Source organism: Pinus tabuliformis, chromosome 2_1 (assembly GCF_031772625.1).
Source record: "Pinus tabuliformis cultivar Carrire ecotype Pingquan chromosome 2_1, CPIR1, whole genome shotgun sequence".
Classification (NCBI taxonomy): Eukaryota; Viridiplantae; Streptophyta; class Pinopsida; order Pinales; family Pinaceae; genus Pinus; species Pinus tabuliformis.
The window spans coordinates 617,910,627-617,982,715 of record NC_142299.1 but is presented as its reverse complement, the minus strand read 5'-3'; positions in this window follow the sequence as shown (position 1 = coordinate 617,982,715).

The following is a 72,089-nucleotide window of genomic DNA, read 5'->3' as shown; positions in this document are numbered from 1 at the left end:
CACTAATTATAAAACACAAATTACGTAAAACACAACTCTCTTAAATAATATAAATTAAAATATCAAACGTATTCTCCTTTTATAATGGCATATTCTTTCACCTCAAAAACAATTCAGTATGTAGATATTAATCGTATTATTATAATAGACTGTGGGTGGCAAGCGTGGGTCTACTCTTATATTATTATATTTTAGAGGGCAGTCTTCGTATTTGACATTTTTTTTAATGAAGTTAATTGAAATTGTAATTTTGAACTTTATAAGGTGTAAAATTTAAGTGGTTCTTTTTTAAAATATATCTATATATATAAAATAATAAAAAATATAAATTTTTTTATAATTACATTAATATATTAAAAAAAAATAAAAATAAAAAAAATTCATTTTTTTTTTTAATTATTAAGTTGGTAGGGTTACTATTTTGGTACTCTGGTGGTGTTTGTCCAATAGTTAAGTATAAAAAATTGGTCTCCAAAAGTTTCATGTCTAATCTCAGAATAAACTGTTTACTATATTATGAATTTATCTACTAAATTATTTTATTTTTAAGATAAAAATAAATAGATTTTTATTATTCTCCAGGCAAATTTGAAACCTCCTTAAAATAAGCGGAAAACACACCATGTTTATTGCTGAAGATATTAAATTTCCTTTTATGAAGTTTTAAAAACCGTCGAAGCGTTCAATTCTCAGGACGGGAGTCTATGCTCTTTCACAATTTATAAGAATCTCCACAAATGAGATCTCAAAGTTGAAACTAGTGGTGCATTTAAAAATAATAAAAAAAAAACACATTGACCTTCTAAACTTTTTAACATAAGTGTAAGAGGAAATTTATTGGCATCGAATAAATATAAAGACTTAGTGCTTTACAACGCTTAATTTTCACAAACTTCACTATTTGTAATCATGGTCTTAATGTTTAATCACAGGTTGTGTGATGGTTTTGTGTGTAATGTTGGGTGTGATGGATCAATCAACACTTCTGTGATGGTTTGTGTGTAACGGTCGGTGCCCTGCTACCTGCCCATGGTGTTTGTCATGGATCAATCAAATCTTTTGTAATGTGTGTGTAATTGCATTTATAATATGGCATGTAATATTTTGATGTTGGTTCTCTTTCCTGTAATGTCTAATATTTGTATGTGTGTTTTTCATCCATATCATTGTACATTTAATATGAATGAAGTTAGGAGAAATTCAAGTTAATGTAATCCTAGGTCTAATATTTTGTGTGTGTGTGTGAAATTAACGTTAATGTATTTAAATAATTTGAAATTTTGTTGGTTTGTTTGATCCAATTAAATTATGGTTTAAATTTGGTTTGATCTATAGTTATTATTAAATTATCAATGCTAATTTGATTGGATTCATAAATTATGATTTAATTTTTATTTAATCATATCTAATGATTAATGTCATGTCATCAATTTAAATTGTCAAGAGAAGGGAAAGGTCATACATTTACTTATGATTTGAACTTTCAAAGTCAATCTATTCCATATTGATTAAATTTACAGAGTGAATCTATTTTATATTGATTACCCGTTGATTATGATGTGGGATAGTAATTTACCCCCAATAATTTTGTATACGCATTATAGGCTGATTACATAATGAAATAGCATTTTAGTTAAATAGTGTAGTATTCATATAAATTTGTATAATAATTAATTTCAATAATTTTATTGTGATTACATAATGAAATAGAAATTTAGTTAAACAATGTAATATTGGTATAAATTTGTAAATATGAATGGTAAAAATTAATATTTATTTTAAAAATAAATTAATTTATAATTATTAATAATTTTAAATTTTAAATTAGTTAAATATTAACTTTTAATTTATAATATAACAAATTTTTTTATTTAAAATTTAATATTGTGTTTATATATATATATATTTGGTAGGTAAACACCCAAGAGGGATTTGAACCAATGACCTATGAACCAGTGACCTATCCCAAGGAGTACCTTAACAGTACACCCATTCACCATCAATCCAAAACCCCTTGGGCAATTATATATATATATATTGGGTGGAGAGGCTAATTTTACAACTCATTATGAGAGGATGTGTAAGTCTTGTCCATCAAATTGACATGTGTCTTTTAAAATAAAAATAAATTATGCTCTGAACAAAAAATTAATATTGGCTATAATAAAAAAGAAGTTGACATGTGCCCCTTTAAAATAGAAATAAATTATGATCTAAATAGAAAAGTAATGTTGGCTATAGTAAAAAAAAAAAATATGCTCTAAAGTAAAAAAAATGTGTGAATAAGATGTTTAAACCTTCAGACCTGGTTTCTGTGGGCAGGTTGAGGTCATCAAAAATATTTTGATAGGCATATTTTACTCCCTGTTTATGGAAAATTAATAGAAAAATGAAGTACCACCAGGTTTACACAAAAAAAAATAAAAAAATGTTTAAATCTTATACTTTTCAAAAATATTTTAACAAGAAATTTAAATAAAGTATTTGAAGATCTATGTTAACTAATTTATGTAGATATCAACTTTATATATAAAAAAAAATGGTTAAAATAAAATATTTTAATGTTTTATAAAAAAAGTTATTTAATGTAAGTTAACAATAAAATATTTTAATAAAAATTAATATTGACATATACTTAAAAATATATAATAATAAAGAAAATTATTTTAATTGAAACTTATAAAATGTCATGATGTACATGTCATGTAAAATATTTTTATGGAAATTATATTTATATATATATATATATAGATATATAATTTTAAGAAAAAATTTATATATCATGAAAAAAAATTATTGTTAAATTTTTTTTTGGTCTTATACATACTATATAGCATTTAAAAATACAATTTAAATAATAAAAAATTACACAATATATTTTATACTTTAAATGTGAAAAGATTTGATCTTTCTCCACTCATATTAATTCTATATGTAAAAAAATTCTATACTAATTAGTATATTTGAATAAGTAATTAAAAAAAAAACAACTTCAATATTTTATAATCGTCTTCTACTACCATCATGCGTTTCAAATCATTTTGATATATTATCAACACCCGTGGTCTTACTAGGAAAGTGGGGATGCAGGGTATTTCCTTTATTTAGGGTCGCTTATACTGATCAACAAAGATTGGATTCACCAATTTTTTTGCCATGTTATAGAAAGCACAACCCTTGTTTTATATTTACTTTTGTTATTATGATGCTAGATATTTAACTTTTAAATATGGTAAATATTTTTTTTTAATAATGTTATTGAATTTTAGAAATTTTATAATGTATAAAGTGTTTTTGTTATTTTTTTAATTATTACGAAAATTTATTCAAGTATTAGGTTTATGTAATGTTTAGACGTATATTAGTTTATAGATTTTGGATTGATGTTTTATTAAAGTATTTTATAGGAAAAAGTTATTAGTTCATTTTTTTTGTGGATGTTTATTAACCAAAAAAATAAAAATAAAAAATAATGTATATACAGACTAATGTAATTTTGATTATTAAGTAGTATATATTTATTTTAATGAGGGATTTAATAAGTATGGACAAAGAACAAAATTTTTGAGGTGCAAACTTCTTTTAGAGTGCAAAATTTGAAAAATTACAACAACACACACTTGAAAAATGACCAAAATGCAAAATAGTAAGACTAATTGAAATGTTTTAATTAGAGGATTTTTTTTTTTTGTCAATTTCTATAATATCAATTGCTCTCTCTTTCTATCTCTACATAGTTGAAATTAATATTTTATTTATGAAACACATTGTTCACTTTAAAATGTATTTTTATGATTAATATATTTTTAAATATAGATCAATACTAGTTAAGTAAGCATATTGAAATATTTTATTTATCTCCCACATTGAACTTTTTAATTTTTTAATTTTTATTGAAATTTTTTTAAATGCTATATGTTAATTATATATTAAGAATTAAATTAATGGTATATAAGTAATTGAATTTTAATAACTTCTTATTGGAATATTTGTCAACATTTTCTTTTTTATGTCTCTGTATCCAAAATTGGTATTGAAATAAATTAATTCACATGGATATTCAAATAATTTATTCAATTAAGATGGATATACAAATAATTTATTTAATTTCTGTATTGAAATATTTTTAAAAAGTATAAGAATTATAAATCTTCCTCACACTCAAAAGTGAAAATATAAGATTTCCATTATATTTAATTAAATTTCTTTTTCATTTAGTTACTTTATCTTTTTTTAGAGTTGATATATGACTCATAGTGAGAGTGAAGTATTTTTACCACATCTCCTTCAAAGTGGGTTGTAAAGTGAGATTATTGATGGTTTATAGTAAAATATACATTTATTTTTATTTTTTTATTATAATCTAAATTGCTTTTTATTTAAAGAATATTTATTTTTATTTTAAAGGGACACTTGTCAACTGTGGTTTGAGCACATAATAATTGATATTTTATAATACTTTTAATTGAAATTGACCAAATATATATCATTTTTTATTATATCCGACATTGTTTTTTATATAGACAATAATTTATTTTTATTTTAAAAGGGACACATGTCAACTCAAGCTTGAGCATTGAAGAAATTACACATCTCATATTGGGATATAGAATGTGCCTCTCTACACAATAACATATATTGTTTTCATTAACATAATATTTAATATAAATAAATATAATTTGTAAATTAACATTTATCTGGGTGGATATTGGTGGCTACCCACCTATTCTGGGTGGACCCCACCATTTTTTCTTTTAGTTTCATTAATTATATAACAATTTACTATTTTATGTAGTTTTTCATATCTTGAACTTCCGAAGCTATTTTGAGGCCCTAAACAATGTTTTTGGAAAACGAGCAAACATGTTGCCTACAATGAGAGTTTGCAATTGAAAGTTGTAGTCCTTAGGTAGATTTTTATAAGGAGGTAATGCTTCAAACAAATATCATATGCCAAAGTTACAATCCCGAAAAGTTTATGTACCAAATTACCCCAACCAGACCTATAAACGTTTGGCGCTTTATCTCCTAGGGTTAGATTTTTGGATGTTTAGGGTCTTCCATTGTTTCTCAATAATAAATAGGAATTCAAGTCTCATTGTAACACATATCAGAAGGCATGTAGATGCCACATCTCTTCTCAGAGATAACATACCATCACCTGAGCCAGATTATTTCCATTATGGATGTAAACATATTTCAATACTTTGTTATTAAATAAATTGAAGCTATGTTTTCGCTCTATCTCTGTGTTTCTATTTATATCTATATTTCATTTCGTTCCTTCATAAATTTGGATCAAATATAATATTTAATATTAATAAAATGTTTGTATTAACATTTTTTTATCAAAGAAGTTCTATTAATTCACGAAAATTGTACAGAAGATATATATATGGTAGCCCTTGCTCTCCCCGCCTCATTCTGACTAGATTTGTTGGCTGGGAGAGCATAACAAAACTAGAGTACAACCTACCAAACTTTACAAAATATCAAAAAGTGGAAAAACCACAGGACCTACAAACTAGAGAGAATTAAAAGACAACTAGTAACCATCAAGGGACATGAGGTATATCAAAAGCATGACATGCACCATGCACATTCAAAGAGCGAGGAGCCCCATGAGCATCAAGCTCCATATGAGCTAAATGTCCCTCTATTTGATCCAATTAATTATTGGTGCAACATTGACTCCTTCTCATGGAGCCCAAATAGTCTAATATCTCCCACTGATTTTGTTGCAGATCATTCAGGAAGGCAATGAATTAATTCAGTCATCATGCCTTGTAGTCTCAATTCTTCTAACATTTCCATAATCCGCTACAACTGAGAGTCCAAGTGTTCTAAAGTAGCAGAGTGGTGCACAAATCCCAGTGAATGGGCTTGATCTATAGCCATCTCTCGGTTCAACTCAACACTTCCATCCACGTCTTCAATCATCGCTCTTTCGCACCCTATTGGAGGGCCTCACTGCCCAATCCCTCTCCAGGCCCGATCCCATTACTTGATCATTTCTCCAGGCACCCCATACAACCATGAGACGCCCCCTCCTACAACACAAGCACAGTCCTCATGCCCTCTAGCCCTTACAACAAATGTAAAAATATTGCTTCCCACTGACACATGCGTCACCAGAATTGAGCTCCAACTCCACCACCACCTACCACATGTTGTGGTATCCTAAACTCCGTAAAGCAAGCATTCCACACCTCTGAGAACCCTAACCAACACTGGAAAACCAATATTTTCCACATAATTATTAGACCCTACAAAATATTGATGCTTTGGCCTAGAAATGCCCAATCCAACATACACCACCAGTAAACAACAAAAGTCCCACTCCAATGGGCCACTATGGGAACTAGAACAATAACAGAGCACAAAGAGGAATGAAACCATGAAACATAACTTACCCATAGAAACCTACATATGTGAGAATTCACCCACCAGATGCACCACTGTGTGACCCAGAGATGTCGCACACTCCAATAAACGCCAACCCCAGGATCCCAGATTATGCGCCTAAGATTTCTCCCTAATCCACCTTGAGCATCTTGCCTCTTCCCTACAAATGTAACTTGCAAAATTATCAAAGAGATGAGCTTGCACAAGTTGGAGACCTATGCATACTCAAGCTCAAGTCCACAAAATTTCCAATCTCCCATAACATGACACCACCAAACAAGAAACCAAATCATCGTCTAGGGATTAAATGCTTTAGGTCATTTTTCGAAGCTTCCATCTCTCACTCGCTAGGTGACTCGATATACCTCCACCGTTTTTCCTCTTGTCATGAGCAATTCTCCCTACCATGTCGGTGAGCACCGGTGATTCCTTGGACTGACACCCCCATCGAGGTCAATGATTGCATTAACATAACAATTCAATATATATCTAATGTATATATTTTCTAATTATTTAAATTAATTTACAATAAACTTTATTAAACAGGTATAAATTCATTTTAATATGTAAATATCTTTAAGTACAAAACATGAAAATATGTTTGTATTTAGAGAGATATGATCTTTAGTAGATCCATGATATATATATATAATATTTTTACCACATCTCCTTCATACTTAGTTATAATAATTTTAATTAAAACTATCTAAATATGTATATTCATTTTTTATTTTTTATAATAGTGGACATTTCTTTTTTATTTAGAAAATATTTTTTTTTTTGTTTTAAAAGTGAAACATGTCAACTAGAGGTTCAACAAGGAAGGAATTACACATCTCTCTCACACTGGTTGTCCAATAATGAACGGAGAGTAGAATATTTTTCACATCTTTTTCATATTAAGTTATAATAATTTTAATTAAAAATATGTAAACATGTACATTATTTTATTTTATTTTTGTTTATTATAGTTTAATTTTATTTATTTATTTATTTAGAAAATAGTTTATTTTTAATTTAAAAACGATACATAAGCACAAAAGGAATTACACATCTTCATAAAGTAATTGAATTTTTTTACTTTCAATTACTTATGTTTAACATTTTTTTTGAATTATTCCATAAAAAAATATTTTTAAACTACATTATATATACATATATACATATTTGACATTGAAAATTTTCACTTAATATGAGCATTGAAATATAATTTTTATTTATGTACCACATTGTCCATATTAAAATGTTCTTATCTTATTAATATATTTTTAAATACACCTAGATAACAAAGTTACCAACTTATCGAGAAGTGTAACCTCAAAATGAGAACTCTAGCCCAAAATACCCTTATTTTTGTGCAAAAAAAACATGAAAAACACATTGAAAATGAAAAGTGTTCATGCTGCATCAACATTTTTTTATTTAAATTCTATGTTTTTTAGCTAATGGCATTTAAAACCCCTTTTTTTTTGCAACAAACATGTGGGTTGGCAACCTATGAGCATGATGACTTTAAACAAGTCGAAATGGCTCTGGGATAAAACAAGTGGTAGGACCTAGTGTTGACCAATGTCAAGTGAACCTTGGGGTGTGTACAACTAAGTTGAAGGCATATGTCACAACAATGGGGACATATGATGCAATCATTGGAATGGGCTGGCTAGAAGCTCATCAAGCTCTGGTAGACTGTTTCAAAAAGAAGGTGATTTGTTTAGATGATGAAAGTAAGTCAATTGAGATTTGTGGAATCAAGAGAGCAGTGCCCCTACGATTCATCTCCATGATGAAGGTAAAATGTTGTCTCCGGAAAGGTTGTAAATTATATGTGGTCAAGGTTGTGAGTGACAAAAATGGACCCTCCCTGGATCAACACCTTTTTTTGTTAGAATTCGAGGATGTTTTCCCCAAGGAATTATCTGGATTACCACCTATGAGGGAGATTGATTTCACAATAGACCTAAAACTTGGTGCAGAACCAACATCTAAGACATCCTACAGGATGGCAACTCCAAAACTTTGTAAGTTGCAAACATAGTTAAAAAATATATTAGAGTTGTGATTCATTAGACCTAGTATTTCACCTTGGGGTGCACCCATGATTTTCATCAAGAAGAAGGATGGTTCCTTAAGGTTATGCATAGATTTTAGGGACTTGAATCAAGCCACAATAAATAATAGGTACCCGATACCTAGAATAGATGACCTATTTGATCAAATGAAGGGAACGACGGTTTTCTCAAAGATAGATCTGCGATTTGGATACCACCAATTGAGGATTAAGGAAGGTGGCATCTCAAAAAATGAATTTTAGACTCGATTTGGGCACTACAAGTTCGTAGTTGTACCATTTGGTTTGACCAATGCAATAGTAGTATTCATGAGTCTCATGAATGGTGTGTTCAGGAAGTATTTGGACCAATTTGTGGAAATATTTCTGCATTAGATTCTTGTGTATTCCAAGAATGAAAAGGAGCATGAAGAGCACATAAGGGTTGTATTAACATGCTTAATGGAAAATTAGTTATATGGATAATTATCAAAATGCTCCTTCTTTTAGAATAAAAATCATTATCTTGGGCACATCATTTTAGGAGAAGGGATTTCAATTGAACCAAAAAAGGTAAAGACCATAATGGATTGGCCATTACTGTAAAATTCTCATGAGGTGTGTAGCTTCACAGGGCAAGTATCTTATTATCACAGATTTGTGGAAGGGTTTTTAAAGATTACAAAACTCATCACCTCATTACAGTGAAAAGGGGTTATGTATGAATGGACATATGAATGTGACATTACATTCATTGAAGTAAAGAGGCTACTAACTAGTGCACAAATCCTTCGAGTGCCTGACATGCAAAAGGACTTCATTATTTGCACAGCTACTTCAAACCAAGGATTGGGAGCAGTATTGATGCAAGAAGACGAAGTAGTAGCTTACGTATCCAGAAAGTTGAAGAAACAAGAGTTTTATGCTACCCATGACTTAGAGTTAGCAGCAATGATGCTAGCTTTGAAACTGTGGAGACACTACCTCATTGAGAGAATCTTTGAGTTAAGAACCGATCATCAAAGCCTAAAGCACCTCCTCACTCAAAGGGATTTGAATGCTAGATAGAGGCGGTGGTGAAATTTCATGAGTGAGTATGATTTTGGGATCTCATACATTAAGGGAAAGGAGAATGTGGTAGTTGATGCACTAAGTAGGAGGCCACAGACCTTCTCCCTAGTACCCTTGAGCATCAATTTGAGGGAACTTGTGTTAGAGAAACTTTTTGAAGATATTTGGTATCTAAAGGTTATATCAGCATTCCAAAGTGGGAAGCAGATAGAACCAAAGTTTAAGGGATATGTCCTTGAACTTGATGGACTATTGATATTTCAAGGGAGAATGTACATCCCTAAGGAAGGGGGTATAAGAAGGACCATCCTCGATGAGTCGCATAGAGCACTCTATTTTGCACATCGTGGAGTGAAGAAGATGTATGCATACATGAAGAAACTCTTCTTTTGGGCAGGCATGAAACATGACATTGTCCAATTTGTCGTCAGATGTCTTGAATGTCAACAAGTGAAGGTTAATCATCGCCATCCAGCAAGACTCCTACATCCGCATGAAATTCCTATGTCTAAATGGGAGGTAATTTATATGGATTTTGTTGTGGGTTTTCCACTCACTTCACAGAGGAACAATGCTATATTGGTTGTAGTTGATATATTGACCAAAAGTGCCCATTTCATCCCAGTAAGAGACACCTGCGATGTTATGGATGTAGCACGAGTTTTTATAAGAAAATTTATTTAGCTACATGGTTTGCCCACAAAGATGATTTCTGATAGAGACTCTTGCTTTACATCTAAATTTTGGACAAGTTTGCAATCATCGTTGGGGAATCAGTTGAACCTTATCACTACATATCATCCAGAAAAATACGGGAAGACTGAAAGAGTAAATCAGGTTATGGAAGACATACTTATAATGTATGTCATGGATAATCAGACTCAGTGTGCAAGACACTTACCATTAGTAGAGTTTTCCTATAATAATAGTTACCACAGTTCAATCGGGATGCCTTCTTATCAAGCTCTATATAGGAGGCCATGTAGGATGCCATTGAGTTGGGAAAAAATGGAGGAGCAAGTAATAGTTGGGCTGGAATTGGTTCAAGAAATGGAAGAACATATAAGGGGGATTCGACAAAGGTTAAAGGAAGCACAAGATAGACAAAAGAGTTATGTTGATGCACATAGGTCTGATCGAAGTTATGGAGTAGGAGACAGATTTTTTATTCATATCTGATCCAAAAAAATCCCATTCAATTTGGGAAAGGGACGAATTTGTCACCGAAGTTTATGGGACCTTTTAGAATCAAGGAGAAGATTGGACTAGTTGCCTATCATCTTGTACTGCATGTTGGGTGTGTGTTATATTATTTCCATGAATAACCCCATGCAGGAAGCGAGGTTAGAGGGAGGGTGGAATCCCCCCCTTCATTGCGGCGGGCACAGCAGGGGGGGCATGGGGGGGCGGAAGTCCCTTCAGTCGGGGGATTTGTAGGGGGACAGTAGCCCCCCTACATGGGGTCTAGGGAAGCACCCCAAATTTTTTTTTTGGACCCTATATTAGGTGGGTGGACCTACCTATGGTTTTGTGCATGGATTTTGCACATGGTTTTGGGCATGATTGTTTTCTTCCCATGGTATCTTATAGATCCAGTCAAGGGAACTACGGTTATGTTCTAATCCAAGATTAATAGATTTGGGTTTATGCATGCCTCAGCATGTGTATATATGTATTGTAACATTGAAAGGAACATAATGAAAACTCAATCTAGTAGTCCCGATTTTGGGACCCAGGGGAAACATCTGTGTATTTGTTTCATGTTTCTCACCATTGTACATTTTTTGTATTTTAACAATTCATTTGCAGGTAATTTATGTACAGGGCTAAAACCTAGATTTGTTATTGTTAGAGTCGGCATTTGCATACTGCCATCAGTGATCAAAATTCCTCTTTTATATCATATTAGTGTCCCATGTTGAAATTTTTATCATTCCACCCCGGTCATCATGTAAACATTTACTCGTTGATGGTAGCCCAAGTCAAAACCCTATCCCCTCTCAAAAATCAAAATTTCCTGGCCCACCTTCACGTGTCTTGTTGAGCATACATTGACGATAAAAGCTCATTTCCTCATGTTTTGTGCCAGTGAAGTCCACCTGAAGTCTAGTCATTCAAGGTCCCATTAGATCACTAGGTTTTATTTTCCAAGGTCCAATAAAACACCATTTCACTGCATAAGGCTAGAAAAGTATGAAAGTGAAGAAAATAATATCCCTCTTTCAATTCAATAAGGGTTTATAAGCATGTAACCATGGTTGCTAAAGTTCCAAATTTGATTTTAAGTAAGAAATTCATTCCAGTTTGTAATTTTATTTCAAAAAGAGAGTTGTAATCATTTTTATTTATTTATGTAATTTTATGTTTATCATATGTAATAAGTCAATATTATTAGCTATTTACTCAAAATCCATCGCCAATATCATCCAAACAAAAGTCTAAACTGAAGATTTCTAAAGCTTCAGCATCATCCACCAGCAAAGAAAAAGTCAGAAAGCAAATTAGCAAAGAGGTGAAAAAGGGGTCAAATGAAACGTTAGAAAGTGAGTTTGAAAAGCAAATGATCAAACTCACTCACCTATAAAGGAATTCTTGGCTTCAAACTCACCTTCATTTGCCTCCACACTCATTGAGAAAACCCCAAGAGATCCTTTTCACAGTTCTGGGTGAAATCAGCAGAAACAAGGCAGGCGTTGCGCGTTTCCTTCTGGCGTTGTGCATTCTCTCCTGGTGCTGCACGTTTCCTAGCACTGTGCATTTCCTTAACGCATTGTGCATTCCCTTAAGGTGCTGTATGTTTTCCTGAGGCACTGCACACTCTGCATTGACCTTGCGCGTTTGTCCAGCAACACTCCAGTCACCTCCTCAACTCCTCCAAAACGATTTCAACCTCAATGCAAGTAAGTAGCAGCTAAGGGATGGATATTTCCCCCTCCTCAAGTCAATTCCTAAGTTTCTGAAAGGTTTTATTGAAGATTTAGCTTAATTGTTACATCTAAACCCTATATTTCCCCCAAAAACTACCTTCCACTCTCATTCCCTTTTGCACACTTCCCTCCACCCTCCTTCCCTTTCCCTAAATCTTTATATCCCATATACCCTCTAACCCTTTGTCCCAAAACCCTAAGTCCTAGGTGATACAACACTACCTAGGCTCCCAAACCCCCATATTGCAAACAAATTTCCCCATCCCTAAACTATCATACTACTACCCTATACCACTCTAAAATACACATATCCCTTCACCCATCATCTTCATATTTACCCTTCCCCATTTACTATTCCCTAAAAAAACTACATTTCCTCTACCTTACACCACCCTAGGGTTAGATATTAAACACCATGGCAAAGGAGGAATACAGACCACATAGTGAGGAAGAGGAAACAGATAGAGAAGAAGACAGGGAACAGAGGAGGCCACACAAAGGAGGCCAGATACATAGGTTTGAGCCCACAGATCTCAGGGAACTCTTAGCATCCCCTATGACTGTGACATCCTTCAAATGGCTAGGTTGTTATGATTTCTATGAGCAAGTGTAGGCAGTCCAACATCATCTTGAGTCGACTAGGCTCTTCATTTCTAAACTCCAAGACAACCAGGTCACTCTAGTAGGTATAAATTTCACTTTGTCTACTGCCAATATATCAGCTGCCACCAGAATTCCAGATGTTGGAGAAAAATGGTTTAAACAAGGTGATTTGGAGAGGCATTATTATGAGCCTTACATGAAACCAAGGTATAGAAATGAAAGAAGGGGTTATTTTCCTTTTTCACACCTCCTTGACAGATATGCCCCAATGATGAAGATTATTATGAAATATTTTTCATGTGAAGGTAGATTCTCCAGGGTCTATTCTTATCATATTCGGCTTTTAATGCATTTCACTAGGGTAAAAATGCTCAATATACCCTACTATATTTTTCGGAGTGTTGAGAAGATGGCCTACATTTCCCAAAAGAGGGATTACAAAGATCAAATGAAGAGCCTATTTCATCATTCCCTCATTAAGATCATAGTACTTTACCATCTCAAGGAACTCAACATTTCATGGAGTACCTTCACAGCCAATCCCATATTCGCTCATGCATCTACTCAAATATTCAAAGCATCCCTTCATCATATCATCCATCCACCTCCATTCCTTCATCTCAGCCCATACATCATTCATCCTCATCTAATGAGTCAGCCACACGATCACCTCCATCATCACCATTTCATGAGCCTATTTTGTCACCTAGCAGAGATGAGGGCAGAGAGCAAGACCACATTGAACATGGTGAGATCAACAAGCCTAAAAGGGATGGTTTGGGTACCTTGGCACATACCTATCAGAGAGGGCATAGGCAAGTGTTTTCCCCACAGATTGTGGGAGGGGCATTTCCTTCTTCATCAGCAAAGTAGGTACAGAAGGGCAAGGAAAAGGTGATAGAGGAAGAGATCCAGCAGCAAGAGGAGGACCTCCATGAGACAGAGCAAGATTTTCACTTAGTTGACCTAAGTGAAAATGATGACAGTGAAAGCACAACCATTGTCATCAAAGAGAAGGAAGCACTCATAGGGGAACTCCAGGTCAATTTGCAAAGGGAAAAATATATCATCACATACTATGAGCAGGAAAACAAGCAGTTAGAGACCAAACATGAGCTCATGGAGATTCAGCTCATCAAGGAAAAGAGGGAGGCTGAAAAAGTTAAGGCCTCACTTGATGAAGCATATGGAGAATACAGTGACCTGTTAGAGGAACAAGTGCCAAGAAAAAGGCCAAGGACTAGAGGCCTAAAGAGAGCTTTGGAGCTAGAAAAACAAAAGGAGGCTGAACTAGCTAATGAGCTCACCCTAAATGAGCAATTTGCCAAAATGGTAAATGAGAACCGGGAGCATTGGCTTGAGAGGGTGAACACCCATCTTGAAAGCCTCTTAGACAAGGCCAAAAGAGACACTGACATTTAGAGAAAGATGGCAAAGTATTATTGCCGAAGACACCAAATAGCAAGGGAAAATCTCAAAGATGCTAGGGCAAGAATTGAAGCCCTAACTCACCATGAGGAGAAGACGAAGCTTGATGTACTTGCAGAGGGTTCTCTCCATGCCTAGCCACCTCATACATCAGCTTCTTGAACAATTTTGAAGAACCTTGACTCAATTTTTGTCATCTTGCTTTTCCTGTCATTTTAAGGCAATTTTTATATCAACGGTTTGGTCAAATGCGCAGTGCGTGTAGGAACTTTTTGGACGAATGGCCACCAACATTAAATTCAGAAGGACCAAGACATCCAGGAAAACCATGTTTCCAACCCTGGAAAGCAAAATTGGTGGGTGAAAAAGGCAAAAAACCACCTAAAAATCTTGTTCTTGCCTCATTTCTAGACCAGGTGCTATGCGTTTGAGTAGTCTTGGGAGAAAGGAACTTTGGAGGGGAAAATCAAGCCCATTCTAAAAACCAAGGGCATTTTTGGAAACTAGACAGGATAAGCTTTCCAATGAACTATCCTGGGCTAGATTTTGAAATCAGGAAGGTAGTTAAAATTTAGCTTGAAGATGGTGTTACGCGTTTGACACTGGCGCTGCATGTTTGACACTAGCACTACGCGTTTGACATTCAGCCCAGATTTTTACTGTTTCTCTCCAATTTGATTTTTATTTATGGTAAATTGGTGTTTCACATATGTAATTGATAAGGATGATGTAATTATTATGTTTTTACTAACCTAGGGTAAATACATTAGGTAAATGGCCTCTATGACTTGTAATGAATTAGTTTTCTTGAGTTAGGGATGAGTCACCTTAAGCACCCTACACTCTAGCTATTAGTTCAGTCTTTGTTGCAACTGCTCCTCCTCTCATGGCTTCGACCCCTAAGGCTAGGATGAGTTGGTTTGAGGCCTATATTATGTAATTTATGAGTCATTCTATAGGTTTGACTCCATTGGATATTGTATTAGTGTTTCAGAATTTGGCATGGAATATATTGGATGAGTTGCAACTATTTTGGTGGGATTCCTATGGCATGGTATTTTGACATTGTTTCTTCTATAGTTACGTATGTATGAATGTTTTGTACCTTTCATGATTCATTTCGCTATAAATATGTTTGATTTTCAAGGTGTGATAAGAAGAATTCATCTTGTATGCTCTGTTTTTGGAAATCATCATAGATTGTTCCATTTCTTCAGTTTAGAAAGAATTCATGATCTCATGCTCTTTTTAGCACCTCACTAGTCTAAATCATCTCATCAGTATACTACAAAGTGTTAAAGTAACTTTCCTACCTTGCCCCATCAAATGTTTGCAATTCAGACTCTCTTTTGCCCTGACCTAGTTCACTCTCTGACTTAATTTACTCATCCAGTGACTACCCCAATCAAATAAAATCAAACAAAACATGAGCTACTATATCTAACCTAAGACCCTAATCCATCAAGCCCACTTGGTTGTGATCCTTTGGAGAGAGCCCTCTCCAGCTTGGTAGGGCTAGCTACCAAGTCAAAAGGTTGGTTTGTGGTTACCTCAGCTGGACTCTTCCTCATCCTTGGAGATCCGGAGGAGTGATAACATACTGGCATCATTGTCGGGGAGTGAAAGCTCTATCTTCCTCGAGAAATAATGACAATGATTTAGATCTAATTGTTGATGGTGAACAGCAGTTGGACACATAGGAAGGTTGTACCATTCACCTGACGACTCCATTGACTAAAAGATCCAGAAAATCAACACTTCATGGCGACTCCACTACATTAATATCAGTAGTTTGAAGAACTTTCAATATGGGATCTGTTGCAAGAAGGTATGCTCCATTGAAAAGAGATCACATTCTAGGTTTCCCAAATAAAATTCCTAAGGTAAATTGGCAAAGCAATTTTCCTATATTCAAAGATGTGAAAGGTTATGATGCTACTCTTCATCTGGTGAGATTTCACATGCATGTGCGTAGATTAAAGATTGATTTTTCTGAACACTGCTTGATGAAGATATTCATGGCCACTCTAGAAGGTGAAGCCCAATCTTGGTATGAAAGTTTGTTGCCTTCTTGTATTTATTGTTTAAAGGATTTTCACACCATGTTCTTTGAAAGGTATAGAGAATCTTGTCCATCCTTAATATTAGTTCAGAACTACTGTAAACATGTTGACAGTTTTATTGAAAATCTTGAGAATGTTTATGGAGATGATGAATTCATGGATGATGAGATCATCGAAGCCCTGTATGAAAGTCCATTTTAGCAGCATAAAGAAAGCTTAGAGGATACTTGTCAAGATGCTCAGGAAAGTTCGCAACAAGCTGAAAATCTTTCTACAGTTGAAAATGATGGAAGAAAAGGTCTTATTTTAGATCTGCTTGCAGCAGAAGATGGTATGAAGGAAAATCAAGTTCCAATTTTAGATTGTGATAAGGTCAAGCTGGCTATTCCAGATCTAGATTCAGATTGTGATGATGAAGAGTATGTTGTTCTGGATCCCATGAAGGAGAGCTCTATTGTTGAGATCACCTTGAATGAAGAAAACAAAGTTATCGACCCAAGTGTTCTCACCCCATCATAACAAAGTCTTCAGAAGGAGGTAATCCAGTCCCTTTATGAAAAGCAAGACGAGATCTTTGTTCAAGTAAGTGAAAAATATTCTTTGGATGACTCTGTGATAAATGACAGAAATTTAGTTTTGAGTTTCAAGAATAAATTGAAGAATCTAGTCACTTTTATACACAAGACCATATTCAACATCCTTGTGAATCTTTAGGAGGGAAAGAAGAAAATTACTATCTTAGCAAAAAAAAAAAAAGTACCTTCTCCTCTGTCTGAAGATCATGAGATAGATCATCTCCTGAAAAGTCATGTTACAACCCAAGCTAATGCAGATGATAGGGCTATCATATTTGATAATCTTGAAGAATGTTTTATGTTTAAGAATGACTTAGACTATGAATTTGAGGAGTATGAGCCTGAGAGAGACAATATGCCAGAAATCGAGTCAGAATTTATCATGCTCGAGGAATTTACAGCGAACACTCAGATAACAAAAGGTTATACTTCCCTATGCCTTCCTATCAATCAACAACCAACTATTTGTTCATATCAGAATTGTATTTTTGTTGTTGGATCTTACGACAAGGTAATGCTTCAGGATTTTCAAGATCCCTTCGACAGTCTTTTGCAAGCATTGGAGAAGATGAATGTTGTCTGGTTTGTTAGCATAAGCCTTGGTTTTAGTTGTTATTGTGAGTTGCCTACATGTACATCATTCTGCCTGCTCGAGGAAAGTGAGAGAAAAATTTCAGTAAGTAGCCATCTGCTGGATTGGTTACACTGGAAGGATCACTTCACATGATTGTACATATTTCTTTAGTAGGCGGGTGGTTTTCATCGGGATTTGAAGCCTTCAAATCTCGATGGTCTGCTGCCATTAATAAGTTTTGTAAGTACTTGTGTCAGTTAAGTAAGTCAGTATTGAGTCATTTTTCAATTAGTTTTCAATTCGTCACAAGTCAATTTGTGTTATTTGAGTTGTCAACGTTTAGTCATGCATTTCAGTTTAAGTTTTTTATCGTATTGGCCCACATGGTTAGGCAGTTGGTCTACGATGTTCTTGAAACCTCCAAGGAGCTACCATCCCCAAATAAGGCCGATGTTAGATTCAGTATTTGCATACTGCCATCAGTGATCAAAATTCCTCTTTTATATCATATTAGTGTCCCATGTTGAAATTTTTACCATTCCACCTAGGTCATCATGTAAAAATTTACTTGTTGATGGTAGCCCAAGTTAAAACGCTATCCCCTCTCAAAAATCAAAATTTGCTGGCCCACCTTCATGTGTCTTGTTGAGCATACATTAACTATAAAATCTCATTTCATCATGTTTTGTGTCAATCAAGTCCACCTGAAGTCTAGTCATTCAAGGTCCCATTAGGTCACTAGGTTTTATTTTCCAAGGTCCAATAAAACACCATTTCACTGCATAAGGCCAACAAAGTATGAGAGTGAAGAAAATAATATCCCCTTTTCAGTTAAATAAGGGTTTATAAGCATGTAACCATGGTTGCTAAAGTTCCAAATTTGATTTTAAGCAAGAAATTCATTCTAGTTTGTAATTTTATTTCAAAAAGAGAGTTGTAATAATTTTTATTTATTTATGTAATTTTATGTTTATCATATGTAATAAGTCACTATTCTTAGTTGTTTACTCAAACTCCATTGCCAATATCATCCAAACAAAAGTCAAAAGTGAAGATTTCCAAAGCTTCAGCATCGTCCACCTACAAAGAAAAAGTCAAAAATAAAATTAGCAAAGAGGTCAAAAAGGGGTCAAATGAAACATTAGAAAGTGGGTTTGAAAAGAAAAAGATAAAACTCACTCACCTATAAAGGAATTCTTGGCTTCAAACTCACCTTCATTTGCCTCCTAGCACTCATTGAGCAAACCTCAAGAGAGCCTTTTCACAGTTCAGGCGAAATCAACAGAAACATGGCAGGCACTGTGCATTTCCTTACGGCACTGCACGTTCTCTTCTGGTGCTATGGGTTTACCTGGTGCTACGCGTTTACCTAATGCTGCGCGTTTCCTTAAGGTGTTGCGCGTTCCCTTAAGGCATTGTGCATTTTCTTGAGGCACTGCGCACTCTGCATTAACACTGCGCATTTGTCTAGAAACACTCTAATCACCTCCTCTACTCCTCCAAAATTCTTTCAACCTCAATGCAAGTAAGTAGCAGCTAAGGGATGTGCTTTTCCTCCTCCTCAGGTCAATTCCTAAGTGTTTTAAAGGTTTTATTGAACATTTAGCTTCATTGTTACATCTCAACCCTAGATTTCCCCAAAAAACTACCTTCCACTCTCATTCCCTTTTGCACACTTCCCTCCACCCTCCTTCCCTTTCCCTAAATCTTTATATCCAAGATACCCTCTAACCCTTTGTCCCAAAACCCTAAGTCCTATGTGATACAACACTACCTAGGCTCCCAAAACCCTATATTGCAAACAAATTTCCCCATCCCCAAACTATCATACCACTACCCTGTACCCCTCTCCAATACACATATCCCTTCACCCATCTTCTTCATATTTACCCTTCCCCATTTACTATTCCCTAAAAAAACTACATTCCCCCTACCTTACACCTCCCTAGGGTTTGATGCTAAACACTGTGGAAGAGGAGGAATATAGACCACGTACTGAGGAGGAGGAAACAGATAGAGAAGAAGACAGGGAATAGAGGAGGCCACACAAATGAGGCCAGATACACAAGTTTGAGCCCACAGATTTCAGGGAACACTTAGCATCCCCTATGACTGTGACATCCTTTAAATGGCTAGGTTGTTATGATTTCTGTGAGTAAGTGCACGCAATCCAACATCATCTTGAGTTGACTAGGCTCTTCATTTCTAAACTCCAAGAAAACCAGGTCACTCTAGCAGGTATAACTTTCACTTTGTCTACTGCCAATGTATCAGCTACCACCATAATTCCATATGTTGGGGAAAATGGTTTAAACAAGGTGATTTGGAGAGGCATTATTATGAGCGTTACATGAAACCAAGGTATAGAAACGAAAGAAGGGGCTATTTTCCTTTTTCACACCTCCTTGACAGATATGCCCTAATGATGAAGATTATTATGAAATATTTTTCATGTGAAGGTAGATTCTCCAAGGTCTATTCTTATTATATCTAGCTCTTAATGCATTTCACTAGGGTGAAAATGCTCAATATACCCTACTATATTTTCCGAATTGTTGAGAAGATGGCCTACATTGCCCAAAAGAGGGAGTACAAAGATCAAATGAAGAGCCTATTTCCACATTCCCTCATTAAGATCATAGTCCTTTACCATCTCAAGGAACTCAACATTGCATGGAGTACCTTCAGAGCTAATCCCATATTCAATCATGCATCTACTCAAATATTCAAAGCATCCCTTCATCATCTCATCCATCCACCTCCATTCCTCCATCTCAACCCATAGATCATTCATCCTCATCTGATGATTTAGCCACACCATCACCTCCACGATCACCATTTCATGAGCCTATTCATTCACCTAACAGAGATGAAGCCAGAGAGAAAGAGCACATTGAAGATGGTTAGATTAGCAAACCTAAAAGGGTTGGTTTGGGTACCTTGGCACATACCTATCAGAGAGGGCATAGGCAAGTGTTTTCCCCACAGATTATGGGAAGGACCTTTCCTTCTTCATCAGCAAAGTAGGTACAAAAGGGCAAGGAAAAGGTGACAGAGAGAGAGATCCAACAGCAGGAAGAGGACCTCCATGAGACAGAGCAAGATTTTCACTTAGTTGGCGTAAGTGAAAATGATGACAGTGAAAGTACAGCCATTGTCATCAAAGAGGAGGAACTCATAGGGGAACTCTAGGTCAATTTGCACAGGGTAAAATATATCATCACATACTATGAGCAGGAAAACAAGTAGTTAGAGACCAAACATGAACTCATGGAGATTCATCTCATCAAGGCAAAGAGGGAGGCCAAAAAGGCTAAGGCCTCACTTGATGAAGCATATGGAGAATACAGTGACCAACTAGAGGAACATGTGCCAAGAAAAAGGCCAAGGAATAGAGGCCTAAAGAGAGATTTGGAGCTAGAAAAACAAAAGGAGGTTGAATTAGCTAATGAGCTCACCCTAAATGAGCAATTTGCCAAAATAGTAAATGAGAACAGGGAGAATTGGCTTTAGAGCGTGAACACCCATCCTTAAATCCTCTTATACAAGGCCAAAAGAGACACTAACATTCAGAGAAAGATGGCAAAGTATTATTGTCGAAGACACCAAATAGCAAAGGGCAAAGCTCAAAGCTGCTAAGGCAAGAATTGAAGCCGTAACTCACCATGAGGAGAAGAAGAAGCTTGATATACTTGTAGAGGATTCACTACATGCCTAGCCACCTTAGGCATTAGCTTCTTGAACAATTTTGAAGACCCTTGACTCAAGTTTTGTCATCTTTCTTTTCCTGTCTTTCTAAGGAAATTTTTATATCAACAGTTTGGTTAAACGTGCATCGCCTTAAGGGTTGTGCACTTTTTGGAGGAATTCCACCACCATTGGATTCATAAGGACCAAGACATCCAGGAAAACCATGTTTCCAGCACTAGAAAGAAAAATTGGTGGGTGAAAAAGGCAAAAAAACCACTTGAAAATCATGTTTCTGCCTCATTTCTGGACCAGGCGTTGTGCGTTTGAGTAGTCTTGGGAGAAAGGAATTTTGGAGGGGAAAATCAATCCCATTTTGAAAACCAAGGGCAGTTTTGGAAACTAGACAAGATAATCTTTCCAATGAGCTATCCTGGGCTATATTTGGACATCAAGAAGGTAGGTAAAAGTCAACTTGAAGATGGTGTTACGTGTTTGACACTGGTGCTGCGCGTTTGACACTGGCACTGTGTGTTTGACAGTCAGCCCATATTTTTACTGTTTCTCTCCAATTTGATTTTTACCTATGGGAAATTAGTGTTTCACTGATGTAATTAATAAGGATGATGTAATTATTATGTTTTTACTATTACCTAGGGTAAATACATTAGGTAAATGACCTCTATGACTTGTAATGAATCAGTTTGCTTAAGTTAGGAATGAGTCATTTTGACCACCCTGCACTCTAGCTATCAGTTCAGTCTTTGTTGCAACTGCTCCTCCTCTCATGGATTCGACCCCTGAGGTTAGGATGAGTTGGTTGGAAGCCTATATTATGTAATTTCTCAGTGATTCTACAGGTTGGAATCCATTAGATATTGTATTAGTGTTTCAGACTTTGGCATGGAATATGTAGGATGAGTTGCAACTATTTTGGTGGGATTCCTGTGACATGGTATTTTGACATTGTTTCTTCTTCAGTTACATATGTATGAACGTTTTGTACCTTTCATGAATCATTTCACTCTAAATATGTTTGATTTTCAAGGTGTGATAAACATAATTCATCTTGTATGCTATGTTTTCGGAAAATCGTCATAGATTATTTCATTTCTTCAGTTTAAAAAGAATTCATGATCTCATGCTCTTTTTAGCACCTCACTAGTCTAAACAATCTAATCACTATACTAAAAAGTGTTAAAGTAACTTGCCTACCTTGCCCCATCAGATGTATGCAATTCTGACTCTCTTTTTCCTTGACCTAGTTCACTGTCTGACCTAATTCACTCATCTAGTGACTACCCCTATCAAATCAAATCAAACAAACCCTAAGCTACTATATCTAGCCTAAAAATCTAATCCATCGAGCCCACTTGGTTGTAATCCTTTGGAGAGAGCCCTCCCTAGCTTGGTAGGGCTAGCTAACAAGTCAAAAGGTTGGTTTGTGGTTACCTCAACTAGACTCTTCCTCATTCTTGGAGATCTGGAGGAGTGATAACAAGTATCAGAGTTTTTTCAGCTTCAAGGGAACACCTTTGTTGCTAAGGGGTTTTGCTCAGGCTTGTGGTATACCTTGTTCAATAGGAGATCTATGGGGTCAATTCTTGTGGTGAAAGAAGATAGCGAGCAGTGGAAATATATAGATCGAGAAATTTAATGGTAAGAGTTTTGGGTTATGGAAACTCAAGATGGAGGATTTGCTGGTGGATAAAGATTAGTGGATCGTGGTAAATGTGAGTATTAAACCAACAACAATGTCAGATGAAGATTGGGGAATGTTGGATTGGAAAGCAAAGAGCACAATACAGTTGTGTATCTCACATTCAGTATTATTGAATGTATTAGGGGAAGCTATGGTGAAGGTTTTGTGGGACAAGTTAGGGAATTTTTATCAATCTAAGTCTTTGGTGAACAAACATTTCCTATGGAAAAGGTTGTATAACCTAAAGATGAAGGATGGAGACATAGCATCTGAACGCCTTTAATAATGTGGTAAGTTAGTTTTTATCTTTTGATATTAAAATTTCAGATGAAGATAAGCGGATCAGTTTGTTGTGTTCTCTACCAGATTCGTGGGATAGTCTGGTTGTTGCATTAGGTAGACATACAACTACCTTGAAGTTTGATGAAATAGTCTCATCCTTGCTGTTAGAGGAGATGAGATAGAAAAATATGGAGGGCCAAAATGGAGATCCATTTTCTGTATGAGGACGGTCCAAGAACAAAAACAAAAATAAGTCCTCGAGTGGGAGATCTAAATCTCCAGGGAAACATGTAAATGTGTGTTGGAAATGTGGAAATGAAGGGCACTTCAAAAAGGATTGTAGATCTAAATCTCCCAAGAAAGGAAAAGGATATGATGATGATCCTTTTGCAAAGGTGAAAGCCACCTCAAGGCATGGATGTGTACTTGGATTCTTCTTCAAGTACACATGTAGATCATGAGGCATGGTTAATCGACTCAGGTGCATCCTTTCACTTCACTCATCATAGGGAGTGGTTCTGTGAATATGAGAAATATGATGGTGGTGATGTCTTCTTAGGGGATGACAAGAAGGCTAGAATCATCAGAATTAGAAAAGTCAAGTTGAATTTACAAGGTGGAAGGATGAGAACAGTTTTGAGTGTGCTACATATTCCTGCATTGGCCAAAAATCTAATTTTTGTAAGCAAGATGGATGATGCTGGTGTAAAAACAGTGTTCGAGAAATATTCCTGCAAGATGGTTCCATTAGGGGATTTTTTAGGTCTAAAATGGGTCTCCTAAGAAAAATCTACAACCAAAATAAACTTTATAAGAACCAATTGCATTCAAGATGATGATGTCAACCATGGGGGATGATTCACCATTTTTGGAGTAGAAAAGTACAAAGATTAAAAAATAAAAAAATAATAAAGCTTCTTTTTCAACTCGTATTTTCAACTTATCTCCCTAAATTTTTACTCAAATTTCAAGCGGGAGTACTTGTTGGATGCAAAATTTAATTCCTCATCCAAGGAGTACCCATGTTACATACTTTCGATGGACCCTACTACACGAAAAATGAGAAATACATGAAAAACATGATTGCAATCACGTTTTTCATGTATTTCTCATTTTTCATGTAGCAGGGTCCATCGAAAGTATGAAACATGGGTACTCCTTGGATGAGGAACCAAATTCTGCATCCAACGAGTGTTTCCACTCGAAATTTGAATAAAATATTACGAAGATAAGTTGAAAATACGAGTTGAAAAAACAGTTTTGTCTTTTTTCCCTCTAAAATTTGATGATGTAATCTAATCTTATTTTATTTTTTCCACCATTATTTTATAATTTCCTTAGGAGGCCCATTTTAGACCTTACGAATCCCCTAATGGGGGAGCACTAGTATATACGCGAGGAGTTCAGACTGTAACTCTGTACAAGATTCTAGATAACACTTTTATTCATGGGTGCAACAGTTCTATGGTTCCTGAAAATAGAGTAGAAAACCTTATGGTCTCTGCAGAAAAGACCATGCTATGGCATCAAAGGCTTGGAAATATTGGAGAGAAGGGCCTTTGAATACTTCATAGTAATGACATATGGTATAAGGTATGTCTAATTTCTCTCTAAATTTTGATTTTTGTGAACATTGTGTATATGGGAAGCAGAATCATGTGAGTTTCCCCTCTGGTGCTAAGAAGGCGAAATGGATATTAGAGCTTATGCACAATGATGTGTTTGGACCTGTGTCAATTCCATCACTGGGTAAGTCTGTGTGGTATATATCATTTATAGATGACTTCTCAAGGAATACATGGATATATATTCTGAGGAAGAAATCTAAAGCCTTTGACAGGTTTAAATAATTTAAGGCTCTGGTGGAAAACTAGATAGAGAAGAAGATAAAGGTGTTGAGGATAGATAATGGTCGAGAGTTCTGCAAGAAGGAATTTGAAGAGTTTTGTAAGAAGTGTGGTATAGCACGACAGAAGACTAATCCATACACACCTCAACAAAACAGAGTTTCAAAAAGAATGAACATGACGTTGATGGGAAAGGAAAGAAGTATGCTCAATGGTGTCGGGTTAGGAAAACATTTCTAGGTATACATGGTGGAGATTGCATATTACTTGGTTAAAAGATCACCTTCATAACCATTCTAGGATAAGTCGCCACATGAGGTATGGACTGGTAAGAAACCCTCTCTTTCACATTTGAGGGCATTTGGCTGTGATGCATATGTAAATTTTCTAAAGGAGAAAAGAACCAATTTAGATAGTAAATCTGAAAGGTGAATCTTTATTGGGTATAAGGATGGTTTAAAAGTGTAGGTTTTAACCCCATACAGAAATTACTTGCATAAGAATTCTAAAACACAGAAAATAAACAATGCGAGAGCATAACACGTAAAACACATATACACAAAGATTTTCCCCTGGATCCCAAAAATGAGACTACCAGCTTGATTTTTCATTATGTTCCTTTCAATCTTACAATACATATTTATACATGATGAAGCATTCAATACCATGGACCGAAAACCATCACATCCAAAACCATGGACTGAAAACCATCTCGTCCAAAACCATGTGTGAAAATCATGCACAAAACCATAGGTAGTTCCGCCCAACCTAATATAGGGTCCAAAAACAAAATTTTCTGGGGCGCTGCCCCAGAATCCATAGAGTGGGGTTACCTGAACCCCTCAAACCCCCTGTGACCCCCTGCTACGTAGTCGGTGCAACAAAGGGGGGGCTCTGCCCCCCTTCTAACCCCCCGTTAACTACGTGGGCTAGTCGTCAAAAGAATATAACACAACCCAACATTCTCCCACTTGTTGTTTTCTTTCCACAGGGGGTCACAAGAGAGCTTAGTCATTTATCCAACCCTGCAATGCCCATTGTTTCTCTACACCAAGAGAACTTTCTCAGAGCTCACTGATTTTGTCAATGCATTTGCAATATTCTTCAAAGTGTCCACCTTTACCAGCAACACCTTTTTGTCTTCTATCATATCCCTCACAAAGTGATACTCAACATCAATGTGCTTTGTATTTGAATGATATGTAGGGTTCTTTGCCAAGAAAATTGCACTTTGGCTGTCATAGTCTATCCTTATACCTCCCTGTACTAACCCCATACTTGAACACAATCTTTGCAACCAAACTGCTTCCTTGCTTGCATGAGTGGATGCCATATATTATGCCTCTATAGTTGATAGTGCCACTACAGGTTGTTTCTTACTCATCCAATTGACTGCACCTCCAAATAGGTTAAACACATACCCACTTGTAGATCTTCTTTGATCTAGATCTCCAGCCCAGTCTGCATCAACAAAGCCACGAATATCTAACACTCTATCCAATCCTGGTATTCCTTGATAGCACAAACCATAATGACTAGTGCCACGCAAATACCTGAAAACCTACTTCATTGCTATTCAGTGCTCCTTCCCTGTTTTTGACATAAACCTGCTCAATACTCCCATTGCATGTGTAATGCTTGGTCTAGTATAGACCATCGCATACATCAAGCTACCGACTGCACTTGTATATGGAACACGAGACATGTATTCTTCCTCTTGTTGTGTCTTGGGACACTGTTCAATAGATTACTTTACACCTACAGGAATAGGAACCTTCATTGGTTTACTATCCTGCATATTAAACCTCTGCAATATTGTCTCGACATACTTCCTCTAGTTTAACCAGAGCTTCCTCTTTGTCCGATCTCTTTTAATTTCCATGCCCAAAATATATTTTGCAACACCAAGATCATTCATGTCAAATTTGGAGGATAAATGGGTCTTCAAATCCTGGATAATTTCTTTGTCATTTTCAACCAACAACATATCATCCACATACAAGATCAGATAAATAACACGGTCACCAATTAATTTAAAATACACACAGAGATCTACTTTGCTTCTGGTGAAGCAAAGTCCCTGTATAAATGTATCAAATTTCTGATACCACATCCTTGGTGACTGTTTTAACTCATATAGAGACTTCTTAACTTGCATACCAGTTCTTTCTTACCCTTCACCACGAAACCTTCATGTTTCTTCATGTAAATCTCCTCTTCCAGATCCCCGTGGAGAAATGTTGTCTTCACATCCATCTATTCTACCTCAAAATCAAAAGCAACAACAACATATAAAAGTAATCTAATAGAAGTTACCTTGGCAACAGGAGAAAAAATATCACCAAAATCAATTTCCGGTACCTAGGAATAACCTTTTGCTACCAACCGAACTTTGTAATTCTCCACCTTTCCTTCTGAATTTGTCTTTTTCTTGAACAACCATTTGCTACTAATGGATTTCCTTCTAGCCAGTAACTCCACCCGATCCCAAGCCTCATTTTTGTGCAAAGATGCCATTTCATCAACCATGGCCTCTTTCCGGAGTTTTCCATCCTCTGAATCTATTGCTTCCTTCACAGTTCTGGAATCATCATCAGTAATAGATAAACCAAAATTTGAATAGAAAGCAGATGGACTATACCTTTTTGGCTGCCTTCTTTCTCGAACTGATCTTCTCACACCCGAAGTTTGTGGCTCTTCATCTTCTGATTCCTCCTCTGCTGTAGAGTCTGATTCTTCCTCCTTTAGCTCAAACTCTATCTTCTCAAGTTCTTTTGGTTGGACTTCATGTTTAATAACATATTTCACCTCTCTAAACACTACATCTCAGCTGTACACAACTTTCTTTGTTACTAGGTTCCAAAGCTTATAACCCTTTAAACCATCCCTATACCCAATAAAGATGCACTTTTTAGATTTAGTATCCAACTTAGTTCTTTTCTCCTTTGAAACATGTACATGTATCACATCCAAATACCCTCAAATGTAAAAGAGAAGGTTTCTTACCAGTCCATACCTCTTGTGGAGTCTTATCTTCCAATGCTGATGAAGGTGATTTGTTGACCAGGTAACATGCAGTCTCCACCACCTCTGCCCAGAACTCTTGTCCTAACCCGCCACCACTGAGCATGCTTCTTGCCCTTTCCATCAACATCTTATTCATTCTTTCTGCAACTCCATTTTTCTTAGGTGTATTTGGAGTAGTCTTTTGTCGTGCTATACCACACTTCTTATAGAATTCTTCAAATTCCTCAGTTCAAAACTCTCCACCGTTATCTGTCCTCAGCACCTTTATCTTTTTCTCTGTCTAGTTTTCCACCAGAGCCTTAAATTCTTTAAACCTGTCAAAGACTTCAGATTTCTTCTTAAGGAAATATATCCATGTATTCCTTGAGAAGTCATCTATAAATGATACATAGTACATAGACTTACCCAATGTTAGGGTCCCACCCTAACCCCCTTATTTATGTAATGGGATCACGTCATAGTCAAGAGTCAATAAAGCCCATATTAATAATTTTAAGTGGTTAACCCGCAATTATTGACGGAACCACAGTTAGTTGCAAATGGGCCGTAGTATTAGATAGATGGTATTAATAAAACCCACGGTATTGGCCCGTGGTATTGCATGTATGAGTCATATATAAAGGATGGAGACTCCCTGCGAGGAGCATCGTGTCTTATTTTGTAGTCGAGCTCTGCTCTATTGGAGGTTGCCCCCTCGAAGAGGCAAGTGAACATTACTCTTTGAATAATAAAATCATTTCTATTCTGTGTTCTAGGTATCTTTTCTTCGCATATTCAGTATTTGGGTATCATTTTGCAGGTTAAGAGCATAACAAGTGGTATCAGAGCACTTTCCAGGGCCGGTGGGATCTCCAATTCTTAGCAAAAAAAAAATTTGGCTAGAGATGTGTTCCGGCGTCTTTAAACCACGGGATCTGTCGTTGAGCGCATAAACCTGCGGATTTGGGGAGGCATGCACGCAGGAAATACAAGAGGTGGTCACGTCTGTTGGACTCCCTTGTAACCCCTGTGGGTACCCCTTCGAGTAGTAGCGCATTAGACAGAACCGCGCATGGACTGTCTTCCACGTACCCTCTGGGTATATCAAAAGCCCCCTAGGCTCCCTTGAAACCTCGCCATAGATAAACCGTCGGTCGTCTTGTGGCTACAGTACACCGAGAACAGCACTCGTAGAGATTACTCGCCCGTACAATAGGGTAGTCGGATTGTACGGCTAAGGGTACGGTCGATCCTCCTTAGTTAGAGCCCTGAAACATTGGGCCGAGTACTACTACCAGACCCTTATGTATATTGCGATCTGTAGCACCTGACACTCCTCAAGACCATAGTTCCCTTTCTATCAGGGGATCACACATCCTCTATTCCAGATCAGCTTGTGCAAAGGGGTGTAGCAGCAGCAGACAATCAATCCCGCAGTCTCGAGTTCGCAGATCAGTTAGTCTGATCTATTAGATCCATCAGATCCGCAGCAGCAGTCTGTTCCGCTGCCCAGAGCTATCCGATCTGCCATTCAGATCTCTCAGATCCACTAGATCAGAGTTGTTGTGAAGGGTTCCTATACCAGGGTATAATTTTCGCAGGACTTTTGGCAGCATTGACCTTTTGACGCTTATTGGTGATCTAGCCCATCAGAATCAGGACGACGAGCTGAGCACGGTGGTACCATTCAATTATTAGTGAAAATTTTTAGGCGGTCCCAAATTTTCATCAGGTTGGTGTATGGTAGAAACTAGAGCTCAAGCGATGGCCAATGAAAGGATGGACAAACTTGAAGAATCCATGCACACCCTCAGCCTTCAGCTTACCGGACTATGTAGCCAGGTCGCGCAACTCATCCCGAAGGACAAGGAGCAAGCCCACGAGGAGGCGTATAATGGCAATGGATACAATGAGGGTGAGTCTAGCCACTCTCCTCACGTCTGGCACACCCACCAACCACCCAGTCAGTGACCTCCCAAGTTGGATATGCATAAATTTGACGGTTCTCACCCGTCGGCATGGATAGCACAAATGGAGCAGTATTTCAAACTGAATCGTATCTTAGATGATGCGACTCAGCTTATGTTGGGGAGCATGTACTTGGACAATGAAAGGTGGCAATGGTGGGAATGGCATCAACGTTGCAATGGACCTTTTAGGACTTGGACCCAATTTACAAAAGCTCTTCAAGACTGCTTTGAATAGGAGGACTCTTTTTTGGGTCGTCTTACTAAGCTCCAATAGATTGGTACAGTGGATGAATATATTACAGCTTTTGAAGCCTTAGTCTTCCGCACTTGGGGTATCTCAGATGCGTTCTACACGGAATGTTTTATCAGCGGTCTTAAAGAAGCCATCAAAGCTCAAGTCCTACTGCACCACCCTCCCACATGGACGGAGGCTTGCAAGGTAGCTCGTAACGTGGAGCATGCATTAGCAGCCCAATACAGTCGCCCAAATTTCTCCGCTAAAGGTCGCCCCCCACAGGCTCACAACACGACTCAAACACTTAAGGGCCAAAAGGTGTCACCTGCGGAAATGGCCGAAAGAAGAAAGCAAGGCCTATGTTACTATTGTGATGAAAAATACTCCCCAGGTCATAAATGCAAGGAGCCCAAATTTTTTCAAATTGATGCCACTGACTACAGCTCAACAGAGGAAGATCCACCACTGGAGGAACATGAGCCGCTAGAAGAAGACAACCAAAAGGACAATGTCTCTGATGAACCAGTTATTTTGTTGCATGCTTTGGCATGGATTTCTTCCCCTCAAACTCTCAAAATCAGAGGTTTTATTAAACATCGCCCAGTAGTAGTCTTGATTGATAGTGGAAGTACACATAATTTCATCCATCAAAAAGTCGCAGAAGCAGTGCATTGTTTTGTACGAGCAGTTTCTAACTTCCAAGTTCAAATTGCGGATGGAGGCACAATGAAATGTGAAGGCCGCTGTGAAAATGTCAAACTTCAAATGGGGGATTATCAGTTGAAAACTCACATGTTTGCCATACACATGGGGGGTTTTGACATTGTCCTCGGCGCTGAATGGCTCCGCACTCTTGGGCCAATCACAATGGATTTCCAGGAGTTATATATGAGTTTTAAGCAGAACAACTACACACATACCCTCCGTGGACTCTAGGCGGGAGCCCCCTCTATCATCAGCTCCCATAGGATGGAAAAATTGTTAAAAAAGGGCAATCATGGAGTTGTAGCTCAATTTAATGCCATCCAAGCAGTCGAAACCAAGCCTCTGCCAATTCATCCTGAGATGCAACAGATTTTAAATAACCATCTACCGGTCTTTGACAAGCCTCATGAGCTTCCACCCTCGCGAGGGGAACATGATCATAGCATCACCTTGGTTCCAGGGGCTTAACCCCCAAATGTGCGCCCATACAGATATCCGTTCACCCAAAAGAATGAAATAGAAAAAATCATCAAGGAACTTTTGGAAGCAGGTGTCATTCGTCCCAGCATTAGTCCTTATTCATCCCTAGTGGTCATGGTGCTCAAGAAAGATGGGGAGTGGCGGATGTGTCCCGACTTCAGGGCCCTCAATAAGTTGACAGTCAAAGATAAATTTCGCATCCCGATGGTTGATGATTTGCTGGATGAACTCAATGGGGCTCAATTCTTCACTAAGCTGGATCTTCGCTCAGGCTACCACCAAATTCGCATGAAGGAAGTCGACATCCCCAAGACTGCTTTCCGAACTCATGAAGGCCATTATGAATTCCTGGTCATGCCATTTGGTCTTTGTAATGCCCCCTCTACTTTTCAGAGCCTTATGAACCACATTCTCAAACCATATCTCAGGAAATTTGTCCTTGTCTTCTTCGATGACATCCTCACCTATAGTTGCACTTGGGCCGCACATCTTCAGCATGTAGATCTACTCTTGCAACTGCTCCGCAAGCATAAATTATTTTTCAAGCTGTCCAAGTGTTCGTTTGGCATGGCAGAAGTAGAGTATTTGGGCCACATTGTGGGGCGTGAAGGTGTCAAGGTGGACCCCAAAAAGATCCAGGCAATGCAGGAATGGCCTCAACCTAAGACCTTGAAGAGCTTGAGAGGATTTTTGGGTCTCACAGGCTATTATCGTAAATTTGTCCGCAACTATGGTCGCATAGCGAAGCCCCTCACCCAACTCCTAAAGAAAAATTCATTCTTCTGGAATGAGGAAGCACAACAGGCCTTTAAAGCTCTAAAAAATGCCATGTGTTCCACTCCAGTCTTAGCACTACCTGACTTCACCAAATCTTTTGTCATTGAATGTGATGCTTCGGGTACAGGTATTGGGGCGATCTTAATGCAGGAAGGGCGACCGTTGGCCTTCACAAGCCAACAACTCAGTGGGAGGAATCTGGGCCAATCTACCTACGAGAAGGAAATGATGGCCATCTTACATGCAGTCGAGACCTGGCGACCTTACTTATTGGGGCGACATTTCCAAATCCGCACAGATCATTGTTGGGACTCAGAAATGTCATATTTTCATCCACCTTTTTCCTTACATTTCATCATCCCATTAACCTGTTATCATATCACTTTCCTACATACACTTGGGTTTCACCTTCTTATTTTCCATTTTATTCATTTTTGTATTTTAAGTGAATTTATGATTAATTATTAGAAAATGTACATATTTTTATATATATCTCAAGAATATGTGAGTTTTGTGATGTGTAGGAAATATGTGTTAATTATACAAGCCTTTTTCTAAGGAGAAAATCATGGAGGCATATCTTTTTCTAAGGAGAAAATCATGGAGGCATATCTTATCCTAAGGAGAAAATCATGAAGACATATCTTATCCAAGATATGAGAGAGATTTGTGGGATCATGTTTGAGAGATTTGTGCGATGATATCTTGTAATAACGGGAAACTAGTTGAGAGTGCTTGAGAGAATATTGGATATGTAATTATGGAAAGGTTATCTTCTTCATGTATATAAGAGAGTGCTCTCTCTTCATTGGAATGAATAAGGAATAATAGAGAATGGAGATTAACTTTGATTCTTTCATGATTTGTAATTTAGTTATTGTAATATAATTTGACATAGTTTTATTGTTATGAGCTCATATCTGTTGTTTGCCATTCACTTCTTCACATGTTGTATTGCTTTTCTTTTATGCAATTTCCTGCTTTCCTAGTTAGTGTTTCAATGCTTTAATTTGATTTCAGTAATTTAGATTAGATTAGATTAGTTCCACTTCAGTCCTGCATATATAGTGCATGTGTCTCGTAAGTCTACGGACCTCGGATTGACAAATTAAATAGTTGGGTAAGTACTACAACGGAATTAAACGAACATAGTTTCACCCAACAATCATCACAGTCTTAAATATTTTTTGGAGCAACGCCTATCCTCCCCACAACAAAATAAATGGCTAGCCAAAATGCTGGGATATGATTATGAGATCATTTACAAGAAAGGGAAAGACAATAGTGTAGTAGATGCATTATCTCGCCAATTTGAGGAGGAAAGTACTCAGCTAGCAATTTCCCTCCCCATTCCAGAATGGATTGAAGAGGCTCGCAGGGAATGGTTTTCACACCCCGGGCTCTCCCAACTCATTTCTCAATTGCAGGTAGATCCAAATTCCACCAAGGGCTACTCGTGGCAGGATGATATTCTTCGCTACAAGGACAGAGTCGTAGTATCACCAACATCCACCCTCAAAAGTCGCATTTTGGCAGAATTGCACTCATCACCCATTGCAGGACATTCGGGCTTTCAGAAGACGTATGCTCGCACTAGAAGATCATTTTTTTGGACAGGCATGAAAAAGGACATCCTTACTTTCGTAGCAGAATGCGATGTCTGTCAACACCACAAACGGGAAACCGTCAACACACCAGGCACATTACAACCATTGCCCATTCCAGCATCAATTTGGACGGAGGTTTCTATGGATTTCATTACAGGTCTTCCAAAGTCAGGGAACAAGTCAGTCATCATGGTGGTTGTGGACCAACTGTCGAAGTATGCTCATTTCTGTGCCCTACCCCACCCATTTACACCAACTTTGGTTGCTCAATCTTTCATGGATCAGATCTTCAAATTGCATGGCATGCCCACTTCTATTGTGTCCGACCGCGACCCGATCTTCACCAGTAATTTTTGGCAGGAACTCTTCAGAATACAAGGCACTCAACTCAAACTCAGTACTTCCTATCGTCCGAAAACAGATGGTCAAACTGAAGCCGTCAACAAATGTCTAGAAACCTACCTTAGGTGTTTCACTTCAGAAAAGCAACACCTTTGGGTACAGTGGCTACCTCTGGCTAAATGGTGGTATAACACCAACTATCATGCCACCACCAAAATGACTCCCTATGAAGCAATATATGGTCAACTCCCGCCTTCACCTACTTCGTATCTCAAGGGATGCTCAAAAGTAGAAGTAGTGGATCAACTCCTACAACACCGCGCAACCATGCTCGCCCATCTTCGAGAGAATCTTCATCAAGCTCAGAACCGCATGAAGCAACAGGTAGACCAGCATCGCTCAAAGCGCCAATTTCAAGAAGGGGATCAGGTCGTTTTATGGCTCCAACCATATAAGCAAACATCACTCAAAGACAAGGGGTGTCAGAAACTCTCTCCCAAATTCTACGGACCATATCAAGTACTTCAGCGCATTGGAGAAGTGGCCTACAAGTTGGCCTTGCCACCTACTGCAAAAATCCATCCAGTTTTCCATGTCTCATGCCTCAAGAAAGTGATTGGGAACAATTGCAGAATTCAGACCAGTCTACCTGAATTGGACGAAGAAGGGTCCATCTAGCTTCAACCTGAATAGGTCCTAGACACACGAGACAAGCAACTGCGCGGCCGCATGATTAAGGAAGTCCTCGTCAAATGGAAGGACACCTCTCCGGAAGATGCAACTTGGGAGCCAACCACTATTCTTCAGCAGTTTCCGCAGCTTCAACCTTGAGGACAAGGCTAGTCTTAAGGGGGAGGGCATGTTAGGGTCCCACCCTAAACCCCTTATTTATGTAATGGGATCACGTCACAGTAAAGAGTCAATAAAGCCCATATTAATAATTGTAAGTGGTTAACCCGCAATTATTGACGGAACCACAGTTAGTTGCAAATGGGCCGTAGTATTAGATAGATGGTAGTAATAAAACCCACGGTATTGGCCCGTGGTATTGCATGTATGAGTCATATATAAAGGATAGAGACTCCCTGCGAGGAGCCTCGTGTCTTATTTTGTAGTCGAGCTCTGCTCTATTGGAGGTTGCTCCCTCGAAGAGGCAAGTGAACATTACTCTCTGAATAATAAAATCATTGCTATTCTGTGTTCTGGGTATCTTTTCTTCACATATTCTATATTTGGGTATCATTTTGCAGGTTAAGAGCATAACGCCCAGTGATGGAACCTTCACAGGTCCAAACACATCATTGTGCACAAGCTCTAATATATTTTTCGCCCTCTTAGCACCAGAGGGGAAACTCACCTGATTCTACTTCTCATATACACAATTTTCACAGAAATCAAAATCCAGAGAGCTATTACTCATACCTTCTACCATAATTTTACCATGAAGTATTCGAAGGCCCTTCTCTCCAATATTTCTAAGCCTTTGATGCCACAGCATGGTCTTCTCTCCAGAAACCACTAGATTTTCTGCTCCACTTTCAAGAACCATAGAACTGTTGCACCCATCAATAATAGTGCTACCTTACAGCTTGTACAGAGTTCCAATCCGAACTCCCCACATCAATACCAGTGCTCCCCAAACCATTTTGCAGGTATCCTTCTCGAACACTATTTTTACACCTGCAACATCCAGCTTGCTTATAGAAATCAAATTTCTGGCTAATGCAGGAATATGCAGAACACTCGAAAGTGTTCTAACCCTTCCACCTTGCAACTTCAACTTTACTTTTCTGTGACCAATGATTCTAGCCTTCCTGTCATCCCCTAAGAAGATATCACCACCATCATATTTCTTATACTCGCGGAACCACTCTCTATGGGGAGTGAAGTGAAAGGATGCACTTGAGTCAATCAACCATGCCTCATGATCCACATGTGTATTTGAAGAAGCCAAGTACACATCCCCACCTTCATCTGACGTGGTTTTTGCCTCTGCAGAAGGAGCATCATCAGATCCCTTTCCTTTATCAGGAGCTTTAGATTTACAGTCCCTTTTGTAGTGCCCTTCCTTTCTACATTTCTAGCACACCACCTTTACAAGTTTTCCTGGAGATTTAGATCTCCCTCTAGATTTAGATCTCCCACTCGATGACTTATTTTTGTTTCTGTTCTAGGACCGTCCTCGTACAGACAAGGCATCACCATTCTAGCTCTCCATATTTTTCTGTCTCATCTCCTCCGTCAGCAAGGATGAGACTATTTCATCAAACTGCAAGGAAGTTGTATTGCTATCTATTGCAATAACCAGACTATCCCATGAATCTGGTAGAGAACACAATAAACTGATGCACTTATCTTCATCTAAAATTTTAATATCAACATATAATAACAGACTTACCATAGTATTAAATGCGTTCAGATGCTCTGTCATCGAGTCTCCATCTTTCATCGTCAAGTTATACATCTTTTTCCACAGGAACAATTTATTCACTAGAGACTTAGATTGGTACAAAGTCCCTAACTTATCCTACAAAGCCTTCGACGTAGCTTCCCCTGATACATTCAGCAATACTAAATCTGAGACACACAATTGTATTGTGCTCTTTGCCTTCTGATCCAACTTCTTCCATTCTTCATCGGACACTCCTGTTGGTTTAGTACCCGGATCTACCGCGATCCACTGATATTTATCCACCAATAGATCCTCCATCTTGAGTTTTCGCAACTCAAAACTCTGATCATTAAATTTCTCGATCTCTATCTTTCCACTGCTCACCATCTTCTTTCACCACCAAAATCAATCTCGCAGATCTCCGACTGAACAAGGTCTACCACAAGTCCGAGCGAAACCCCTCAGTAACAAAGGCGTCCCCTTGAAGCCAAAACAGCTCTGATACCAAATGTAAGTTTTAACCCCATACAAAAATTACCTACATACAAATTATAAAACGCAGAAAATAAACAACGCAAGAGCATAGCACTTAAAACACATATACATAGAGATTTTCCCCTGGATCCCAAAACCAGGACTACAAGCTTGATTTTTCATTATGTTCCTTTCAATGTTGTAAAACATATTTATACATGCTGAAGAATCCAATACCATGGACCGAAAACCATTGTGTCCAAAACCATGTGCGAAAAATCATGCACAAAACCATAGGTAAGTCTGCCCAACCTAATATAGGGTCCAAAAACAAAATTTTCCGCGGCGCTACCCCAGATCCCATAGAGTGGGATTACCTGAACCCCTATGACCCCTTCTCCCCCCCCCGCCCCGCTACACAATCAGCACAACAAAGTGGGGGCTCTGACCCCCTTCTAACCCCCCAGTTAACTACGTGGGCTAGTCATGGAAATAATATAACACAACCAAACAAAAAGGTTATAAGCTGTGGAACCCAAAAACAAGGAATGTTGTGTACAACTGAGATGTGGTGTTTAGAGAGTTGAAAGATGTTATTAGACATCAAGTCCTACCAAACGAACCTTAGAATATCGAGTTTTAGCTAAAGGAGGAAGAATCAAAATCTACTGCAGAAGAGGAATCAAAATATGAAGAACCATAAACTCCAGTTGTGAGAAGATTAGTACGAGAAAGAAGGCAGTGAGAAAGGTATAGTCCATCTACTTTTTGTTCAATTTTTTCTTTATCTATTACTGATGATGATCCCATAACTATCAGGAACGTAGTCGATTCAAAGGATGGAAAACTCTGAAAAGAGGCCATGGTTGATGAAATGGCATATTTGGACAAAAATGAGGCTTGGGATCTGGTGGAGTTATCGAATGGAAGGAAACCCATTGGAAGAAAATGGGTGTTTAAGAAGAAGATGAATGTATAAGGAAATGTGGAGAAATAAAAAGCTTGGTTGGTAGAAAAAGGTTATTCCCAGGTGTTGAGAATTGATTTTGGTGATAATTTTTCTCCTGTTGCCAAGGTAGATTCTATTATATTACTTTTATAAGTTGTTGTTGCTTTTGATTTTGAGGTAGAACAGATGGATGTGAAGACATAATTTCTTCACTAGGATCTGGAAGAAGAGATATTCATTAAGAAACTTGAAGGATTTGTGGTGAAGGGTAAGAAAGAACTGGTATGCACTGGTTAAAAAATTCTTTGTATGTGTTAAAACAGTCACCAAGGATGTGGTATCAGAAATTTGATACATTTATACGGGGACTTGGATTCACCAGAAGCAAAGAAGATCATTATGTGTATTTTAAATTAATTGGTGACCGTGTTATTTATTTGGTCTTGTATGTGGATGATATGTTGATGATTTGAATAACAAAACAAATATCGAGTATTTAAAGACCCAATTATCCTCCAAATTCGACACGGAGGATCTTGGCATTGCAAACTATATTTGGGGCATGGAAATTAAACAAGATCTGACAAAGAGGAAGCTCTGGTTAAACCAGAGGAAATATGTCGAAAAAATACTACAAAGGTTTAATATGTAGGATAGTAAACCGGTTAAGGTTCTTATTCCTATAGGTGTAAAGTTATCTACTAAATAGTGTCCCAAGACACACGAAGAGGAAGAAGACATGTCTTGTATTCCATATGCAAGTGCAGTTGATAGCCTGATGTGTGCAACGGTTTGTACTAGACCAGACATTGCACATCTAGTGGGAGTATTGAGTAGGTTTATGTCAAAACCTAGGAAGGAGCATTACACAACAGTGAAGCAGGTTTTTAGGTATTTAGTGGCACTAGTGATTTTGGTATGTGCTACCAAGGAAGACAAAGATTGGACAGACTTTTGGACATCCATGGCTTTGATGATGCAAATTGGGCTAGAGATATGGATCAGAGAAGATGCACAAGTGGGTATGTGTTTAACCTATTTGGTGGTGCAGTCAGTTGGATGAGCAAGAGACAGTTTGTAGTGGCACTTTTAACTACATAGGCAGAATACATGACAACCACTCATGCAAGAAAGGAAACATTTTGGTTGCAGAGATTGTGTTCAAGTATGTGGTTGATACAACGACATATAAGGATAAGTTGTGACAGCCAAAGTAAAATTTTCTTGGTAAATAACCTTGCTTATCATTCAAAGACAAAGCACATTGATGTTCAATATCACTTTGTGAAGGATATGGTTGAGGAAAAAAAGGTGTTGCTGGTAAAGGGGACATTTTTAAGAATATTGGAAATGCATTGACAAAGTATGTGAGCACTGAGAGGTTTTCTTAGTGTAGAGAAACAATGGGTGTTGTAGGGCTGGACTAATGACTAAGCTCTCTTATGATCCCTTGTGTGGTAAGAAAACAACAAGTGGGAGAATGTTGGGAATGTGTTATATTCTTTCCATGATTAGCCTCATGTGCAAAGCGGGGGGCTAGAGGGGGGAGAGTAGATTCCCTTCATTACACAGGGTGTAGCAAGGGGGTCATAGGGGGGTTTTGAGGGGGGTGGTAGCCCCCCTGCACAGGGTTTAGGGCAGCACCCCGGGGATTTTTTTTGGACCCTATATTAGGTGGGCGGATCTACCTATGGTTTTGTGCAGGGATTTTGCACATGGTGTTGGGCATGATGGTTTTCTTCCCATGGTATCTTGTAGATTCGGTCAAGGGAACTATGGTTATTTTCTAATTCAGGGTTAATGGATTGGGGTTTATGAATGCTTCGACATGTATATATATGTATTGTAACATTGAAAGGAACATATTGAAAAATCAATATGGTAGTCACAGTTTTAGGATCCAGGGGAAATTTTTGTGTATTTGTTTTGTGTTTCTCGCCATTGTATATTTCCTTTGTTTTAAGAATTCATTTGTAGGTAATTTTTGTATAGGGTTAAAACATACACTTCCACCTCATTTTCATAAAACTCATGATGTTTTTCATGTATCTATTTTACTACATTATGTTTTTGATGAATCTCACAAATTGGATTGGAGGGAATTGCAGGTCTCGGACGTGGGAACCGTAATGGGTGAACTATTACGCATACTAGATTGTAGGGTTCGACATTTCAGATGTCACATGGCGAACCAATTTAAGGTCCAATGGGACAAGTATAACCTAGGATCTGCTATCTCAGACGACGCAGACTATACGTCGTGACTACCCCTCACTTTTTGAGCATTTGTGATGCATATTTTCATTTAGATAGCTATCTTAAGGCTCTATTAGTAGTTCCATGTTAATTTATGAATTCTGTGTAATATTGATGCATTTTGGTTGGAAAGATGAAACTAATTATATAAATAATTAGACAGATTAGGTATTGTTGATTAAAATATTTTATGTATAACTTATTTGATGTATGATTTACCTTATGTACGACTTACTTGGTTATAATTTATCTAGTGTATGACTTATCATAGTTTTTGTTGTTTGATGTATGGCTTAAGGGGATGTGATTTATTTAATGAATTACTTATCAAAAATATGATATTTATTTCTAGTATGTTGTTATGAAGTACAAAATTAACACGTGGATACTAGATTGCTCAAAACAAAATTTGTGTTACAAAAGCATCATCTATCCACAAAAGTGCAACCTATTTCTCCTCATCCAACACACTCTCAGTCTCAGGCGAATCGTTTAGAGTTGGTCCATCCTCAGAGGGGTCGGTTAGTGCCAGTCCATCCCGTACCGCTCTATACATCTCACTTATGGCCGACCTATCGTTCTCTGTCGATTCACCCTTAGTCGGTTTAAATAGATCGCTTAATTCCGGCCTTTCCTTATCTTTCTGAAACAACTCGCTTACAGCTGGCCCATCCTCATCAGCCTCAGTAGTCAGCTCACTCAGAGTCGGCCCATCCTTCTGATCGGGCTCAAGGAGCTCACCCCGAGTGGCCCCATTCTCATCTACCTCAAACAACTCACTTACAATACGTCTGTCCTCATCCGCCTCAAACAGATCGCGTAAATTCGCCATATCCTCAACCGCCTCAAGCACCTTTCTTAGATCCGGCCTACCCTCATCTTCCCCATGGGTGAGTGAAAATTCATCTGTGATGAATTCCTTAATAAATTTGAAATCATCCAATTCACTTGCACCAATAGGGAAATCCTTCATCGCCTGCTCTTTGGTCATAGTTAATGATTCATGTTCAAATTCCTTCAATAAAATATGCACAATTTTTTGCGAAAAGTCCCAAAGGTCACTGAAAAAAGCAAACAACCTCATTCTGGTCAAGAAAAATTATTAGAATGTAAATTTATACATGAAGCACAATAAGGAGAAATGAGTAAAGCATGTATTTACTATCATTTCATTTTTCACAACTCACCTTTTAGAAGTGAGGCATCTAAGAGGGATTTCTTCCATTTTTTCGTATTTTCCACTGTGACTCATCGTCTATGTTTTTCAAAGGCTTTCTAATAACATGATTCCATCGTTAATGTAGTGAAGAGTCGTTGATTCAACATCATAGAACACTAGAATAACCTTTCGTTTGGAAACCAAAATGGAAACCAATTCATCCAAGAACCATTTTGATTCAGCATAGCACTCTGAGAAAATAGTGATGTGAACGTGGGAACTTTTAATGGTTGCTTCGATTGCAGTCGAGATGTCAACTCTGCAGCGAATCTCCTTTTGATCGAGGAAGACCTGCGGTCTGGAATCTTTAATTTTGAATAGATTATATATGATGCTGGCAAGACCCTTCTTCACATCAGTTCCCTTGTGATTTATGAAAACGGTGATGTGAATTATAAGTATCAGATGGAAATAGATATGGAATCGGATTGAATATGAGGGGCCATTTCGACTACGAGAGATATTGATGAAGCAAAGCGAAAAAATCGACCAAAATGAGCAAAGAGCCAGGATAGTATTTAAAGAAATGTAACAAAACAAATTGGACAGTCACTAACGTAGTTGGATTATTTTTAATTACCAATTATATTCGACGCGAGGACACCTATGATAATATATTTTTTTCAAACTTAACGTTATATTTTGATATTGTCTTTCAGGATAATCACATTATTAGTTGTTGGTCAACCTTTCTACATATCTAATGTGGTTCATCTTCAAGACAAAGATCCAACCACATTAATGTCCACCGCCAACTAATGATGTGATTATTAAAAATATTACTTTCAAAATTAATATGGATAAATCAAGCTTTACTAGACTAATAAAAATGAAAATTAAATTGCAAATTTCAAAATTCAAAATATTTTTAAAATATTTTGAATTTATAATAAAAAGATAAAAATAATTCATTAATATAAAAATATACTTTTGATTACCTAATATAAAACTAATTAATTTTATAAAAAATCCAATTTAAAAGTACTAAAATATTCTTTATAAGATGAGGGTAAATGGTAGTCCCTTACAAATTATTCAAAAATCTACAATTTTAACTATTAAAATTAATTGTAAAGTCAAGTCAATAATGAATATAGGATCTGCATCGATACAAAATTCCAAGACTTTATCACAGGGATGAACCTTCGCCTCTTTACTCCTTCGACGTTCAAGAGTTTATCAATCGTGTCATTTTTGAAAAACTTAAATTAAATGGGATGGGATTACAATGTCCTGCCATTATTGACTTTTGTGAGATGATCCAACAAATTACAAATATTTAATATTTATTTAATAATATATATATATATATATATATATTCTGAGCAGGTAAACCGGAGGCGGTGAATCTGAAAATGGCGTATAATTTTTTTCCTGAAACTTCGACATGACAGGTTGAGCAGGTGGAGCGGATAACTGGGTGATTGGAAAAATTTTAAACCCCATAATCTCTGTAACCAAAAGTCACGTCTCTACCTTGTGGTACATTATATATCGGTTGTTAAAATACAACTTATTTTTGATCTTTTACATTTTTTCTCTTTTCTGAATAATACTTTACTAACTAGCAGTTGCACCATATGTTGCAAAGGAAAGTGGTAAGGCAATAGCATATGGAGAAAGAGCATATATGGAGACATGCGTGATATGTTACAATTTCAGTGAGAGAAATAACATGGTGTTAAAAGTAAAGTGAACTCCTCTTTAGCTATCATGAAATTGAAAACAAAGTAAGAAAATTTTCAATCGTACAAAATGTACAAAATGTTTATGCTTGCAAGTGCATTAGATGATAATTATAGATGAGGTTTTGTTTTGATGATGCACAATTATGTGCATTAGATGATAATAATAGATGATGTTTTGATGATTCACACTTATCTGCATTAGATAATGTTTTGATGATGCAAACTTACAGTTACGTGGATTAGATTATAATTATAGATGATGTTTTGATGATGCACACTTATCTGCATTAAATTATGATAATTATTTCTGGGAGGAGTTTGGTCAAGGGTTTGATATTGGTGAATGTAGCAATGAAAAATATTTAGCTAGCTTGTCCAACACAATTGATCTACTAGATTTTGACCTTGATCCTAAAGCCTTGAATGGATGGGCTTATGTGAACAGTAACTGACAACAATATTGTGTGTTGCCTTGGTGGATTTTGTAGTGTTGCAGTAGGTAGCATACTGGTCATGGCTATGATCCTTGGTTTGTCAGCTTGTTTATTTCCCTAAATATGTTGAGTTGATATGTATAGAAATTTTGATAGTGATGAGAACAACTTCTTTTAGTGCGGCAAAGAGGAGCCTTTCATATCAGAGTCATCAATGGGTTTTCTTTGTGCTTTTGAGCCTTCCAAATGATTGGTTTTATGTCTTCTTGTGCGCCGTTCTTCCGTGTCTGCACTCTTTCTAGGGTATCAAGTGTAATTCATTGAGTTTTGGAGGCTGAAGTCTCCACAAGGCCTTCTATTAAATAGATCTAGGAATCTATTACTCTATTCTTTATATCTTTATTCATAATTTTTCCATTAAGAAATACTTGGATGCATGGGAAAGATAGTGTGTTTTCTATCAACCTTTGTTGAGCTCGCTGATGAGCTTGGTTAATGTGAATATCTTGGATTCTCAAATGAATATCAAGATATTGTTCTTCTTAAAAAAAATACAAAAGAAAATAACATTCAATCCTGCTGATGGACGCAACCCTTGTCGATTCTGACGCATTGACTTTAAGAAAAAAACCTAACGGTAATTAATATCATCCAACGAGACATGAACCCAACTGGGTTAATAACACAGAAAGTCGGGGTAAGCCATGCAACACCCTTGCAGCACAAGAAGACGAAGAGGAGCATTTTGCTATCTTTGAATTCAATCTCTCAATTTGCTATATTAACCAATCAAATAGTGGATTTTTGACACTTTATCCACTTAGGCCTCACTTAACTTACCAACTCCATACGACACAACCATGAGACTTCGTTCACACCTACAACAACCAGGAAATCGCACTCATAGTACCCCTTACCCACACATCCTGTTGGCATTCCTCCCTACCTCGATCACCCAGGCAGGCAGACCTCGCAAGTCTTCCCCATCAATCATCTTTGTCTTCTAGGGAGCCTGTAGCAATCCGTGAAGCATTCTTTGAGCTTTAGAGAATATATCGCAGATCGTGGAGTTTTTTTCGTTCCTCAGAGATTTCATCGCCCGACACAAGAAAGGCCAGAGTGGCTCTTTTCTTTCGCAGGATTCCCAGAGATATATGTCGTCTCCTCTCTCTCATTTCCTCCACTTTTCAAGATAATTTATTTTCTCTGCTCTAAACAACACTAGGCGTTGACGTCAATCAATCCTTGGATCTTAAAGTTAGACCCTCTCTGCCTCATGTCTCAATGTTAGAACAGATCTTGTCTAATGTCAGATCCATTTGTTGCATCTTTATTTATGAAATATGGCTACAATGAATATCCCAAACTTTGTGACTATCAAACTCGACGACACCCATTTCATTCTCAGGGAGCTCCAACTTCCTCTAGTTCGTAGTCAACAACTACCAGGTTTTCTTGATGGAACCATTGCTGATCTAGAAAAGTGGATAGAGTGCTCCACATCGACCAATGCATCTGTCAAGGTTTCTCAAATCATTTGATATTAAATAATTTCCAGTTATTGCTTAATTGGATAGAATGTATATTATGAAAAGAAACTGGAATTATCTATATAACATGAAAAAATATATAAAGAAATCATTGTCTATCGAAGTGAAATAGACAACAGAAACGCTCAGATTTGAACCGAGCCTCCTTTCCTAATGAGCAGAGTAAAGCCACCCGCCTTCGGTCCTCCACCCGATCTCCCTCGAATATCTTGATCAAAACTTCTAAATTCAGTGCTTAGTATTTCAAACATTTCCTATCTATTCGCCCACCCAGTATCTCAAAGTGGAAAGGGCCCGCCACCATTCCCAGCCCCCCTGACGGGATATACCCTCCAGGGGGTGTGAATATACATATGAAGCAAACGTTCTCGTCTATGTCCCTCCATATTTACCAAATTCTATCGGAAAACTAATGAGATCAGAAATGCCATCATTGAGGCAAACAATGCCATAGCTAAGGAAAACCCCCCTCCCTCGTTTTATTTCACTCTGATTAGGAATTTGACTCATCCAGTTCTACTATAACCAAAGATTCTTAACCAGAACTTGGGCATTTGGAAAATATATATGCAAGATAAAACAAATTTTGTTGACTCAGATTTATTAAGCACAATAAAATGAATGTCATTCAGAAAATTTATAACAGAAAGGACATCAAGCAGAATCCACAAATACATTCAACAACTAGGAATTTAAAGTCTAGGAATTTACATACTTAGAATGCTAGATTAAATATGTATTTGTATGTGTTACAATTTAAATATATTGCAATCAGGACAAACTTGAGGATTTTGATATGAACATTATGTTATTGCTCAAAGTGGTAATATAGAGGCTCGATGTTTATTTACTGGCTAAAAAATCCATACAACCATTAACAATGACACTAGTTATTTATGTATTGTCGTGAGGCTGAGACCCATCGCTGCTGCCAACCCACCATGCTGTGGTTGTGTGGTTTTCTGTCACGGAATTCCAACCGCCCGTGATGGTTGTCGAAGCATGTTGGGAGTTTTAATCGATAATTAATCCTCCTAATATTTAATTGTCAATCCGGGACTCGTAAACACGAGTTGTACCGTTTTTGGCTCAGCTTAATGGTTAGGGTATATAAGTTTCCTTAATAATAATGGTTTTAAAGAAACAAAATGAAATCTTAATGAAATGCCCTAAATTTATAAACGAAATTGAATTGATGTCACACTGCTTATAAAACCAAATCTATGTTACTGTTATGGAAAGTGAACTAATTCTAAATTACCCTATGCTATCAAATTGAATTGACTCTACTCAAACCAAAGCAAATATTGTACTCAAAACCTATTTGAAGCTAAATTATTGCTTTAACTATTATAAGACTACAAAAAAACATTCCTACTTATGAAATTTAAATGTTCACACTTATCAACACTTCTCAACTATTTTAATTAAATGGAAACTATCTAATCTATCTAAGCTCTGGAGTCCTAATTTAAAAGACACTCAAACATTGAAATGCAGAGACTATCTATCAAAACAATTGAGATCCTACAAGCATTTGATCAAACCAGACTAACTACAGCACTCACACTATTCCTATTAAACTCAAAATATCTCGTTGCTTAGCAAAAGGAATTGATAAACCAAGACCACATTCTGCCAAATGAAAGTATTCTTCAATCCTCATGCTGTAAATCTATTTGGTTCTATTCTATTACTACAACAATTTGAAGTACTGTTGCCTAGCTAAAGATTTAACATGACTCTGTTTTATGACTACTACTGCAAACACGCAGAAGCAATCTTATGATACAATCTCAAAGACCCTACAACTCCAAATCATGCTCTGTTTCTTATTTATGTTTATCAATGCATCAGAGGTTCACACTTGGTCCAATTCACAATTCACCAATCGAACTCACACAGGAAATCCTCGTTTTTCTCAAAGGTTAATGATACACTTGCGTTCAACATAAGAGATTTAAATATGCTCTGCATATAGGGATTTAATACATCAACAAGCATTCATGATGCTAATCTAATGAGGTAGAGCGATGCTCTATGAAGGTTAAGCAGTCAACACACAGTGACCTGTACGTGATCCTTGAGATCAGTGTATATGAAATTCTCAAAGTTTATGGAGCTCGGCCTTTCAATCGAACTTCACAAAAGCTACAACACTTTGTAGTCTAATTAAAATTGACAAACATTCAACATGCAGTAATCAAATTGAACTTGACAAGAAATTAAAATGAAAACAAAATTAATTGTTTAGAAGGCAATCTTAAATGTTTCACACGACAATGAAATATAAACTAATACATACAGAGATTATAACTACGTTATGCATAATTGATTTCTTTCTCACAACAAAATGAAGAATTGAATAGCAATCAAGCATTTATTTGAATGAAAATAAATCAAACTTCAACAATCACAAATCTAACTGAGTATGAATGAATCAAGCTATAACAATCAATCTAAAATGAACAAGGAAGCTTTCTCCCAGGTGATGGTGGGTCCTTGCCACATCTGGGGAAGCTTTAGAACTTACAATAAAAGGAAGACTGTTAAAACATGCAAATCAAATACTCATTGCTAATTAAAACTGGAACGATCTCGCTCACGCCAAGGCCATGTATATTACTGAAACAAAGTCAATTATAATTGTAAGGTGTCTTAACAACACTTCAATTCTCAATAGCTTTCACTCCCCCCCTTCCTATGCTTGTTGCTCTGCTTTTTATACATGTTGTAGATGAAGGTGAGATTAATTACATTCTAAATGAAATGGGACAACAAACAAATTCATGTTGTGTTTGACTTCTCTAAATGGCCTTTGAATAGCTAATGGTTGATGATGATGTTGATCAATGCATGGATGGAGGACAAGAACTTATCAAATGGTAACTGTGGCATAAAAATAAGCAGATCCGAATTTCACTGTTAATTAGAAAATTTTTGGAGGGTTAGTACATTGGCTATACTGGGACCAAAACCCATGTGCCATATTCTCTTCATTCGCCTTCACCTGAACGAAAATTGAGGAGGAAATTGAAAGTTTGAAACTTATTGCAGATTTGGGCAAATTTGTGAATTTCCTTATAGAGACCCACATGAATGACTTGGGTGCAATCCAAGGTATGGAAAGGTATTAAAACATTGTTTTTGACAATAACCTCTCTCGGTTTCTCTGGAAGCATGTCGAAAGTGTTAAAGCCCCAAATTGGTCATTTTTCGTACTCTATTGGCTTGTGAAGAAACTCGGCAATGGAACCCTGTGAAAAAATGAGCTTAGAGAAACTGTCATTAGTAAATCATGGCATAATCATATTTAATCATATAAAATCTAAGAAAACTAATGATAGTCAACCACAAGACATAAAATGTGATTTGGCGGCAAGTTGATGGAATTAGGGTACAAAACGGGTTAAAGACCTAGGGTTTTTAGGATATGAATGGTGATATTGCATGATGAAACATGGGCATTTGCGAGGCCCATCAACTGCATCGCTAGAAGAAAATTGTATAGTGAAAATACAAAAAAATATGAACTAGCGATCCTTCAAAATTTAAGTTTTTCAAGGCAACAATCGCTCGTTAGACTTGCTTGTCTATTTGATTTAAGCTAACAAGGGCGCATGAGAATTAGAAAGAATCATCAGAGCCGAGCTCTGTTGGATGAGCAGCGAATGCCAGTGGGGCGGGTGAGTGTTGCTGAGTAATGGTTGCTAACGTGCATAATGAACACCCATAATGAACCTTTGTCGATGAGGGCCATTAGATCCATGCCCTATTAACGGATCTGTTGCCACCTCGCCAAAGTGGTTTGTAATTCAAATCAATGGCCCAACCAAATTTAATCGTCTAACAAAAGATTGAATGGCGCAGAAAGTGGACAGGAAGGCAGCGAGGGAGTTGTTTTCAAAGGATAACGCCTTACAACATAATTATAAATTAAATATATACATTTTATTATTATTATTATTTTTTTTTAATAAAAAAAACTAAACTTTTATTCAATCAAAAGAAAGTTTTACATTAACTTGTTTCTATAACATATTACCATAGCTAACGGAAATCTATCCTAAATATCATCAATACTGTAAACAAAAATAAAATAGTGGACAATAAGAACCTACACAAAGACCAAAACTCCCTTTAGGAAAAGGAGGAAAAACATAAAACCGAAGAAATTTGCAAGGAAGCTAGAACTTCAATCAAAGCCTATCTGAAAAGACCATAAATCTAGCTACAGGAGATCAGATTTTATTATTCAAACGAACCCATACCACAGTTCTTACCATGGGAAAAAATTTCAAAAAAATAAAGTGACAGAGAGAAAGGTTTCTATCTGTGTCCATGTTTTTTCTCTCTATAATCATATTGGAAAGTAACTAACTTCAGAAAAAATAAGCACAATATTCCGGATCAGTGGCATCCAATTGCATAGAAAAGGAACCTCAAGTAAACACCGACCCTAAACCCAATTAATCATGGTGAGGGAATCACCAATAATCATGTTGTCAATAAATTAAGTAACCTCTATATCTGTGTTTTCCGGTGTATCTATGTTTTCACACTTCGTCATCATGTTATATGTAAATTTGGTTATATGTTTTTGCACATTGGAAATTTTGGTTATATATTTTTTATGATGGTGGTTAGATTTCATATTACACATCTCTAAAATTTAGATCTAATTAAAATCATATATAATATTAACGGGAAACTAAATACAATACAAGTTTGGTTTGTGAGCATTGTTTTATTTTAGCTTTTTTTTAAGGTAGAAAAATTTATCAAATTAGTATTGAAGACAATCATTTTTTACTGTTAGCCAGAATGCAAGCTGACGCATCATTGTTATTCAAGTAAAACCGTACCACCTAGAATAACTTATTGGTGGTCGTAAAAGGAGGAGGCAGGCTTTCACCCCTGCAAGATGTCTCTCGGTCTTAAGTAGTTAACCTATTTCTTTACATCCTAAAAAATCTAGCTCTTAACTAAAAAAATAATTTTAAAACATACTTCAACCCTTTTATTTTATTTTATATGGAACAAACAACTCCATTTAAAATTTTAAAAATATTAAAAGAATTAATTTATCCAATCATTGATTTTTTTTTTTTTTAAACTCCAATTTCCTAAGTTTAAGCTCCTCCCTTTCCCTGACTAAAAATTAAATCAAGATTAAATATTAAAAAGAAGATTCAATTTTTCTATGTTCGACATGCTCTGATTCCCTCTCGGGTGATGTGAAAGACTGTTTTATATTTATTTTTTCAAAACTGCAATACTAAGTCAAGTCTACGCATGCGAAGTCTATTGCAAATTTGGCACTTAGCGTCAGCTGACATGGGAAATAATTAATAAATCAGAGAAATCTTTAAAATAATTAAACGTCTCAAAGCAAAGCACTCGGTCTTTGTATTTGGCAATGCGTTTTATTGTTTTTTAACACCAATTTCCCACCTGGGTTAGATTGGCATCCAGTTAGCATATTGTACCAATAGAGAAATAAAGAGCACTGAGAAGCAAGCTAGAGTACTCATATTGGGGAACTACAATAAATGATTCATCATTTTGTGGATACCTTGTTTTGTTATTTTCTTAGTGTATTCTACGTCCTTTATTTTCTGTATGGTTGTGTTTTCAATCAGTGTATCTTTTAGAAAGAAGCTTCAATGGCAACAATTTGTGGTTGTGTCTCTCGGGACATTTTATTTTTGATATTGTGGAGTTAGGAAGAACTTTCTATTCATGATTTTAAATTTTTTTTTCCTTAGTTGCAGTAAAGCGTGAAAGACCTACGTAATATTATGAAGTGTTTTTTTTCCTTTTATGTTGTGCATTTTAGTTATTTGATTTCTTAATGTCATGTGTGATATTTGAATTATGTTTGTAAATGGATGTGAATTAGTTTTCTGTTTTTGTATTTATCAATACATTTGTGTTTCTTTTTATTTGACATCTATGCTCCCTTGAAATATTATAGTATGTTTAGAGACAACTCCTAGGTTGAGGAGAGGTCAGTGCTTAGAACATTTTAGTCTCTTTTGAAAATAAATCAGTGCAACTCAAGAGAGGGATGTAAAGTGATTTGGATTTTGGTTCAATTACTTTTCTTAAAGACAACTTCGACATACACATGAACAATGTATCATTCCCAAGAATAAATGCTCAGGTAAGGTGGCCGACACACAGAGAATGCAGCTTAATTTGTCGTTGCAGTAAAGATGGAAAGGAGAAATGCAAGAGAGGAACCTAGTGCAGAGGGATGGATAAACACATAATCATATGCAACAAATCCCAGTAGAATCATGAAAAGATAAAAGGAATGAAGTGCAGAAAATTATGGAGCGCATTTTAAGGCTTTCAACTCTATCTCTCACATGTACTATCATCTATTTCATAACACAGGTAAATCTGTAATTTCATAGGTATCATCTACTAATACATAACATAGATAAATCTACAATCTCACAGGTTCCATATGTTATCACATAACATAAGTAAATATATGACTTAAGAGTGAATCCAACAGCTACAATTACACAACTTCTGGAGAAGAAGAAAAGACACATATGAAATGACATACAGAGCAGGGACACATACTGCATATACCAAATTCTTGGAATCACTAGAGCTTTTTCATTAATCTTCTAGAATGGAATACATGTCCTTGCCCAGACTAGTGAGATTTGCAAGACGATAACAACCTCTTGGAACCAAGAAAATCGAACCTTTCCTATTAAGTTTCTCTTCGCTTTTATAGGGAGAGTGAGTTCAAACAAAAAGTTTCAAAACGTAGAAATTTTGAATAATATGACACTTATTCACAGAGATTATCCTAATTATACACTATTGCAGAATGCATGCATAATACATAACCTCCTCTACGTTGATCATCAATTTTGCGGAATTAAAAACAATGAAACATCAATCGCATGCGCACATTAACATAGTATGTAATCCAGGGAAAGCATACAGTTGAAAACCCCACACTATCTATATATTATAATGATTGAGAACATGTAACAATACATAGTACAATACTCCTCACAAGTACTCAGTACTATCTCCACCTGTTACACACAAAACTAGCTCAGATCTGAATCAATCACAGGTTCAAATCTCCTCTGCTGCTTGTCTGCCTCCACTGTGCAATCCTGCGTGAGAATAGTTGAGAATGGCTGATACAAACTCGTATTTCCCTTGGCTGAACCACGCAATCCTCATTGGCAATACTCAATCCATTGATTGTGCAAATCTCATGCACAACTATAGTCACAACTGATAGCAATCTCAACCTCTAACACCTGTCTCCACTGAACTGTCCATGCACTGAGTTAACTGATGTATTCTTTAGTTGCTTTATGAGTTAATAATTAGTGAACTAATTAACAATTAATTCACATCACTCATCACTAGCGTATTTTCAGTTAAACTAAATACAACTAGTTCAACCAAGTCAAACTAAACACAACTCCATCAACTCCTCAATCAACTCCACCAAACACAATGACTTGAGTTCTAACTGAATTCCATCATGCAATAGCTCAACTAACCCATAAGAAAAGTGTATTCCTTCTGACAGCTGCATGTGCCACATCTGTAGCTCAAACTGAAGTGCTCCAAGAGGATAAGATAATGTTTATATAGTCCAAATATTATTATGAGCTAATAATATTCGACTGTTCTATTTTTAGCCTGGCAGTCTAAAAATAGACTCTACCCATATGTCTAAAAATAGAAGTCCATCTATTTTTACCAACATGACCAATCATCCACAAATAGCATCCTACAACTCATAGACCATGATCCATATGTCTAAAAATAGACATAGTCTAAAAATAGACTTTGTGCCAAAAATAGCCTGCGGGCCCACTTAGTGAAGGCGACTCCTTTTCACTAAGCTCCATCATCTTGTTGCATTCTCAACACTCCCTCTCAACAAGATATGGATTATCAGCAACCCCTATCCTGCCTTGGTGGTATTCGAATTTGCTCTTGGTGAGCGCCTTCATCAAGATATCAGCATCCTGATCCTCCGTTGGAATGTATGAAAGTAACATGATTCTCCGCTGCACACAATCTCTGATATGATGGTACTTGATGTCAATGTTCTTAGATCTATCATGAAATACTGGATTAGCCGAGAGTTTAATGCAACTCTGGTTATCACAATAAATCACAGTATGCTCCAAGTATGAATCGAGCAACCCGACCAGGATCTTCCTCATCCATATAGCCTCGCATGTAGCCAAAATTGTTGCCATATACTCGGCCTCTGCTGAACTAAGTGCCATGGATCTCTGCTTCCTGCTGTACCAAGAAACTGTTGTCGACCCAATATTGAAGACCCCTCCAGATGTGCCCTTTCTATCCGTTGGGCTCCCTACCCAATCTGCATCCATGAAGCCACATAGCTTCACCTCATCCTCATGTCTGTACCACAATCCATATCCCGATGTGCCTCTGAGATAACGCAATACATGCTTGCCTGCCTTCCAGAAGAGCTTGGTTGGCTTAACCATATCTTGTGAAAGCTGGTTAACAGCATAGCATATATCGGGTCGTGTATTGACCAGATACATAAGCGACCCCACCAATTGTCGATAAACAGTTGCATCCACTACTTCTGCTGAAGTAGCATCCTCCTTCCTCCAACCTCCAGGAAGAGGAGTGTCAATAGGCTTGCAGCCATGCATGTTGAACTTCTCCAGTATCTCCTGAGCATACTTACCCTGAGAAACAAATAGTCCATCACTGTGCCGCCAAATTTCCAATCCCAGGAAATAATGAAGGAGGCCCAAATCCTTCATCTCAAACTCCCTAGCAAGATCATCCTTGCATGAAAGTATCAATAGCTCATCACCTGTCAGAATCAAATCATCTACATAAAGTACAATGATAAGCAACTTACCCTCCACCACAATCTGGTATAGGTTAGGATCTGCCTCACTCTTGGAGAATCCAAGTCCTGTGAAATAACTGTCTATCCGTGTGTACCAAGCACGTGGTGCTTGTTTCAACCCATACAGCGCTCTCTTGAGCCTGCACACATGCAACTCGCTGCTGAAGATCTCGAAACCTTCGGGCTATTCTATGTACACCTCCTCCTCAATGACTCCGTTGAGGAACGCAGTCTTCACATCCATCTGATGAGTGTGCCACCCCATCTGCGCTGAGAGAGTAAGAATCGTCCATATGGAAGAATACCTTGCGACAGGTGCAAAGGTCTCCTCATAATCGATCCCCTCTATCTGTGAGAAGCCTCGGGCAACAAATCTTGCCTTGTACTTCTCCACACTCCCGTCAGCTGCCTGCTTCACCTTGTAGATCCATCTCGAACCCACCACTGATTTCCCTTCCGGTCTTGGGACAATCTCCCATGCATTGTTTCTGACAATCGAATCATACTCTTCCACCATGGCATCTACCCATGCGGGATCCTCCACAGCTTCCTCGAAAGAGGATGGCTCAGTCACAACACATTTGCTCACAAGAGCCATGTATCCAGTGTACCGATCAGGTGACTATCTCTGTCTGCGTTGGCCTGTAGGTGGTCCTACAACCTTCTCTGCATCTTGAGCCAGTCGCTCAGCTTCTGTAGTGCGCTTTCGCCCTCTGATGATTGGCGCTACATGAGTGGTCTCTTCCACTCCATGAACTTCATCTTGTGGCTAATCCACGTCCTGAAGCTCATCCTGAGGAACTAATAGCTCCTCATCTGCATGCAAGTGTGGCTCCCTCTCAAGCGAACACTTCATGGCTTTCTCCTCCTGAAATTCGATATCCCGTCGCACAACAGTCTTGCGACTTTCTAGAAAATACACACGATAGTTGTGGGGCGTATCAGTGTACCCCACAAATATCCCAACCTCTGCGATCGGCTCCAGCTTCTTCCTGGCATCCTTTGTCACATGCATGTAAACATTAGAACCAAAAATCCTTAAATGAGAAATATCAGGCCTCTTACCAGAATAAGCCTCCTCGGCTGTACTCATGCCAAGTATCCTGTGAGGACAACGGTTCTGCATATATACTGCAGTATTGCATGCTTCCGCCCACAAGTGAAGGGGTAGGCCTTGATCATGCAACATCACCCATGCAGCACCCACGATCGTTCTGTTCTTCCGCTCAACAACCCCATTCTATGGGGAGCTATGAGCTCTCTTTGAATCCCTTCTGCGATGCAGAAGTCCTTGAACTCACCAGAGATGAATTCACCACCATTGTCGCTCCTAAGAGCCTTCACCTTCTTCCCCGATTCCTTCTCGACCAGTGCTTTGAACTCACAGAACTTTGAGTATGTCTCGCTCTTCTTCTGCATGAAGAAGATCCAGTACTTTCAAGAGAAATCATCAACAAAGATCACATAGTACCTGTGCTTTGCTGTCGAAGCTACTGAGAAAGGTCCACACACGTCTGTGTGAATTCTCTTAAGGATCGTCGTGGCGCGACTATCCTTCTCGTGAAAGGTGGCTTTCACAAATTTTCCCAAAGTACACCCCTTGCACTGATCTGACTGCGGAAGAGTGCCTTTAGGAAGCCTAGTAGTAATCTGCTGTAGTATCTTCAAGGCTCCATGGTGAAGGTGGCCCAACCTCCTGTACCACAGCTGGCCATCATCTCGGCTCACCAATCCTTCTGCCTTGCATGCCATTGTTGCGCAGCCATCTACATGCAACTGATAAAGGTTCCTGACTCGAACCCTTATCTTCCGGGTTTCTCCAAGTGTCTTACTGCGCAGGAAAGCCTTTCCCTCGCTGAAAACAACATCATATCCCTTGTCTTCTAACATCGCCACAGAGATAAGATTCTTCTTCAAACCTGGAACATGCATCACTTCCTTCGATACGAAGGGTTTAACAGACTCCCTCCCAAAGGAAATGGTACTGATACTGGTCGCACTGTATCTACCATCATTGCCCATCTCGATGTGCACTCCAAGATCTTTCTCCTCCAGATCAGAAAACAAATCTCGATCTCCTGTCATGTGAAAAGACGCACCACTGTCCAAGAACCATACCGATCCCATCACACTTGATACCAAGCATGCGATCAACAAAAAATCAAGCTCAAACTGCGAGGCTAAGGCCTCTCCCGCTGCAAATCCAACAGCTTGCTTATTTTTCTTCTTCTGCAGACAATTTGTGGCATAATGTCCGTGCTGGTGACAATGAAAGCACTTCACCTTGGACATGTCTTGCTTCTTGCCTTTCGCACCGGAATGAGAAGCTTTCTTGTTCTTCCCCTTCTTTGCTTTGGCAGCCAAAGCGCAATTTTCTTCATCAGGTGCCTTTGATGAAGATCCGTCCCTGGTATTCCGCCTGATCTCCTCCTGCACAAGATTTGACCAAAGTCTCTCCCATCCTGGCAATTTCTCCCGACCATTGACAGAGTCCTGATAGGAATTCCAACTCTTCGGAAGACCAAGGAGAGCCAAGCTCACCAAGTCCTCATCATCGACAGTCACCCCCACACTTCCCAGCTCATCCCTGCATTGAGTGAACTTCGTGAGATACTTGGGCATACTATCTCCTTTCTCACACTTAATGTTTCTGAGTTTATCCTTGAGTGCCAACTTCCTCTGGTCACTCTTGCTTTGGAATAGATTTTTCAACGCTTTCCACATCAAGTATGGAGAAGCCTTTCCATGCAGGCTAGACACAATGTGATCCTTAACGCCCTCCAACAGAATCCTTCGACACTTTGTTGTCTTCTTTTGCCAAACCTCAATGTGAGCAGCATCAGTAGGCTTTGGGACCTTAGCCTCTATGAACTCCTTCAGCCCATTGTCATCTAACACTGCCTCTGTCCTGTCTTTCCATGCAATATAATTCAAGTTGTCTTCAAGAGCATACTCCAATCACAATCCGTTGAAAGACATTTCAACTTTGACACCAAGAACATACTGCTGCAAATTCGAATTCCACCAACTCAAAACTCAACCGCTTCTGATCTAAAATTCGTGAGAACAAAGTATTTCTCGTACAGATATTGACTGTATGGGCTTTTATCGGATATCTCACCTTCCAAAAGAAGGATGAATCCAGAGGCTACCTGGCCCGATTACAGACTCTGCCTGAAGAAATAAAATGTAACCACTTTCTGAATAATAGATCTGATGATCAACTCTGCTTTGATACCATGTAGAAATTTTGAATAATATGACACTTATTCACAGAGATTATCCTGATTATACACTATTGCAGAATGCATGCATAATACATAACCTCCTCTACGTTTATCATCAATTTTGCAGAATTAAAAACAATGAAACATCAATCGCATGCACACATTAACACAGTATGTAACCCGGGGAAAGCATACAGTTGAAAACCCCACACTATCTGTATATTATAATGATTGAGAACATGTAACAATACATAGTACAATACTCCTCACAAGTACTCAGTACTATCTCCACCTGTTACACACAAAACTAGCTCAGATTTGAATCAATCACAGGTTCACATCTCCTTTGCTACTTGCTTGCCTCCACTGCGCAATCCTGCATGAGAATAGTTGAGAATGGCTGAGACAAACTCGTATTTCCCTTGGCTGAACCACGCAATCCTCATTGGCAATATTAAATCCATTGATTGTGCAAATCTCATGCACAACTATAGTCACAACTGATAGCAATCTCAACCTCTAACACCTGTCTCCACTGAAATGTCCATGCACTGAGTTAACTGATGTATTCTTTAGTTGCTTTATGAGTTAATAATTAGTGAATTAATTAACAATTAATTCACATCACTCATCACTAGTGTATTTGCAGCTAAACTAAATACAACTAGTTCAACCAAGTCAAACTGAACACAACTCCATCAACTCCTCAATCAACTCCACCAAACTCAATCACTTGAGTTCTAACTGAAGCCCATCATGCAATAGCTCAACTGACCCATAAGAAAAGTGTATTTCCTTCTGACAGCTGCATGTGCCACATCTATAGCTCAAACTGAAGTGCTCCAAGAGGATAAGATAATGTTTATAGTCCAAATATTATTATGAGCTAATAATATTTGACTGTTCTATTTTTAGCCTAGTAGTCTAAAAATAGACTCCGCCCATATGTCTAAAAATAGAAGTCCATATATTTTTACCAACATGACCAATCATCCACAAATAGCATCCTCCAACTCATAGACCATGATCCATATGTCTAAAAATAGACATAGACTAAAAATAGACTTTGCGACAAAAATAGCCTGCGGGCCCACTCAGTGAAGGCGATCCTTTTCACTAAGCTCCATCATCTTGTTGCATTCTCAACACAAAATGTCTTAACAGCTACAATTGTATGAGCATGCTAGTGGCCTAGTTGTCCTAACATCTTTTACTTCCTCTTTGGAATGAAATATTTAGAAGACATAAAACATGAGGTATCATGATTAACAGAAAAAAAATATTTCCATTGTCAATTCCTCCAATTTCTTGAAGTGAACCCAGGCTCCATTATCTGAGTTCGTGGTGGGTTGATGATCTGCAATTTCGGGGCATTGATATATTGCTTGCATTTATGCATCATCAATCTCTGAGAATGGGTCTTTGAGTTATCTCCATACTGAGAATTAATTCTCAGACACACTACACAAAGATCAATTGTACAACAACATGACTTCTCTTAACTAACGACATTGTTCTTTATTTAATATTTTGTAATGTGCACGCTATATCGGGGATGACTTATTTCTTAGCACATGACGGGACCCGACTTCTGTCTGCAGATCGTGGTCCTTCTTGCCTTGACCTAGCGATCTCTGCAGTTGGAATTACTCCTTCGACACCAACCTTCTACATGCATTTACTAAGTTGTTGGCCCATTTGTCTTCCATACTCCTTTGCTGCAATATCAAGCTGTAATATATATCGTAACTTTTGTCAAAAGAAGGATACAAAATCATAACCTCCTGATGCCCCTAGCTCCTCTTTGTTTAGATCCTAATTTCTTATTCACCATAGAACCACTTCCTATGACTGAAGGCTCTCACATAATACTGCATTCGAGATCTTGGAGCCCCTGTGCATCGTAACTTTATTTAAAAGAACATTATGAATTATGAAGTCCCGATTGGCTTTCAATTCATGTTTCCCCTAGCCCCCCATCTTATTTTTCCTCCATCGAAACACTGCTTGTGACCACTAGTGTAGTGCTTAGGTTCTATGGTATCAAAGCCTTCATCCATCGTAAATCTATTACAATAGAAGTTATGAAATTGTAACCTTCTACTTCCCTTAGCCCCTCTTCGATTAACCTCCTTATCGCAACTTCACCATAGAACCAAGTGTCATGACCAGTGGCTAGAAGCTTGGGTGCTCAAGCCTTCTGGCTCCTGTCGGGGGCCTATTTCCCTTTGTAATTTCTCTTGCCCCTTGGTTCTTTGGGTTGCTTACAACCAAGTGCCTCTCCCCATCGGAGCTCCTCTCATAGGAAATTCTCTAATTTGGAATTAAAGACAAAGTTTTGATGCCACCTCCCTTTGATATTCTCTATAGCACTTAGGTGCTCAGCCCAGCTCTACACCCTTGGTCCTTTGGGTTCCCATGATTGGGTACCAATCATACATCAGAGCCCCTTCATCAGATCAAAACTTTTTATAAAACAATTTAATTAGGGGTTATGAAATCTCTTTCCTCCAAAATGCTGACATCTGAGATGATGTCACATTCAGGTCATCATATCCATGTGGTGACACGTGTCATCCATATTGGTCCCATTAAGCCCCTGAAAATGTCGACACCGGTTGCGACATGTCCACCATACAACCTTGTCATGCTGATGTCATCTACCACATCCGCTCCTCGGGGCCAATCATCTGTTTCCTTGTGTCTTCTTGGAGGAGAGAGAAAAGGTCTATAGGGTCTTGGGTTTTGTGATGATTTCCTTTGTATTCCCCTTCTTTGCAATTTTGGCACTTACAAAGGAATTACAATTTTTAATGGGTTATGAAACTCCGATCTCCGGAGTTCTGAAATAATCAACCCTCCAAAATTCGAGCTTTGATGTGTTCTCTGCCTCTCTATCTGACTTCTTTCTCTGATATTCCATTTTGGGTCCTCTTTTAAATAGACCATCAATGTTCTTTATGCTTCGTCCCCCGATATCCTGAAGTATCGATATCGGGTTCCGATAATCGGCTCTAAATTTCAGCTCTTCCATTTTTGACTACCTTCTGAATTTTGAGTACTGAAATTTTGGTTCTCCCTTTGATTTTGGCCCTCGATGCATTGAGCCTTCTCTAAAATCAGGATCTTGATGGTCGACACTCCTTTTTAGCTTTTGGACTCAGGGTTTTGGTTCTCCCCTTTTGCTAACCAAGAATTCCCTGACCCTTCTCTACACCAGGGATGAAAAATAAGACCATCTGGCATAAATATAAGATGGTATGATAGGTGCCAACATCGGCTCCAATTGGGGACAGTGCCTTGCTGGCAAGGTGCTGATAACTTGTAGATTAGTGCCTTATATCCATTGGGCATGGAGTCATTTTTCTCAAGTACATAGAAAACAAAAACAGAAGCAATAAGAACTTCAATCATTACTAGTATTTATAGTGGCTCACTGGAATATACAATGAGTTAAAATGGACCTCTTTAATGTTGAATAGAGCTTGAGAAACTGCCCATTCACAGGTGATTCAAGCACCTTACCATCAAATTTTTCCAGCAAGAAGGTGTTTTTTCCTATGGATTCATATATCTTGAAAGGTCCAAACCACAGGGGATCAAACTTCCCATGTTTTCCTTTATTCTCTCTCCTAACATCGCATCTATGCACTAAATCTCTTGGCTGTAAGGGTCTGCCTATTGTCTTTTTTTTTCAAAAAGAGCCTTCATGTTTTCCCTATATTTAATCAGGTTCTGAGTTACCTCCCCTCTGATTTCTTGCAATTCTACCAACTAATTTATTCTCCTGGTTAGAGAATTTGGCTCCTCCTCAACATATTGTAGAATTTTATCTGCTGACATGGCTAGTTGGATAGGGAAAATGGCAACCCTTCCATATACCAATTCGAAGCGAGACTTCTTGGTCGACCTCTTGGTAATGAATTTGTTGGCCCATAAAGCGTATTTCCACTGTGAGTCCCATTTTTTCTAATTTTCTAATACGGTCTTTTGAAAAATCCTCACTGGAGTTTTATTTTAAGATTTAGCTAATTCATTCCCCTGTGGGTAGTAGGTGGTGGAGTGCCCCACGATGATGTTGTATTTTTGGTAGAAGTTAAGAAACTTGGCTGACTTCAACACCTGAGCATTATCAGTGATAATCTTCTTTGTATAGCCAAACTGGGCAAGGATATTCTCCTCCATAAGCTTGATGACCATTGCATCATTTGCATTTCTAGTTGGGATGGCCTCCACCTATTTCGTGAAATAATTAGTGGTTGTAAGTATCCACTTGTGTTAACTGATGGATGGTGGATGTATTTCTCCAATGAAGTCTAGCCCCCATTTCTTGAAGGGAACCTCCAAAAAAACAAGGATCAAGGGGAGGGGCACTAACTTTTGCTTCTCTGCAAAAACCTGACATTTCTCACAGGCTCGAACATATGTATGCACCTCACCAAATAGTTTGGGCCAATAGAATCTGTCTTTGAGGATTTTGTGGAATTCATCAATTACCTTGGAAATCTCCTCTTCTACCAGGCATAATAAAAAAATCCCCACGGGGTCCTTCCAATACAATTGTCCATTTGAGATAAAAAAAACTTCTGAGCTTGCAACCTCAAGGCCTTGTATTTAGCTTTGTTAAAATTTACCGGGCACTCTAAAAAATGTAAATAATGGACAATGTATTTCTAGAAATGTGAGGTGAGGTACTTCACCTGAATTTTCTTTGTTGAGGATACACTGCTTTTCTTCTACTCTTCTCTTTTGCTTCTTCCTCCGCTATCTATCAGCAAATTTATACCCAGGGCCTCACAGTTAGCCTTGGATAATATTTTAGCCAGTCCCTGCCCTTTGATCAACTTAGTGAGTTTGATCTCCATGCCATATTCTTGAATTTTAGCAATCCACTTCCCCTCTTACCTTCACTATCTCCCTGTACAAGAATGTCTTTCACGACAGTAGCTGGGACATACATTATTATATTGGACTGCAAGACGTAAATTCAGAACGCCTTGAGGGATTTTACCAAGGCATATGATTGTTTCTCTAAGATATTATACTTTAGCTCTGCATCTCACAACACATGGTTGAAAAATGTAATCGACAGTTCCTGTCCTTCATTATTTTTCTACAATAGAAAAAATGCCACTGTGATGGGAGAGGCAAAAGAGAAAACTAAGAATGACCTCTGATAATTTGGGCTAACTGAGACCGAGGATTTTGCAAAAGTATTTTTTATTCTAGAGAATGAATCCTAGACTTCTATGGTCCACTTGACTTCCCTGTCTTTCTTCAACATTTATGTGTTTTATTTGATAATTTTAGTATAGTTTGGTATGAATCTCCTCAAAAAATGTATTCTACCGAAGAAAGCTTGATTCTCCTTCCTATTCCTAGGTAAAGGAATATTATTAATAGCCTCCACCCTTTTGGGATCAAAATTTACTCCTTCCTTTGCGACAATGTGACCCAATAACTTCCCTTCATTTAAAGCAAACTGAGATTTCTTTGGGTTTAAAGATAGACCATACTTCTGCACTTTTTAAAGGTGAGTTGCAAGTGCTTGAGGTGCTTTTAATATGACTCATAGAACACAGTGATGTCATCTAGTTAGATTACTAAGAATTTATCTCGCTCTCCAACAAATTCTATATCCATCGCTCTTTGGAAAGTAGCTCCATCATTTATGAGGCCAAAAGGCATTCTAGCATACATAAAAGTCCCCCAAGGTGTAGTACAAGTTGTTTTCTTCTGATCCTCACGGTACACAACAACTTGGTTGTATCTAGAGAAACCATCCATCATGGACATCCGAGAAGACCCTACCACTTTTTGTATAATATAGTCTATTTTAGGCAGAGGATAGTTATCTTACAATGAGGCCTTATTCAAATTTCTAAAATCTATGCACAACCTTATTTCTCCATTATTATCCCTGACAAGAACCAAATTTTCTACCCAGTTGAAGTACCTTAAAGGCAAAATTATTGTAGCATGTAACAGTTTCTTCACCTCCTTTTCAATTGATGGGAGAAATAGAGGATTAATCTGCATGAGCTTTTGTTTATATGGCTTCACCCCAATTTTTAGAGGAATTTTGGGTTGTATGACAGCGAGATCAAAAGTCTTCAAATCATTATATGACCAAGCTAGCACATCCATGTATTCCTTGAAAAGGTACATGTACTTTTTTTTGTATTCCCTATGAACTCCTTTAGCCAATTTGATGATTTTAGGATCTTCTTTAATGCCAAAGCTACAATCCTCCACCTCCCCCTCAAGGTCTTGTGTAGCTGGCTTAGAAACCACATCATTTGAGTTGAAAATCCTTTCCAATGGAACCGAACCTCTAGGGATGATATTTCCCTTTAGTTGCAAGATCCTATGATCAATAATAGGCCCTTCCCAATTTGCTTGTCATTCCCCTGTCGGCTCCTTGTCATGATGATTGATCATAGAGTTTGGGAATTCTCCAACCACCTCCATGAAGTGCTTGATTTGTTCCTCATCTTCAAACACCTTCTAGTACTTCAGATTTTCTGGTACTGACGGCCTATACCTGACCTCGACTTCATATCAAAGCAAGGGATTTTGGGGAGGCTTAAAATTGCTAGCAACGATGGCCAATGATTTTTCCATCCTATTATGCTCCCTGGGCATAAACTGAATATTGAAAGCGAAGAAAAAGTTTTCAATCAAATCCACACTTCGCTCCTATAGGCTTTCAATTTTGGGTGCTTGGTTTGACACTAATTTCTTATTTGTTTCACCACCAGCTATGAATCCCCGATCACATTCAAGCACCCGATGTTAAGGTTTTTAGCAGCTTGCAACCCTAACAACAAAGCTTCATATTCAACAACATTGTTTGTGGCCTCAAACTCTAGCTTGAAAGAAAGAGGGATCAAGCTGCCTTCTGGAGATACCAATAATACACCTGCCCCATTTCCTTCCTTAGAGTAAACCCTATCAAAATACAATTTCCATACCTTGTCATGCTCCAATGATTATTTACTCAGTTGAGTTGTGCATTCCACCTGAGTGTCTCCCATGACTTGATCATCTTCTTCTAATAACATATAAGAAAAATCCTTCTCCTTACCATACACAGGGGCATTATTTGAGCAGTATGCCTTTGTGATTGTCTTCACAAATATGGATTCTCTATATAATTGATGCTCCTCTCCACCAAACACCGGAATGGTAGCATATGTTATACCCAGTTTGATGAACCCCCCCAATTTTCGATCCCCGTGACCTAGAAAAAAGCATACCAAATCTTGCAGGGATGTCAACAACTACAATGTCTATAACTAGACTTTTCACTGGGGTTTGGGCCAAATAGACCACTAATTTTTTTATCATACTTGGGCACTTTACTCTTTTGGAATCAAAGGAGTCTAGAGATTTGTATGGTTTTGTGATCTACAGTCCCAACTGCTCCCTCACAAATAATGGCATTAAGTTATGAGATGCTCCCAAGTCAAGCATCCAATTATGTAGTGGTAGGTCGTGAATTGCAAGGGTGACACAGAATGGGTCAATGGAAGAGTCCTGCTCCTCCACATGGGACTCTCTTCCTACATATTAAGGATGTCCTACAAGGGTGGAATGGTGGGTGAATTCATAAACTGTGACACCTGAGATAATGGGTTGTTTCAATAATTCAATAAAGGGGACAAATATCTTGACTTTCTCCAACTCTTCTTTGAAGACTGAAGGCTGAGGGGTTCTTTTCACTTTTAATAGACTTGTCAGGTTCTTTGTTCTCATCTCGGATTGGCTTTATCAGTGGGGGAAATTCCTTTGCTTTGGAGGTTCTAGAATCATTTAGAGCAAGGCCAGAGGATTCTTTTGTGGTACGGTGAGACGGGGTTGAGTAGTTTCTTCCCTTTATCTGATGGCTTTGGCGAACTTAGATGAAGAGTTTCTTCAGTCTAATCTTGTCCCCTGGACCTTTTTCTAGATGACTTAAGATCATATTTTTCGTGCAACTAGGATTGCATGAAATTAGAAAATTGTTTGTAGTGACTGTTTTCTTCCTCATCATCTAGTGGGGCGTCCAACTCAAGACATTCTCCTACATGTGATTCTACTTCATTTTCTCCCTCTGAGAGAGAAGATAATTGGTTTTCTTGAACTTCGATAGTTTCTTCAACAATCTCCTCGAGGTCATATTCTCAATATAGAGGAGGTTGAATATGGCCCAGTTGATCCTTTCCTTCCCTTTGAAAGAGTTGCAAAAGTGGCCTCTTGTATTGGGGATTAAAATGTTTGTTGGGAATTGGTTGACTTTGTTGAGGGTGGTTCTTGTTTTACAACTCCATTTTTACGATTTTGTTATTATTCTATTATGCTCCCTGGGCATAAACTAAATATTGAAAGCTAAGAAAATTTTTCAATAAAATCCCACACTTCATTCATGTAGGCTTTCAATCTTGGGTGCTTGGTTTGACACTAATTTCTTATTTGTTTCACCACCATATCTAAATCGGCGATCACATTCAAGCACCCAATGTTATGTTTTTTAGAAGCTTGCATCCCCAACAACAAAGATTCATATTCAACAACATTATTTTTGGCCTCAAACTCCATATTGAAAGAAAGAGTGATCAAGCTTCCTTCTGGAGATACCATAACACACCTTCCCCATTTCTTTCCTTAGAGTAAGCACCATCAAAATACAATTTCCATACCTTGTCACGCTCCAATGATTGTTTACTCAGTTGAACCATACATTCCACCTGAGTGTCTCCCACGACTTGATAATATTATTCTAATAATAGACAAGAAAAATCCTTGTCCTTACCATACACAGGGGCATTGTTTGAGTAGTCTTCCTTTTTGACTCTCTTCACAATTATGGATTCTATGTATAATCAATGCTCCTCTCTACCAAAAACCAAAATGGTAGCATATGTTAGTCTAGTTTGATGAACCCCCCAATTTTTGATCCCCATGACCTGGACAAAAGCATACCAAAAACAATGTCCATAACTACACTTTTCACTGGGATTTGGGCCAAATTGACCACTAAATATTTGATCATACCCATGCACTTTACTCTTTTGGAATTAAAGGGGTCTAGAAATTTTTATGGTTTTGTTATCTGCAGTCCCAACTTCTCCATCACAAATAATGCCATTAAGTTATGAGATGCTCCTGAGTCAAGCATACAATTATGTAGTAGTAGGTCATGAATCACCAAGGTGACATAGAATGGGGTAGTGGAAGAGTCTTGCTCCTCCACATGGGGTCCAAACAAAACCATGGGCCTCTCTTCTTGCAGGTTAATATTGTCCTGCGACGGGGTAATGGTGGGTGAAATCATAAACTGAGACACTTGAGCTTTATAACTGGGTTGTTTCAATAATTCAATCAAGGGGACATATATCTTGACTTTATCCAACTCTTTTTGAACACAAAAGGTAGAGGGGTTCTTTTCTATTTTAGTAGACTCGACAAGTTCTTTGTTCTCATCATGGATTGGCTTTATCAATGGGGGAAATTCCTATGTTTTGGAAGTTCTATAATCATTTATAGTAGGGCCAGAGGATTCTTTTGTGGTTGGTGAGATAGGGTTGAGTGGTTTCTTCCCTTTATCTATTGGCTTTGGTGAACTCGGATGAAGAGTTTCTCGAGTCTCATATTGTCCCAGCCTGGACCTTTTTTTGGATGACCTGAGATCATATTTCCCGTTCAATTGGGCTTGCATGAAATCAACAAACTGTTTGCAATAACTGTCTATCTCCTCATCATCCAATGGGGTGTCCAACTCAACCCCTTCTCTTACCTATTCTTCTATTTCATTTTCAACTTCCCGGAGAGAAGAAAACTAGTTTTCTTGAACTTCGATAGTTTCTTCAACAATATCCTTAGGGTCATATTTTAAATACAGAGGAGGTTGAATATGGCATGGTTGATCCTTTTTTTCCCTTTGCAACATTTGCAAAGGTGGCCTCCTGTATTGGGGATTAAAATTTCTGTTGGGAATTGGTTGACTTGGTCGAGGGGGGTTCTTGTTTTCCAACTCTAGTTTTACGAGTTTGTTAGACATTTTCCTTATTAGATTATTCATCTCGTCTAACTTTTGTTCTTGGGTTTCCTTTTCATACCTTGAAGAACTGGTTTCTTCCTTTCCCCACCTCCTACCACCACATTCAACTTTCCCTTTCCACTTTTGAGTGGAGGAGAAATTTTCTTCAACTTCTAGGGCATCTGTTTGGATTTTATCTAGGGTACATGACCTTCTTTCTCTAACAATAAACCCAAATTGTGGTTCAAAATTCCTGACAAATGTTTAAAATTGTAACTAGGTTCAGTCTTCATAATGACATGTGTAATTGTGATTTTATGTAATTGATGTAAAGAAGAAAATAAAAGTACTTTTGTAGTACTTGAATCATGGGTTTCATGATCAAGGAATTTTATTTTAGTTAAGGTTCCCATTGTGAATCATTAGGCTTTGTCATCAAGTCATAAAATTCAAATAGAGTCAATGTCATGTATGAAGGACCCTTATTGGGCATGTTACATTTTTTTACATGTTACATTTTTGTATGAGTTATTAAATGAATAAGAAGGCTCTCTAAGACCAATAAAAAGCATCTCCTTTAAGTCGGCTACAAAGTGGAATAAATGATCTTCACCAAAGGACATTTGGCTCACCCTCACTCAAGTCGGCTTATTTTTTTGAGAAAACCACTATAAATAGGGCAACTCGACTTCATTTCAGAGACATATTTTTCGGTGAAGAAGAGGTTTGAAAAAAGGAGTGTGAAAAGGGAAAAGAAGATAGTCTTATAGCCAGTGAAGAGAAGGGAAGAAAGTGTGAATTCTTTAGCACTATTTTTGGTTCTGTTTTGGGCTGAATCACTCCACATGTGTGAAGTATAGCCATTGTCTATTTCATAGGAAGTTGAAGTACTATTGCAGTCCCTCTTTGTAGGTCAAGTCAAGAAGAAGTCTAAAGAATATCTCAAGTCGAGTTGTCAAAGAAGAATCCTCTACCTAAAGCGAAGGAAATCAAGGTACAGGAGAAGGTCATCTACATGTGCAAGAGTTTATGAATTAGGGCTGAGAAGTTGCAAGTCTGAAGTAGAGAAAGAGGAAGCCAATATTTAAGGGGTAGCTGAGGCAGAAGGAAGAAGTAGGAAATTTGACTTTCGTTGACTCAAGGAAGAAAGAGGAATCTTTGTGTCTTGGTCTTAGAGTGGAAAATAGGTCAAGGGTCTTGGTGTTGGTATTCTTCAATTGAAGTCTCTATAAGAAGAAGAATTCGTTTGGTTTTTCCTCTTAAGTGGGAGAGGTTTTGGCCCTAGTTGATAGCCTATATACTGTGTCTCTTGTATCTTTGTAGTTTATGCTCTGATAGTTGTTTGATGAAGAAGAATGCTATAATAATCTAATGAAAGAGAAGATCATAATCTAAAGAAGTAAAAGGAATTCACAAGCAGTCACAAATAGAAGAGAAATCACCTAATTTCTTTGCCCTAGATTTCTCAACATGGTATCATAGATAAGGTAACAAATTCAAGGAAGGGAATCTTATCAAGGGACACTCAAGGATCAAATCTTGAGGAAGGCATCAAAGCGAATCTATAATATCATCTTGAAGTCAAGGTCTACAAAATAAGTGTCAAAAACCCTAGATCAAAGAAGAATTCTACAATAGAAATAAGTCTTGGAACCCTCATGCTATCAAAAGAAACCTCAAAGATCATTCTGAAGTTGAAGGACTTATAAATCAAGTTCCTTTCTAGATAAGAAAGACCAAGAACATTGTCATCAAAATTATAGGGCGATCTCCCTCTCATTGAAGCAAGTTTCTTATCATTGAAAACATTTGGAAGAAGATTATCCAAGAAGCATTAAGACATCTTCATCACTTATCATCAACAAAGGGATCAAGTTGAAGATTCTATCTTCACTTGAAAAGTAAGTACCTTTTCTTCTAATCTAATCTAGTAAAATGAATTCATTTTTCAAGGAGATCTATAATTTGGTTGGGTCATCAAACTTCCTTGCATGGAAAAGGAGGATAGACATAGTCCTCAAAGAAATTGAAGTTATTGATCATGTAAATGGAAAAATATCCAAACCATTTGAAGGACAATCACTATCTGAATACATGGAAAGAGATCTAAGGGCTAAAGAGATTCTTATGAAGTCTATCAAAGATCCCCTCATTCCCTATATAGCGGAGTTGGAGACATCAAAAGAGATATATGATAAGTTGGTAGAACTATTCTCTGAAAGTACGATAAGAAAGGTCATATCTCTTATATCTGATCTATTCAAATTGAAGGTATTAAAGTATGAAGGGATATCTACATGTCTCTCAAAAGAATCTCAAATAAGAACTCAACTGAAAGATCTAGGAGAGATGATATTTGATACATAAATGGTCTCCATTGTTCTAAATGCATTAACTAATGAACAAGGTAACCTCGTATCAAATGACCATAAGGAGAAGAATGTTATCCCATTCAACAACTTGTGGTTTCTATGCAAGATAGAAGAAGACAGGATGAAGAAAAAAAATGATGAAGGACCAAGTGAAAGGGGTCGAAAATTTATTGAAAGGAAATGGAAGTTCTGGAAGCATAGTCCTCAAGAAAACATGGCCAAGATTTAATGTTATGAATGTCAAGAATATGGGAATTACAAAAGATATTTTCCTAAGCTCAAGAAGGACAATAATAAAAGAGGTAGAGAAGAATCTCATATCACTGAAGAAGTGGAGGAAGTTGGAAAGAAGGAGTCCAAGAAATAGGAAGGAAGAGATCTATACCATGAATGAGATAGTCTTTCTCACCTAAGTTCTTTTCAAGTTCTTATTCTTAAAGCTTCTGTTGTAGCATATGGATATCATGATTCACTAAGAAAAATGATGGGATGTGTTAACTCTCATAAATTTTCCCTAGAAGTTATCAGAAGAAGGAAAAGACCGAGGTAACCACAAACCAATATTTTAAGTATAGGCTCTAGCTAACCTATGACTCAAAGAGAGCTCTCTCTAGATGATTTAGCTTTGTTTATTGGAATTTTAGGCTAGTTCTTAAAGTTTAGGGGGTTTTGGAGTTGTATTGGAGGTTGGATGGTGGAATCCTTAAAACATATGGATAGAATGAAGTCTTTGGACCATAGGGCTATGGAGTGAAAGAAGGGCAGCAGAACTAGGATTAACTCATTAAAGGGAGTGTTCAAAGGGAAAACTAGCAAAGTGAAGTACAGGTCTCTAGGTCGAAAGGGTGAAATGATCTTAACAAGGGTGAGAGGGCACTTAAGAATCCTCAAACCAGGATCAAAATGAGGTAAAAAGGATAATCATGATCAAAGGGCACTTAAGAATCCTTTACTATAGATCAGAGGGAAACTACCTAAACTAAGGAGCAATGAAGAATTCCTTAACTCAGATAATTAGTAGAAAACATTAAAATGCATAATAGTTAAAATAGAGTGCAATGAAGAAAATTCTGAGATATCATTCCATATTATAGCATTCAGATTTCAGATACATTAAAGATTATGGAAAAAAATTTAAAAGAAAGATAACAATCACAAGGGAAAATACTTGTTTGTACTTCGCACTACACATGAATCCAGTGAAATGTATTGGCTTTATTCATTAATCTAGCTTGATGGTCCAAACAATGATACAATAAATTATAGTCTTCGATCAAGAAAGTCTATAGAAATGTCTAAGAATCCACCCTACATACTTCGAACTGTGAAGTATTTATACAAAAAATTATTACAAAATATCTCAAAACAAACTTGAGACTTATTCTAGGAAATACAAATATCTTCTTGCAAGAAGATAGAGACAACTAATGAGCTGTTTCATGTTGTCCCTTTTTATTTGGTATTGCTGGATTTTATGGTTGAGTTTGTAGCCCTTTATGTTGGCTTGTAGTCGTGATCTTTCACACTGGAATCTTCTTCAATTTTTATCTTTCACCTGATACTCTTTGACCCTGATACTCTTTGACCATGCTGCCCTGTTTTCATCTATTTACTTGGTTGCTTTTGCTTTTATTGTGTAGTAAATTTTTGCTGTAAATTTATCACAGTAAATCAGTCATTGTCTCCCACCATTCTGCATCAGGTAACTTTACATTCATCATCCTCCTATAGATCTCATCAGCTTCAGTATACTTGGAAAAATTGGGCTTGGTGAGGAATAAATGTTTTATCTCATGCTCAAGGAAAAACAAGTTTTCAAATGTGTTGTACGCTTTTATGGATGAAGTGCTTGCTTGTTCCTTAGCCAACTGTCTGAGTCTATTATCATAATCCAACTGTGCCATGAGTTTGTCCTTTATAACCAAAGGACTGGGCAGACCTTTCTCCCTCAAAATTTGGAATTTAGCCATGAACCTGTCAATGGCTATCTACATGTTGTGGCACTTTTTTTCTAAGTTAAGCATAAGGTTCCTTTTGGAAATGACCTTCCTTATTTCCAAGATTGTTTCAGTTCTATCTTCTATGTTTAGTTCTTGGAGCTCATACCTATTTTCGCTATTGAGGAAGTGGATGAGTCTATTGTCATCCTCAGGCATGTCTCCTAATTCATCTTTGATCTTTTGGATAGCTTCTGTCACTATCTTTACTAACTCTGTTTGCTCAAAAATAACTTGAATTGATGGCCAAATATCCTTGACGGAGTCAATGATATTGG